This window comes from Amblyomma americanum, chromosome 3 (genome assembly GCF_052857255.1).
Source record: "Amblyomma americanum isolate KBUSLIRL-KWMA chromosome 3, ASM5285725v1, whole genome shotgun sequence".
Classification (NCBI taxonomy): Eukaryota; Metazoa; Arthropoda; class Arachnida; order Ixodida; family Ixodidae; genus Amblyomma; species Amblyomma americanum.
In genome coordinates, this window is record NC_135499.1 from 158,120,680 (window position 1) to 158,192,768 (window position 72,089).

A 72,089-nucleotide genomic window follows, 5' to 3' on the forward strand; every position below is an offset into this window, starting at 1 on the left:
TGGGGCCAAACCCAACATCCGGTTGTTCGCCTCCATGAGCAGTATATCTTAATTCGTTCCTGCAGAAAACAGATTAGTGTGATCGACAGGTACATTTACAATATTAATGTATATTAGAAATAAGACTGGTCCGGGAATTAACCCTTGTGGTACTCCGTATGACACGTTGCTTCTCTCAGAACATACATCATTTATTATAGTACATTGTGCGCGGGAAATTAAATAACTTGAATGTACGGTCCAAGCTATACCGTGGATACCATACTGCCGAAGCTTTCTTTTGAGAATATCATGCCGCACGCAGTTGAATGTATTTCTAAAATCGTGGTTACAAATTACAAAAAAAACAGTAAATAAATTACATGAATTTCACTCGATTCATTCAATCCTGTATGATTTCAAGCGAGCCATCAGCGCTTTCCAGATGCGCGAAAGAGGGCTAGCTTGCAGAAAGCAGTAATAAAAAGCTGGCGTAAATTTTGCACACACTGCTAGCCAACAATTAAAGAACGGATAGAATGTTCGTTAAAGACATCCTTAGCCAGCCAGCTGTTTTCTGCAGCGTATAAATAGACGTCGAATTCTACTTGCACTTAACCGTCTCTCTCCAAATTCTCTCATTGAAGGCCTACAAAATAAGGTACGCCAACACTTATTTTGGTCAACAAGCTTTTCTTTGCACTCTGTACTTTTTGATTTCTGGGTCAGTTTCTAACAAATGAGAAATAACCTATGATGCTTGGCTAATCAGCAGACACTGGCCCGTTCGAGCACAATTTCGCATAAAAAGGGCTCTGATAAAATACTTCCAGTGCCTGACGTGGCAAGTGGCTACATCCCAAGCGACCATCAAAGATAAGATTACGAGAAAATTTCACATCTGTTTGGGGAAGAGGGGGTGCAGTTAGCTCTCCGACGGTTGAGCATATCATCCAACGCAGATAAGAAACCATTTGCGCATGTTCACTAGGCGTTCGTTGTGAACTGAAAGCGATACCAAAACAAAACTGCAGTTTTATTCCGCTTTATCTTGTACGCTCTTTTCAGTGGTTGTGTTACGTTTTCTTCGCAATCTCACATTATCGCAGCGCTTCATGCGCTCACAAATGAAGTAAAACAATAAAAAAACGGAGGCCCACAGCGCTTAAATACAGGCTTGTCGTAGAGTGAAAAGGCTTCTTTAGTTCTTAGGCTTCAATACTATGTAACATTGTTGTGATTTCACTCCCAGAATAGTTGAAAAGTTGATATTGAACCCTAATCCCCTATAACTATACTTATTCATTCGCAAAGAACAACTGTAAGGGTTCGATCACTTCACTTCATGATGGCAGTTTTTTCCGATATTTCTCGACTGCCCAAATCGGTGCCTGGATTGTCCTTCGAATTGTTTTCATTAAAATTTCTCCCTCGATTATTGGAAAGCTACAGCGTATATTTTCCCTCAAACTTAAATTTATCAAGTTATCCCCTAAAAGTGATATTAATTGAAACTTGAAATGTGCCTGAGAAGAGGTAACCATTTTCAACCAAGTAGTTACTTAGGCAATCATGATCGTAACACAGCCGGCCTCAAGACGCTGTATTTTATTCGAAACTTTAAATCTGACACTGCAACTTGCGAAATACTGTGAAACACACCTGCGAAACAAAACTCGTTTTCACCGTATTCCTTCACAGGTGTGATGAAGGTCCTGTTTTTGTGTGCACTTTTCGTGGCAGCGGTGCAGAGCCGCAGATTCGTACCGCCCAACTTGCAGCCGCTGTCTGATGAAATGATTGAATACATCAACAAACTTAACACCACGTGGAAGGTGGGCTTCCTTTTCACTTTTTTTAATTTGATGTGTGCTCCACTTATACGCATTTATTTTCTCCTTTTGCGAACACAACCTGTGCTTGCAATTATGCTATTTCTTAAATTCCAGTTTTCCTCGAGAGCGGCTCCCGGCTACCAGTATGAAACGAAACTATCTTTTTTTTTCCAAAGTGAATAAAAAAGAACGGCAACTGGATCTAAATTTGGGTTTTAAGAAATTTCATGATCGGCTACTACTGAGAGAGGTTGCTTAAAGTTTAAAGTAGCCTACGGTTATTCTTAGCGCAAAATGCCGATAAAATACAAAGACACCGAGGAAAAGTATATGAGTAAGAAATGGTTCTCGGGAATATGATCTCAGCAGCCTGGCCACCCGAAGCGCTGCAGGTAAATGTAGCACACCAGGCCCGGTTTTATATTTATTGCCTCTTTTACAAAAAGTGCTCCTAGTCATTTTCCTTTCTCCGTATCTAGAGTTCAACCTGTTTAATGGGCAGCGTAAATTATACTCGATGCCAGCTTTTCGCAGCAATGAATGAGACGCCACAGGGTCGGAGCGCCCGTAACTGTGTCGCTCCGCCAAAGAGTTCGGCCGCACGACCTCGCGCCTGACCGCTTGGCGCGCTTGTTCTCCCCGCAGTATAAGTATTTCCGACTCTCTAGCAGCTGGCGCCATCTTTTGACGATTATTGTAACTAGATGTTCCGGACAAATTTGTTCCAATGAAGAAAAACTAGCTGATGCTTAAAAAAAGTCCAGCTTAGGTTGCGATAGTACAAGAAGCCCTTCGAGGCGTTTTTGGAACACTTACTGTTTGGGGACGTCACTTCCGGTAGTAAGTTCTGGTTTGGCAGCGTCACGGCCGGTGCTCATTTCTGGTTTGGTGATGCCACTTCTAATTGTCCTTTGCTCTTTAAAGACGTCTCTACCGGTTTCGTGACGTCACTTGGTTTAGAAAGTCACGATCGCTCAATCCTTTTGTTGAGTCGTGACCACGATTCAGCGTGGCCACATGAAATGTGTCGTCCCGTGACGTCATCCACTCCGAGATACAGACCTTAACATTACGTTAGCTACACAAGTGCGACACCAGACGCCGTCAAACGTGTCGACGAGCTATTCATGCTATAGCACAAAATTGTTTGAGCGATAGAATAGATGAAAAAGTCGGTCACCGTGTGGGTGCGATCCTTGTCCTTGACTAACCTTGGTAAGCCAGCATAGCAACAGCATCACTCCATGTCACACTGCACTTAACAGGGGAGTATATTATGGATGCCGCGGTTCAACATGGTGGCTATTTCAACCACGATGGCATGACCTTTGACCTTCACCTTGGTCCGGTTGATTATAAAACTTTGGCCCGGGCCACCCACCAAAATTTGACGTTTGCCTATTTGGACCAAAATCAACGTCCAACCATAATTGAGTGTGCCTGTCCCAATGGCAACCTCAAAATTTGGCCCGGGCCATTGCCAAGCTTTGACCTTGGAGATTTGGGAGAGCTTTCGAACAATCGGTTTAACCAAGTTATAAACCTGTGGTGTACCATGTCCACCAAAGATGCATCATGGTGGCTTAGCCCTTTCACTGTGTTCTTTGAACCTTGAATTTTTATTCCTAACCTTTGAAATTTCACTTTGAATTTCTTTCGTCGAGCTGGCGCTGCTGTCTGGTCACGTTACGTCACGTCAACGTGTGACGCGTATATAAACGCTGCGTAGCCGCACTTGCCTCATTAGCCATGTAGGAAGTGGAGTCGGGACCGTGTTTCTCATTCAGGCCATTGCAAAAAAAAAAATCAATCAGGATCGTATATCGCCGCTATCATCAACATTTCCCAACTCTTATGCCTTCTCTTCTATGAACCTAACCCCTATAGCCGTCCGCTGCAACATCGTATCACTGAAGTTCCTGCGCTGCATGCTTTGGCTCCGTAGATTCCGATCTTTTGACAGAAAAAAAAAGCTATCATGTTGTATAACCACTAGCAGAACTTTTTGCTGGGCTAGTTGGTCCATTCTGACAATAGTGAAAACAGCGCTAAAGAAGAAGCCGGAAGGCGAAACGAGGAAGTGACAGGAAAGAGCGCTCTTTCCTGTCACTTCCTCGTTTCGCCCTCCGGCTTCTTCTTTAGCGCTGTTTTCACTAGTGTATAACCACTCCTCAATTAGGAGCGAATATATCTTGCCAATACTGCCCGAAGTAGTCATTCTTCACCTGCGGCTTTCTCATTGAAACACACAAAAATATACAGACTTCAATTATTCACGCGCTTCTGTGCATGGAAGAAGCTCCCACTGCCTTGTTTTCGAACATAAATGCTGCAACCTCTGGCAGACGTTGCACATCCAAGGTAAAGAGAGAATGGGCAGTTGGTTCTTGATAATCGCAAAGTGAAAAAGAGAAACGAAAGCCCCAGGGTGCTTGCAAACGTTTCGACAAGATGATTTGTCTTAATCCTCTTGTCTTAATCCTCTTGGCAGGCACCCTGAGGCTTTCCCCTCCCTTAGTCAGTTTGTGATTAGACGTAGCGCATGGTATGCTGCCCACGGCGCGCGAAAACTGAGTGTGAGGTCTGTGGCTGCGCTAACAAATATACATAACAATTTCTCTGCCGATTCTGACCATTTTGCCTGTAAAACGAATTGCTTGCCATAATGTGCGAAATAGATTGGTGTCAGGCTTATATAAAGTGGTACGGCGACGTCACATTCGCGGTAAGGCGGACGATATGCGCCATCAAGTTTTAAGTCGTGCTTTCGCCAAGAACTATTCTGGGCCGTATATAAACAGGATTTTTTATGTGTTAGCAAGGAAAGGCTATGGAAATGAACTCGGCGGTGGTGGTCTGTCCATTGCCTGCCTTTGAGAAAGCAGAAAACCGCATACTGTTCTTATGCCTTTGAGCGAGATTCGAATCAGCCGCAGTGCGAACCAATCCCCTTCGCTTTCCGCTGCTTCAGACCAGTCGCCAATCGCCGCATCCGTTCGTCCACACGTTATATATATATATATATATATATATATATATATATATATATATATGCATGAAGGAAGCCAACAGTCATATATATATATATATATATATATATATATATATATATATATATATATATATATATATATATATATATATATATATATATATATATATATACTGCAGCCCCTATATGGGTTTTAAAGGAGTGGGGTAAACAAATAATCAATAAATTTATTGCGCGAACAATACAATAAAAATAATGTGAAATTATATACTAAAGTCACAATGAATAAAAAATGGTGTCACCATCTATATGAAAGTTGCAGTAACATGAAAAAATAGAAGCAATACCATGTAAAAGAAACAAAATATATATAATCATGTGGGACCATTGCTATTAGAAATCAGTTTAATGGAAGGGATTTTACTTCGTCAGAAAATAGTTCTTTTGAGCAATGGTGCGCGGAAACACTATTTTTGAAATTATAGCCTAACGATAAGGTCATGGCGATCACTGCTCAATCTGGGAATATCTAGTGAAATACAGCGACAATGTCACGTACGATAAAAAGAATTGGGGAAGCAGTGCAGGAACTTCAATGATACGATGTTGCAGCACACAGATAGAGAGGTTAGATTCATACAAGAGAAGGTATAAACGTGGGAAAATGTTGACTATAGCGAAGATATAGGATCCTCATTAATTTTTTTTTGCAATGGCCTTATTGAGGTTTATGTGACAATATTTTAAGGGCTCTAGATGATGCATAATCTGGTAGAGCACTAGTAAGAGATTCATGCCCTAATAGCTCAGTTCTTTTTTGGACCATTAGTGAAGTTGTACCTGAAGTACCAAACATTTGAAATTGTTTTAGTGGACATGAAATTAATTACCTTTGACTGTGACATGCTAATGAAAAATGTGACGCCAAGATACTTATTCTAAAACCATGTATAATTCTTAATAATTGAAAGCGGCCTTGTGAGCGGTCTAATATGGCGTCACATGCGTATGCAATGAATGCAACCACACAGACAGACCAAATCCCCCGCACAAGTTGTCCATTTTCCAACCGTCCCAAAATTACCACTCTAGAAGCTCACGCGACAACATATGTCATGCAGGAAGTATCTTTATTCACTGAACACTAGATAACTAACATCAACATCTATACCGACTCCAGCAAAGCCATCCGGAATACACAACGCAGACTACTGGAAACCCATCTACATGGCATTCTCTAGTATAATCCTATAAGAGCAATTCAAACATTAAGATCACCCTACGTTCTATACCCGGTCATGCTGAAGTCCAGGGAAGTAAGTTGGTTCATCAACGGGGGGGCCCGCGAAATCAACCTTTGAGTGCCTTCAATCCCCTGGCCAAATTCAACGTCGGTGGAAGACGCCACAACATACAAAGAGAAAGTAGCCGAGAAACACCAGAACACCCGGGAAAATCACAAAATAGTACCCCAACGTCACCCGTCACTTAACACTTAACACGGAGCAAGTACACGTCGTTCCAAAGTTCAAACTAACACTCTCTTCCCTACACTAATGTTCTACAACTTCGGACGGCGGACACAGCTCACCCTCCCATCTGTCCACAGATTAAAGCAGACGTAGAACACATTAACAGGGGTGACATTGTCATAATGAATTGTAACACGGCTGACATTGTAATCTCAGTTATGACAATCAACCTACGCCGCGTCCCCAACAGATCGCGTATGAGAAGTAAAAAGTCACCGTTTAATTTCTCACTGTGGAACCTGAGAATTTTTATTGCAGTGTTGTGATGAATTGTGTAATTGTGTACAAAGAAGAGTGTGTACGTGTCTGCGGTAATTAACGCTATGGTATGATACCCTTAAAGATGGAGATGAAGTGTCCCCTTTCCCTTTTTCTTCTAGTATTTTGCCAACCGAGAGCTGTAAAAACGACAGATGGAATTCGTAAGAAAGATGCCTGCGTGCGTGAGGAATCGCTAGAGGAAATAGTCTTCTTAAAAACCGAAATTTAGAAAAGAGCCGCAAATATCAAGTGTCGGAAATTACGTAAAAATGGGCCACTGGACGCAAAAGGGTGCGGCTCGGTACAATCGTTGTGGCGTTTCGGACGCTCATTGCTTCGCGTAGAAGCTACAACGAGCGGATACGCGTTCCCAGCGTGCACATACTTCTAGCGACGCGAAGGCCGACCCCAAGAATTTATAGCGCTGCCAACAACCGCAAGCGGGCGGAGAGCAACTTTTGTTTCAGGGCGTCCGCATTTGTCCTCCTGTCACTGAGGAAGAATAGATTACTTTATGTTTAGTTTATGGGGGTTTAACCTCCCAAAGCGACTCAAGCTATGAGAGACGCCGTAGTGAAGGGCTCCGGAAATTTCGACCACATGGGGTTCTTTAACGTGCACTGACATCGCACAGTACACGGGCCTCTAGAATTTCGTCTCCATCGAAATTCGACCACCGCGGTCGGGATCGAACCCGCGTCTTTCGGGCCAGCAGCCGAGCGCCGTAACCACTCAGCCACCGCGGCGGCCCGAGGAAGAATAGTGCTGATGGTACAGATTTTGCAAAATCATGCATTTTTCGGCCGGAAACTCGACAGACGATGTAGACTTCCAATACGCTGTGAAAAACCTAGGGAAGAAAACCAACAGAAAGCCGCGTGGTAGATTATAGATCGTCGTATGCCGTACAAATTTCGTTTTTTTTTTTCAGTACTTCGGAAACGCATGAGGTGTGAGCGTGCGTGTGCGTGTTCGTGCGCCCGAGTGCGCACTGCGATTCGGGACGGTGATCGTGCCTAAAATTTAGACAAAGTTTTGCTTATCCAGTACCACAGTAGGACTGCGAAATAGTATTTCAGCCATCAGCCTTTCGGCCCGTACCGTCCGCAATTCGTTCATTCCCGTTAGGCCCGGCTTGAGGAAGGACATTACCTGCGTCATGTCCGGTAAGCCGCCTAACTGCGCGATACGCAGGTTGCTGTACGCGCCATTTGCACTAAAGAATTTAAAACGCTTATACAACACTACTGGGTCTGTAAGAAACGTAAACATAATCACATTTAGTTTCGTGACGTGACCACATAATGGCGCGTACTCATGGGAGCGCGCCGACGATGAAGACGAAGTGTGCGTGTGCCGGGGGACAAAGACGAAGTGTGTGTGTGGTTCGGACAGCCATCTTGTGAGTTCCCTGCTGTGCGCTGGACTTCGCTGAGACTGTGATCTGTGCCGGTCCTGTCTTCGTTACATTTTTGGTGGAGGTGCCGGGTACTTTTCAACATCTACGTGCCCCGAAGGCTCTCTATGAACACGGATTTGACTCCGATTCATCGCAGTACGAGCCGCCGAATCCAAGGTCAGTCACCAGAGTACGGTCCGTTATCCCCTAGGACCAGGGCTCCAGCTGCGACGCGCAGGACTGACGCGGCAACTATGGCTGACAACGGGAACTCAGCTGCTCATTTCCTGGTCCTCCAGCCGCGAACGCCGCCGACCTTCCATGGCGAAGTGTTTGAGGACGCGGAGGACTGGCTTGACCAGGTCGAGCGCGTTGCCAGGTACAACGGCTGGGATGCGGAGCGGAAGCTGCACAATGTTTACTTCGCTCTTGACGACTCGGCGCGGACGTGGTACGAGAACCACGAGACAACGTTTCCTTCTTGAGAACGGTTCCGTAGCCAGTTGCTGGCGACCTACGTCAACACCGACCGTCGGGAACGAGCTGAGTCGGCGCTGCAGTCAAGGAACCAGCGACCCAATGAGAGCGTCGCAATGTATTATGAGGACATGACACGACTGTTCAGAAGGGCGGATCCAAACATGGCCGAGGACAAGAAAGTGCGCCACCTGATGCGCGGGATAAAAGAAGAACTGTTTGCTGGGCTTGTGCGAAACCCACCTAACACCACTTCGGAGTTTCTATCGGAGGCCACTACCGTCGAAAAGACCCTGCAACAACGCGTCCGCTATTACAATCGCGCCGTGAACACCGTATCAACTGCCGACTTTGCGCCAGCCTCCAGCGACTCCGCTGACACCCTTCGGGAGCTGGTTCGATCTATCGTCAAAGAAGAGCTGCACAAAATGCGCCTCTCTGCCCAGTCGCAGCCGCAGTGTCCATCGTTAGCACAAATTATCCGAGAGGAAGTGCAGCAGGTGGTTCCTGAACCTGTTGCCCCTGCTGCCCTTACACCGACGCTTCCGCGCCAGACGTACGCGTCGGTACTCCGACAGAACTGCGACCTCGCCCCTTGGAGCACCAGCCCATCTGCATCTGCTTTCCAGCCGCGGCCCCCGCCTGTCCCTGTGTTGCCCGAAGCCAGGCTGCGGAAGACGGACGTGTGGCGGGCACCTGACCAGCGGCCCCTTTGCTACCACTGCGGTGAGGCTGGCCATATCTTGCGGTGGTGCCCTTATCGTCGAGCTGGAATTCGCGGATTTCATCCGCGAGTCCCCTGTCCGCCCAATGGCGAACGGTCCCGCGAAATTGAGGAGCACCTGTCAACGCGCCGGGATCACACTCACACTGATTTCCCTCGCCCTGACTACCGCCCACCAACCTCTACCCGCTATCGTTCGCCGAGTCCCCGTCCTTCGACAAGCCGTTTTAGCCGCTCACCGAGTCCTCGCCGGGGAAACTAGACCCAGCGGCCTGCGGAGGTGAGGCCGCTGACGAGCGAACAGCCGAACATCCTCCATCGCGTTCCCGACCAGACGACGGCTATCAAACGAGGACACGTGACGATCACAAAGGATGTGCAGCTTCGAACTTACCGGTCGATATCGACGATTTAGCGGTTACGGCATTGGTTGATACGGGAGCGGACTATTCGGTTATGAGCAACGAGCTAGCAAAAGAACTGAGGAAAGTTTTAACCGCGTGGACTGGGCCTCAGTTTCGCACAGCTGGTGGGCACCTAATTACCCCTGTTGGCCGGTGTACGGGGAGAGTTACAATCAACGGATTTATTTACGTTTGTGACTTTGTTGTCCTACCTCACTGTTCGCGCGATGCCATTCTCGGCCTGGACTTTTTACAAGCTAACGGCGCCGTTATCAATTTACAAGAGCCGCGCGTGACGTTTTCGCCGACGCAAGCAATTGAAATATCCGACCCAGACGACTCCAGGATACCCGCCCTGCGTTTTGCTGCTGATGACGTGACGGTGCCTCCGCGGTGCAGCATGATGGTCCCCGTGCAAAGTGACTCGCCCGGTGATCGAGACGTTATGGCAGAGAGAAACGTCAGCCTTCTACTCGAGAAAGGAATCTGCGCTGCAAGAGGGCTTGTTCGCTTACGGGATCGCTCTGCGACACTCTTGATCACCAACTTCGGAACAGAGTTCCAACCTATTGCGAAAGGAACGGCCGTCGCATACGTTACCGACTTCGTTGAGCCCGCAGAAATATGTGCTCTGGAGCTACCGTCGCCGGACGGACGCGATGCAGCAACCGTTCTGTCTACCGTGGACATTAATCCCGGCTTGTCGGTGGGTCAGAAGCAGCGCTTGTTAGAGCTCCTTCACGATTTCGCAGAGTGCTTCGCCACGACATCAAAGGTAGGGCGCACCCCGGTAGCCAAACACCGCATCATCGTCAACGAGGAGACTAGCCCCATATCCCAACACCCGTGCAGAGTGTCGCTGGTGGAACGGGAGGCTATACGATCCCAAGTGCAAGAAATGCTTGCAGACGACGTAGTCCAGCCGTCCACGAGCCCCTGGGCTTCGCCTGTGGTATTGGTGAAGAAAAAAGATAACACCTTGCGATTCTGCGTCGATTATCGGAAGTTGAATCGTGTCACGAAACGTGACGTTTACCCCTTCCACGTATCGAAGACGCCTTGGATCGACTGCGTGACGCTAAATATTTTTCTTCACTCGAACTTAAGAATGGCTACTTGCAGATCGAAGCGGACGAAAGGGACAGAGAGAAGACAGCGTTCGTGACACCTGACGGCCTTTATGAATTCAAAGTGCTACCCTTTGGACTCTGTTCTGCACCAGCAACCTTCCAACGCATGATGGACACCGTTCTTTCTGGGCTGAAATGGCAGACATGCCTAGTGTACCTTGATGATGTCATTTTTGCTCCTAGCTTCGAGGAACACCTCAACCGGCTGCGAATGGTGTTACAGGCGCTCCGTTCGGCACAGTTGACGATAAACCCACAAAAGTGTAACTTTGGTTTCGAAGAGCTCAGTTTTCTTGGTCACGTGATAAGCGGTGACGGAGTCCGTCCTGACCCGGAGAAGACTGCCGCTGTGGCACAGTTCCCGCGCCCAACCGACAAAAAGTCCGTTCGTAGGTTCCTGGGCCTCTGTGCCTATTACAAACGTTTCGTTGAAAACTTTTCCACAATTGCCGAGCCCCTTACAATGCTTACTAGAGACAATGTATCTTTTGTGTGGCATGATGATCAGGAATCTGCCTTCAACGAGCTACGCAGCCGCCTACAAACTGTCCCAATACTCGCCCATTTTGATGAACGAGCTGCCACTGAAATTCATACTGACGCCAGCAATGTTGGTCTCGGCGCTATTCTCGTTCAGTGGCAGGATGGCAACTACTCTACCACAGAGAAGGAATGCCTTGCGGTAGTATGGGCGATTAGCAAGTTCCGACCATATCTCTATGGTCGCCCGTTTCGAGCTGTCAGTGACCATCATTCGTTATGCTGGCTAGCCAATCTCAAAGACCCTTCGGGACGGCTTGCGAGATGGAGCCTTCGCCTCCAGGAATACGACATCACGGTAGTGTACAAGTCCGGCCGTAAGCACAATGACGCCGATTGCTTGTCACGTGCACCTGCCGACGTTGCTCCGGCCGAAACGGAGGACGACTTTCCGTTTTTTGCTCTCGTCACGTCGTCCGATATGGCCCGGCGTCAACGGGCTGACTCAGAGTTGCGTCCGCTCATCGAGCATCTGGAGGGCCTTAACGTCGCTGTTCCGCGGCTTTTCGTTCGAGGTTTGGGTTCCTACAGTCTCCGAGATGGCGTCCTTTACAAGAGGAACATCGCCCATAACACGGAAACCTTTCTTCTGGTTGTGCCATCCGAACTCCGTCCAGAAATCTTGCACGCCTGCCACGACGAGCCATCGGCTGGCCATTTGGGTGTTACGCGGACGTATGCCCGCATTCGTGCGAAGTATTACTGGCCAAAGTTGCTCTCATCAGTCCAGCAATATGTGAGGACCTGCCGTGACTGCCAGCGACGAAAGACACCACCAGTTAAACCCGCAGGGCTTCTCCAGCCCATCCCACCGCCTACAACACCTTTCCAACAAGTGGGCATGGACCTGCTGGGCCCATTCCCATTGTCTTCCTCTGGGAACAAATGGATTGGTGTGGTGACGGACTACTTAACGCGGTACGCCGAGACACAGGCGCTCCCCCACGCTAGTGCTGCAGAAGTGGCTCATTTTTTTATGACATCAATCGTCTTGCGTCACGGTGCGCCATCAGTCGTCATCACGGACCGTGGAACCGCCTTTACGGCGGCATTAATGCAATCTCTCTTCGAACTCACCCACACCAGTCACCGGAAGACAACAGCCTATCATCCCCAAACAAACGGCTTGACTGAACGCCTCAACCGGACGCTTGCAGATATGCTTGCTATGTATGTCGACGTTGAGCATCGTACGTGGGACGAAGTTCTTCTTTATGCAACCTTCGCCTACAATACGGCAGAACAGGAGACTACCCGTCTTACACCTTTCCAGCTGGTCTACGGACGGTGTGTCACTACCATGCTGGATGCTATGCTACCCGCTGCTCACAACGACGGAGACATCGGCCCCTACGCTGACGTTGACACATTCGTCCAGCGGGCTGAAGAAGCCCGCCAACTCGCAAGGTGCCGGATTCGACATCAACAACAACTCGACGCTGGTCGCTACAACCTCCGACACCGATGCGTTCGGTACGAGCCCGGCGACTTTGTATGGGTATGGACACCTGTGCGCCGCCGTGGATTCTCCGAAAAGCTCCTCCGACGCTACTTCGGTCCGTACGAGGTGGTTCGTCGTATAAGTGATGTCACATACTAAGTTTTTCCGCGGGACACGACCTCCTCACCACGTCGGCGCCATCCGACCGAGACTGTCCACGTGGTGCGCATGAAGCACTACCATGACAGGCTGCAACCCGCCGCTTTACCAGCTTAACAGCTCTCTATATTCTCTGCCGTCCGCCGCCTATACCGAACATTACCTTTGCTGTCCGTGTTCCGTTTCCGGCGTCGGGCCGCCGCCTTGATGGAGGGGGTAATGGCGCGTGCTCATGGGAGCGCGCCGACGATGAAGACGAAGTGTGCGTGTGCCGGGGGACAAAGACGAAGTGTGTGTGTGGTTCGGACAGCCATCTTGTGAGTTCCCTGCTGTGCGCTGGACTTCGCTGAGACTGTGATCTGTGCCGGTCCTGTCTTCGTTACAATATTAAGGGGCATTCTAGCCAAAGTAAAATTCTGTTTCAGTTGGTCTTTAAACGCCGGTGGTGTGATTCAATTCAGCTCGTCAGCACAAAGCGCTCACAAAACATGAGCCCACATACAACGCGCTCTCTAATCATCAATCGCATTAAACACCCATAACTAAGTGGAAACAATTACCCTGGGCGCATAAAAAAATCGCTCTGGGTCAACCACAAGACACCGCTACCGAGCGGTGATAAAAGCTCTAAGTAACCAACAGCTTCTAAGAGAGCAGAGAAGCCATTCTTTTCACTCAGAAATCTCAATTTCAAACCACCAGGTACTGCCGCGCCATCTTGGAACGAGTCGGTACACAGTAGGAAGAGATTTAAACAAACTACAATACACGCATCGACGCCCAAACCATGGGCAGACTACGGGTGGCACCTTTTGCCTAAGAACATTCATAAAGACGCCCACGCACGGAGAAGAAAGGTTCGTGTGGATCACCTCGAAAGCTTCAGGAAATGATCCGAACACGGTATACGTAGATATCGCATTGCCTGAGGGAGCTTGTTAGCATTGCACTACCAGATTGCGTACCTGCGAAAGCAGAAACCGCAGCAATAGCCCTGACGGTCAGGCAGGGTGAAGCACAATGCTGCTAGGTACACGTAATCCGCAGCTACCAAGAGGGGCTAGAGAGGAACGAGGCGGTGGATAGTCTAACTCGAGGATATACTAGCCAAGCATACAAGGAACTGAGCTTCACTCAGCTACCCACCAAACAAGGGGGAGACTCGAAGTAGTCATTGCAGCCAAAGCTAGCGGTATCCCTCGGACACAAAATAATTAGGAAGGCGCATAAGTCCCGCCTTTAATGGTTTGAAGCTATAGTGTCAGTGGCTCCCTTCAGCAGTTTCACTTACAACGCAGGCACTGCTCATCGCCGCCTGCTCGGGCAGCGGCTTACATCAGATCGGGAGGACTTGCCGGCGCCACTATGCCACGTCATATAAAGTCATATAAAGTTTCAAGGTCAGAAGTATAAAAAGTATAAAGGTCGTATATTTATACCTGTGAACGATGTTGTTTTGGTTTTCTTATTTGTATGTTATACACACTACACAACTGTGAAATATCATGGTAATGCGAGCCAAGCTGTCGTACATATTAGAGACAGGAAATTGGTGGGTATCTTAGCCTTCGAGATTTGTTCTTTGTATTTTTAATGCAAAAATGACACTCTTCATGCATACAGAATTCGAACCTTACGAGTTAAGTTTTATTTTTTTTTAACCCGCCGCGGTGGCTCAGTGGTTAGGGCGCTCGGCTACTGATCCGAAGTTCCCGGGTTCGGACCCGACCTCGGCGACTGTGTTTTTACGGAGGCAAAACGCTAAGGCGCCCGTGTGCTGTGCGATGTCAGTGCACGTTAAAGATCCCCAGGTGGTCGAAATTATTACGGAACCCTCCACTACGGCACCTCTTTCTTCATTTATTCTTTCACTCCCTCCTTTATCCCTTCCCTTACGGCGCGGTTCAGGTATCCGCCGGTATATGAGACAGATACTGCGCCATTTCCTTTCCCCCCTAAAAAAACCAAACCAAATTATGGTACCTCCATTTTTCTAGCGGCAGTCAGTCTTAAGAAGAACACAAGATCACTGCTTCCCGCCTTTTTGGCAGGTTGGTTGCGTATACGTGTATAAATATACACGTACTGCGTGCGTGTAAGCTACTTTGCGAAATGCACCAGACATGCTACTACATGATGTCTTAATCAGGTGTGACCATGCCTCACCTGTTGCATAAGAAGGTGCTCGTAATGTGCCTTATTTAATCCAGCTGCTCCTCATGAAACCAACCCAGTGCATGCAATATCACTGAAGAATACGTGAGGCAATGGGGCAGAAACGTTTCTCTGAGCGTTTATTGTGAGTCCAACGTCAAAGTAATGGTTCATCAGCATCATCTGACATTGCACTAACGTTTGCGTGTTAGATTGTGATCAAAAAGTGACATTAATAGCAATCAGATAACATTATGGAATAACATTGTTGACCATTCCAGCAATGTTTTAGGGACATTTTGCGCTGCTTGGGAGAGTGGTAAAATGTGACTTCTTTCTATCTTTCTTCTTTCTTTCCCACCTTCCTCCCTTCCATTAAGGCGCTATTGAGGTGGCACCGAGATGTGAGATACTTACTGCGCCATTTTCTTTCCTCAAAAGCAAATTATCAAATTTTAGTTTCTGTGATGGTGCACCGCTATGTCGTCCTCTCTAAACAAGTATAGTAAGCATTAATATGAAAAGATGTTTGACGACGTTTGTGCAGCTTTCGCGTGATGTCCGATTCAACACTCTCTTTCAGGCGGGAAGAAATTTCGACAAGAACACTCCCATGAGCTTCCTTAAGGGTCTCATGGGTGTCCTCCCCGACAGCCAGAACCACAAGTTGCCTCCTTTCTACCATGAAGATATCTCCAACGACCTGCCCGAGTCTTTCGATGCACGTAAGAAATGGCCTGACTGCAACAGCATCCACCTCATACGCGACCAGTCGGAGTGCGGGTCTTGCTGGGTGAGTGCGGTGAGATACCGGTGCGACACTTCTTACCCACTTATTACGGAAAGAAAAGCCAAACACCCTAGATTGTTCAGATATTCAAATAGCGGATTCTTTGCACCGACCATTATGTTAACTTTGTGCTTAAATGTGCCCAAGTGAGCCTCAGGAGTACTTCTCTGAAAGACACAATTTGGTGCTTGCAGCTAAAACGAGATATGTCATTGGTAAAATATTGGACCGGCAGTGATCCCGAAATCTTACTGGTCCTGGGCGGTGTGTACACATTACGGCATGCTCAACGGTCGTCCGAGATTTTTTGCGCCATTGAACGGTTAATACGCTAACTACGATCATTGTGAACACAGGTCAAATGCGGGAGGAAAGTAGTTCTACAACAGCAACCGCACCGCGTTACACTATTGGCCGTTGGGGTGCCCAGGTGCGTTAAACTCTCAGTTAATGACGGAGCCACAGTAGCTGTGCAGTTTGTATAATGTATTATGCATACCACTTACGCAGATACCACTTATGGAGTAAGCCCAACTACCAAAGATTTGCGAATGCCTCCTGGCTTCCGAACATGGTGCTGAAGTCCGTATATCAGTAAGCACAGATAGATTGAAGTGAACCTAGACATCTTCCTGCCCTGTGGGATTCATCTCAAAATCATCGTTGCTAGAAAAATGAAAACATATGCTAGCATGGGTGCTAGCAGACCCAACACGAAAAGAAATGTTAATAGCCACGAAGTCAAGTGTTATTCTTGAAAATGGTGAAAAAGTATTTTTTTTAGTAAAATGGTTCCTTAACTGCGCAATGAGTTTCATTATGAATTGAAAATATATTTGAATAAGAACTGATTGTGTTCTGTTTCCAATTGCTCAAGCCTGTATATTATTAGGTTGTCAATAAAGGAGTAAGCACTTAGTATACAAATCACACATTCAAATATAATTACTCTCTTATTAAAATTTGCTCCATCATGGAGGATTCCGGTTAACATGGGGCAGATTATTTAATTCTATTCACTTTTTACCCGCACGTTCCGCTACAGAAAGAGAGCGAAGATGCCGTGGCAGTCTTAGATATGATCCGGGAAAAGAAAAAAAACAATACATAATCACCGACTCGCGAAAGGCTTGTCGAAATGTCGAGCAAGGGTGGGGTACTCCCCTGGCTTATCGCATCTACCAAAATTGTAGCCGAGACTCGGATCCTACGCGGTGATCTCTCCTTTGGGCTCTAGGTCACCAAGGCCTCCACGGAAACGAAGCAACCGACGCCGCCGCCCGCGCGCTCTCTCTCCGGGCATTTACCACGGGTCCCGACGCTGACCAGGACTCCGATTTCAATCCGGTTTACACTTTTAAGGAAATATGTGATTATAACAAATCCACGCACCAAACTCTTCCCACCCCGTGCAAGGGGCTGGGGAATGCCTACGAGCGGTTACTCCTGCGCCGGCACACTAACACGGTGCTGTGCCCGGCAACTCTAAAGAATTTCGATCCTCAATTCGACGGGCGGTGCTCGCACTGTGGGGAGGTGTCTGACACCTACCACATGGTGTGGGCCTGCCAGCAGAACCCATCCCTACCCCCATCCCAAACCCCACCCGAAAGGACTGGGAGGCGACCCTGTCCGGCTGCTGCACCCTCGAGGCCCAAAGGGCCTTAATGTAGCGCGCCCGGGCTGCGGCAACCGCCAATGCGGTGCCTGACTAGGCATCCCACCCAGTGGTTGTAAGGGCGTGACCCTTCAGGTCACGACTCCCAATGCCTCTCTCTATGATTAATAAATGTTTTCACCACCACCACCATCCTTGCCTTTCTACGACAACGGAAATATTTGAATGTACAATTTGTAGACTAAACAATATCTTTCCTTCAGTGTTATTAAAGATGTAACTTCGTATGTGGGAGCCTTGTGATGTTTTCTCTTCGAAGCAACAGACATAGGAACCTCGGAGGCAGAATACACAGCACGGGCCACGGCCGTATAACGTCTACCCCCAGCCCGCAAACTTCACACGAATGCGTGTACGCTGTGTCTACGACCGTGCTAGGATGGCTAGAAGGCAATGCTATTGGCAACCGCCGAAAACACACCTCGCAGTGTGGTCTAGAACCCAGCAGCCAACGCCCCGCAGAGCTAATGGCAGTCCAAGCCACGCGCGCTATTATCGGTGTTCAGTTTTCCTGGTATCGAATCTCAAACATGGTCCTCATACAGGTTTTGGAACTGAACACTTGTATGCTCATTTTGCATAAACAGACGATCCTTCTACGTTCGTCACAGATTTCAACTAGTTTCCCGGGCTGCCACGTTTCTCAAAACTAAACTCAGAGAGTGCTTGGAGGGTTTGAATAAAATCGCAATCTAATCAAGCTGTGAGTCATCCGGCGCATCTGATGTCCTTACGGAACGTGTCCTTGGATCGAATAAAACTAAAAAAAAATTTAACCCCACGCCAAATCGCGCTATATTTCGTAAAATCGAGCGGCTGTGCGACTCCTCTTCAGCCTAATTGCCTCAGTTGCTAGGTTGTCTTTTCGATTATCTGGGCAAATAACAGGCTTCTACAGTCAGCAGCGAACCCACAATCGAGGTCGAAAGCTGGCCGGCCTTTTTGTCGGCCTTTCTAACTTGCCTCTACGCCATATTACTCGCGAGCGCATCTAAGTTTAGAAGTGGCCATTTTTCAGATGCTTTGAGGCGTCGCACAGGCGCCTTGGCTGCGGCCATTGCGATGCATCGCACCGACGTGTCAGGAAACTCCGCCTCTCGGGAAAATCCTGCGCGCGTCCGCAACCCAGTGGTGGGGCGGGGAGGGCGGGACCAGCGCGAGGATGGTGAATTCGAATTTTGACTGCAGTTTGCTCCGCTTTTACTGAACTCAATAAAAAAATATCATTGCTGGCGCATTTTCGTGAGAAGGCGCCGCTTAACATCACAGGCATACCGTAACTTTATTGAAAAGTCTTGCAGGCCGCCTTCAATTAAGAGGAAAGTTGGCTCGCTTAACATGATTCGAAGTTCACATTGTAGGCGTTTGGAGCCGTGGGAGCTATATCCGACCGTATCTGCATCCACACAAACGGCAAAGTTCAGGTGAACATCTCGGCCGAGGACCTGCTGACGTGCTGCCAATCTTGCGGTCGTGGGTAAGTGGTCCAGGTCATATATTCTCGTTACATTTGTCTTTTTCCTTATTCTTCTCGCTTCTTTATAAGTTCTTAAGCATCCGCTAGAGAGAATTCGATGAAGTTTTGTTGCCTACCTTCATCACAGAATAAAGGTTCTAACTGTTTAAAAAAATTACCTGGGATTGATGTAATAATTTTCGACTACTATAAATACCGCCGAAGGCATTGGTGTATGTTATTTTTTTACAATTTGCAGCGCTCCGAAAAAACGCGAGAAAATCACTTTCGTGGCGATAAGCTGCATTAGGCGTGGACGTGCTTGGCGGCAGTCGTATACTGGCATTTGTACTCTTTATTTAAAAAAAAAAAACAGTTCACACTAGTGCCCCAAATCGTCACCAGGTTCTCTGTCTCGTGCAAATTTGTTCAGGTTCTAAATTTTTCTTGGTTCATTAAGGGAATGAAAGCGAAGACTAGCTTCGAAGCAAAACTGTATTTTTTGTCATTGAAACTATTTACTTCTAAGCATTCTCTAGATGTTTCGCCAAGTTTTTGCAACTTAACGAGGAATATAATTTTGCAACATTCATTCTGCTAGATGTCACGGCGGATTCCCAAACGCCGCTTGGGAGTTTTATGAGAAGAACGGAATCGTTACCGGGGGCCTGTACGGCACCGACGACGGCTGCCAGCCCTATGCCTTCCCGCCATGCGAGCACGGCCCAACGGAAGGTTCGTACCCCCCGTGTACGAGACGGAGGCCTACGCCCGAGTGCCTCCAAGAATGCCGCAAGGCTAACGACAAGAGCTACAGTGAAGACAAGCACTACGGTACGTGTCCGATGCCTCTGTAATGACTAGATCGAAAGCAGTGCGGGCTTTAAGTTTTCGTCTCGATGTTCATGTGCTCTCGCGCTGTCAAAGAGCTGAGATGCCCATTTAGACATCATTCGGCTAAGAAAATGGCTTTTCAGAGTTGTACGTCTCCTGTGTGACTGCGGAAATTCTGAACTGGCGAAAATGAGCAGAAATGTCTGCTTGCTGCTTGCTTCTCTGCGTTCGCATGTAAATATCCTGCGGTGACAAAGGTGGTTTTCCTGCCTTGACGAGCGTTTCATTCGGCAACACTGTCATTTTATCTTTTTCGCTGCTCTAGAGCAAGTGAGGCGTAGTGCAGTTCTGCTAGATTAGTGTAACCATAGGCTCCGTGTGCTGCAGTTTGCCGAGCGCCAGCGGTGCCAGCTTTAGCTTCATGTGATAAGCATGTGATAAGCAGCTTCATGTGATAAGCATGTGATACAAACACCCATATTTATGCGTGTGCGTGTTTTTTGACAAGCATGTGCTCTGCATATGACGCAAAATAGCATCTCCCGATTGGACAATGGGTGTGCACTATAGACACCCCACCATAATAAGCTGCACCAAGGACGCAGCATTCCGCACCGCCAACGCCGGCACCAGGCAACTTGAGGTGGACAGCGTAGCTGGTTTACTTCCCTTAAGCCACAGGTCATCATTATCCATGTCACTAAAGATTCACGAACGAACGAGCGAACGAACGGACGGACGGACGAGCGAGCGAGCCAGAGACGAACGAACGAACGAACGAACGAACGAACGAACGAACGAACGAACGAACGAACGAACGAACGAACGAACGAACGAACGAACGAACGAACGAACGAACAAACGAACGAACGAATGAACGTCCACCGCTATGGACGAGGGTGGCGCTGGTGAACACTCTCAAGGTTCGCTTACACGCAAAACATAAATACCCACGAAAGCAGCAGATTGGACTGACGTCGCCGTAGACCCGTGGTACAGCAGTGGAACGGGGAGTCCACCTCTTTGGACTCATCTACTATCTGACGTCGCCGTAGCTCAGTTCGTGGAGTACCGGACGCGATATTCGGAGGTCGTGGGCTCGGATCCCACCAGCGTCATGGCTGTTTTTTCTGCTGCGTTATATACAATTTTCTTTAAACAAATTAATTGCCACTACAAATTTTTTAAAAAATAGCAACATTCCCCTGTGCACCTTGGTTTCGGTGACTGTTGGCTTCCTTGATATGTTTGTCAAACGAGCCCCTCATTTCATTTCCCTTGTCTGCTGTATATATATATATATATATATATATATATATATATATATATATATATATATATATATATATATATATATATATATATATATATATATATATATATATATATATATATATATATATATATATATATATATATATATATATATATATATATATATTTCCGGTTTATCGACAGGAAAGACCGTCTACAGCATCAGTGGTGACGAGATTCAGATTAAAATGGAGATCTTCAAGAACGGACCAGTAGAAGCGACTTACGCTGTCTTCGCTGACTTTCCCCAGTACAAGACCGGTAAGCTTGTATTCCATTTTAATGTGAACCCGTTACTTCACGTCGTCTTACCAGCTCACCGAGCCGCGAGCTGATAAGCTTTGCTTGTTGTCACTATGCTATCGCCGCAGCCTACCGCGCCTCGTGTTGAACTGCAACACACTATCGCGCTTTGGATTGCACATCGCCGTCTTCATCAGCTGTCCTCCCAAACGCGAAAATATAAGATCAGCTTAACCTCTGTAAGGTTGGCGCCATTCAATCGCCTCTTTCCATTTTAACCGGCGCCGTAATAACGACTGAAAAAGCCGCTCTACGAGCGGCGCGGCGAAAGCATCGCGGTCGTTAGTCTGGACGGCGTTCGCTGTTTCACTGGAAGCTCGTTTCCGTGTTCCCTTTTACCAAACTAAACGAGATGTCTCCCCTATCAGTTGAAGGTCGCGTTTCCGCCCGGTCGCGGCCTGCGGGAAGAAAGCATCCTCCGTGGCCGAGTGCGGATCGCCCACAGGTCTGTTGTGGGGAGAGGGAAGGGAAGCATGTGCGCCTCGCGGCTTTCTTCAAAGCGTTAACCTCGCGGAGGGCGCGCTTGCGGTTATCGAAGGCACCCCTTTTCTGACAGGGCCGGCGCCACACGGCGTGGCGCGGTACGGACACTGCCCGGTGGCTGCGCGCCCATTTGCTAGCCTCATCTGGGAACGGTTAGCGGCATCTTACCTGCCCCGAGGGGGGTGTCGCGGTCCCTGTTGCGAGAGAGCGTTCGTTGCCGTGTTTGCAAGCTGCGTATGGCGCCAAGGCCGGGGCTTTAGGGAGAGAGCAAAAACACATGTAGTGACGAGGCTCCTCCTGCTCGCGGCTTAAGAATAATTCAACTTCTTGCTTTTTTTTCTTTTCGCGTGGGGAGAGAGCGCGGGGGCGCGCGATGCTCTGCCGCCATCGCGACACAGAGAGATTTTGGTCTCGACCGGAGCCAGGCACGCAGACCGTGCTCTCGAGTAGCCGTGGAGTGGGTCCACGGGGCGGCTGGTCAGACATCATGCTGTCATGTACATACTCCTTGTAAATAGTCGTCTGTGTAGATAAAACCTATATCAGTACTCGACAAGAGTCCCTGTCTTCCTACTGGCTCAGTACTTCGTTGAAAAAAAAGACAACCTCTCCGTACTACAAGAAAAGAAGAAAAGAACCACCCTTTACTACCTCAATCATAGATTAAGCTGCATCTAATATCATAACCAGAAGTGCCGGTGACTCAGCAAAGCAAAACCATGAGCCAACCAGACTAAACGCGTGCTTAAGCACGTCTACCCGGTTTAACTCCGTTGAAACCTTCCGCTATATGTTTTTTTTTTTTGTAGCGATAGCTAGAATACCGTAGCATTGCGAGCCTTCAGCGTGGCGGTGGCGGTGTGGTCGCGTGGTTGGTCACGTGGTGCGGAGCAACTGCCGGCGACGCGCGACGTGCTGGTCACGTGGTTTGTCACGTGGTCGGTCGCGTGACCAACCCCGTGGTTGGTCACGTGGTGCGAAGTAGCTGCTGCTGCCGGTGGCACCGCGCACCGGCGAAACCAAGCTGCTACAGCTGTGCGCATGCGCCGTGTCAAGTGGGACCAATATGAAGACGGAACGCCCAGAGAAACGGAGCGCCGGAAGACTGACTTTGCAATTCAACTGAGCAACTTCCACTCGGCCAGCTGTAGCTATCGCGTCACTCCAGGTTTAACCGGAGCTAAACCACCACCAATTTTTTTGTCACCTGCATTATTCCCCTCCTGGCAGTACTTCCTCAGCAGCGCACTTTGATACTCGGATAAGTATTCGCAAATTAAACAACCCATGGGGCACCCTGCGGCGAAGACAACAAGCGCCATCTGGAGGTCCATTTTGCAGACGCCCGTTCCCAGCTAATACAAACCCGGTAGCGTAGCGTTCATGAGGCCGCGCAAAACAAAAAAGAAACTATATGGAGAACAATTCTGAAAACTCCCCCAGTCGTGTGTCAGGACTGTGAAGCGTTGTTTCATAAATTTCTTTCTTGCTGTAACGATCGGCGCGGGATAATTTCCACTGAGAGATTTCTTCTTTCCTGATAATAATTATATCCACCCAAGGTTACCAGCATACGGAACTCCTCTGCAGCTCTTGTGCACGTACTCGCCTTTGCCTTGGAAACGTCGGCATGCATAACCACTGCGATAGCTTAGCGTCGACGTTAAAGTCCCCGCAAATGATAAAGGGAGCGTCTAATTTCCCCCCGATACACGTGCCCACATTAGCGTAGTGCATAAGAGCCCTGGGCAAGAAATTGTTTACGTCTTTCCGGGTGTCGTTAGGCGAAATATATACGTAGGCTATCATCACGACTCGTCCGCTTATGTCGCACGTGACGGCACACATGTCTCCCGACGTGGGGCTTGCTCGATAGATAACTGATAGCGTTGACCATTTCGGTGAACATGCACTACGACTTAAAACGCTCTAACTATACACAAGGCCGAATCTCTTCAAAAGCACATTTAAGGAAGTGAAACGCTTCACTACACTAGGTAAAGCAGTCGTCGCGTAGGCCGGAAAATGACCTTGAGCGACCTTCAGCCCAACCACGTTAGCCGTGTATGAGCATATATGGTACAGTTATGGTGTCGGACCCTTGACCTCCGACCTTTAACCTTTGACATTGTGTGACCTTCAGAACATCCGACGGGGGGATGTGAAGCCACGTGATGACATCGGATGGGGTGTCGTAAGACCATGTCATACCACATCATAGCCACTTGGTCGTGTGGGAATGCATAGAACGGCTGTCGCGAGCGTGTAGCGGAGCTGGCATGGACGAGCCTCAGACGCTTAGCAAGCGGTCTTGCTTTTCGCTGAATTCCGGGGTTAGCCAAGTTAACCCATTGCCAATTTTTTTTCACTTCCCGACCTATTTTGCTGCTCGTTCTCACCACAAATAGATACATATTTTATACTGGGAATACAAGCCGCCGCCAACTTGTTACAAGGCGAACAATGGGTCTCTGGCCAAGTAAAAACAAATGAATCATCGTGCGTCAAAAAAAGCCATTCCGAAACATGTGCAGGTCACCGGGCACGAGATAGGTTTGGATGATTTAGCAATCCTGGCAACTGAAAAAAAAAATTGTAGCAAGACTACACCGAGAGACCTTAATCATCCAGAATACGCCGGACACATTGAACGAGAATCAGGGCGCACTCCACCATATCTATAGGAAAAGAAAACGAAGAACGCTGAGTGCAATATAGGCCACTCATTTTTCCGAGACAGTGTTATTGTAAAAAAATATGAAAGCCGAAACGACATTTTCGTTTCTTTTTCACCCGGTCAGTGACCCGATATTCGCGTTATATGGCTTCATCCTGGCCAGACGGTATTCCTTCGAACATTAGACCTCGGTGGATGAAGTGGCTCTAGACCAGAACGCCGTCCCTTCGCCCCTTGAGTTTTTTCCTGATTTACGACATTATAATGAAACCACTGTTTCATTTTGGGGACGGTGATGGAAGTGGACGCTGTTGAACTTCAGTCTGGTTGGTCAGCCGCTGCCGCCCAGAGGAAACGTCTCGGCCTCCCGAATGACGCAAGCAGGCAGGCCACCGTTGTGTACTCGGCCACCAGTGATGACTCTTCGGCTGACGACGGCTTCATCAGAGTCCTAAGCAGGAAGGCCAAACGGAGACTGCGCAAAGGTGAGGACTCGTCGTCGTCGAGTACGTCCACGATCACTACGGAGCAAGGATTACCGGCACATACTGTCCTATTTGTGCCAGAGACTCCCACCGACTTTCTCAACAACATCAATAGGCAAGCTACGTCTGCGTTCCTGGAGACTCGCGTCCCGGGAGCAATTAAAGATGTGAGGGTGAATCGTTTTAGGAATGTCGTCGCCATTGATGTCATGAACCAGAACGCGCTTGAGAGCTTGAGCAACATCAGAACGCTCGGCGGCATCAGCGTTCGTTCCCACGTCCTTCTAGGCAGTGGCACAACGGCAGGCGTCATTTACGACGTCGACGTAGCCATCCAAGACTCTGATCTGCCCATTTTGATTCAACCAGCTACAGACGGTGTAGCCACACTGCAAGCTCAGCGTCTTGAAAGGACAAAGTGCATCAAGTTGACCTTCCGACGGGACTGCATTCATTCCAACGTACGTGAAGGTTGGGTACTTTCGGCATGCAGTCAGGCCTTTCGTCCCGAAGCCTCTCCAGTGCCGGAAATGCATGAAGATACGACACGTGAGTGGTGTGTGCAGCTACCCCATCGTGTGCCCACGGTGTACTCAGCCACACAGCGGCGATTCTTGTCCGGGAACAGTCCTTACGTGTGTTAATTGCCGCGGCCCTCATGACGCTGCGTCAAAAGATTGTCCTCGCCTGAAAACGGAAAGGGCGATGCTCAAACAAATGACAAGAGACAATTCCACACACAGAGAAGCTGCCGCTAAGGAGCGACGACGTCGTCGCCCTCGTCACAGACCTTCTAAATGTGTAGCGAGCATTGGAAAGGATCGTCCAAGAAGTTCCGCAACTTGTCCTCCCCCTCCGCATGCTACTTTAAGGTTTGGGAGCAATATGACTGGCGAGGCACAGACGGCTGTCGCAGACGGGCCTTGGCCATCCCTGTCTGAGCTACACAAACGCGCAGTGACTAAGCAGGTATTGCGTACTCAGAGTCCCGAGCCCATTGCTAACCAAGCACAAGTCACCACTCCGGTCCAAGATCTGGACCGGCAAATTACTCTGCCATCGCTCCCGAAGCACTGCACACCCTCAATGATAGAACAGTCACCGCGCATCCCGTGTGTTCAGCCTACTGCTGGTCGGGTAGTAGCTCAGAAACCGGACCAGGTCGCAGACGAGCAAGCAATTGCAATGCTGAAGCCAATCGTGAATGCCATGCGTCTGCTGCTTTCTAGCATGCACATGCCAGCTTCACAGAATGCACCGCAGATGCTGGATTTGTTGAATCCAGTGCTTGCAGCTGTCCAATAGCTGCCACAACGCATCCTCCAGCCTCATCTTTCCGAGGAGAAGTCCGATGCTTAAGTTGTCATCAGCAGTATCAGCCGCAACGACAGTGAGCCTTTCTTGACACTGAAACGTCTGCGCTGCCTTGTGATGGAGGGCCCTCGATCTGTTCCACTCAGGTCGCAGCAGTCGGTAACCCTCAAGGTGTGCAGGCTACAGCTGCGGCGGCCTGTTACTTACAGTGCTTGCGTCATTGCCTGTAGTGCTTGCTACGGACCGCATTTCTCTACTTCTTATTCTTTTACGCCCCCCCTCATCCCTTTCCCTCAGTGCGGGGTAGCCAACCGGAACATTTTACTGGTTAACCTCCCTGCCTTTCCTCTACCACTTCTGTCTCTAGACTTCGATGACTCATATATTGCTGATTTTTACCAAAAAGTTAGCGGCAAAAAACGCAGCACATAAGAAACCACGGCGACCAGCGGCACCTCCGCCGAGCGCGGCGCTCCTTCACACTCAATAAAGGCTATGTCTACAAGGTCGTACCGTGTAGTAATGGATAAATATAGCGCGGACATGCTCCCGTTTGTGAGAGACATCGGGAACCCAGGAACATTTCCCTTTCTCCACCGTAGGTTCCGTAAATTTCACCAGCTACCGCGTTTTTGTGAGTATCGCCAGACACGCCTGCCCGGGGCCGCAAATTCGGTCTGATAATCTATGGCACCGTTAGAGAATGTCAAAAGTAACTGCTCAGAGTGGAATACGCGGTCTACCCACTTTCCCTCTACGCCTTAACCTTCCCCGTGTAACCATCTTGCCCCAATAGTCTGGCCCCGGAGCGCCCCTGAAGTTACGTTTGCTTGCAAACAAGCTACTTGAATTGAAAGCGTCTAAGCGCGAGTTTTTCGGTCGCTGCTTCAGATATTTCATTGCACGAGCCACGTGAGAAGCTACATGGTAGCACAGAATAAAGGAGAAGGAATGGGACCGAACCCCTTTCCTCTTTTCTGTCATTTATATTTATGGCGAAGAATTGCAAAAGCGGAACTTTTCTGAGTTCACCTCAACCCATTTCGTGCGCGCTTAAAGAAAGTAAGCTGCCACTCGATCTGGTGGAAAAAAAAAAGCATGCCGACGTAATCGCTCCTGTTACAAAAGTTCAGTACATTCGTCATCAAAATGCTTTTACTTCTATGTACAATTGTACAAGTCTTGTGGAAAGATCGCAACAACAAGCAATGCCTCATACGTGTTTCTAATAATAAAAATGAGATGTGAGCGAGTCTATTGCAACCCAGTCACCGGCAGACACGACGTAAGGCGCGGCCACTACTCGGCTTATGATGTGATATGCGGAGCGTGTCTCAACTATGCCTATTTTAGGACGATAAGAAAACAAGGAGTACGCGAGGTACTCTAGCGTTTGCCCCAATATTTATGCGCAGCTCATATGGGAGACCAACGATTGCCACGTTGAATAAGTTTGAGCTCGAACCCAGCGAACTCCGGAGAGAGCATTCAAGTGTGTTCCACTGTTCCCCAGGTGTCTACCAGAGGCATACCGACAAGATTTTGGGTTATCATGCCATTCGCATCCTTGGTTGGGGCGTGGAAAACGGCGTCCCCTACTGGCTCGTGGCTAACTCCTGGAACGAACACTGGGGCGACAAAGGTGAATTTACATATAAGCAAAGCACAAATATCTTTGTCTACCTTGCAAGGCTCACGGCAGATTTTTCCTCGAGATATAAAACTTTAGCAGAACCTAAAACTGAGCGCTGTTCAAAAATTCAATAAGACCCGTTCGACGCATTGATGTTTCCTACATACGAATCTGGGATCTACTGCATATGCACTATAGATATAGGCGCAGAAGAAAGGAAGTACAGGCAAGGATTCGCAGGCTGTATGTTGACAGACTAGAAGATGGACGCGAACAGGTCCCTCCTAGGTTAAGTAGTTCAAACAATGGTTTAACTAAAACGTACCCGCCTTCTTGTGTCCTCTACTCAAGGCGGAATGCAATCTTTTCTTTCGATTCTTGTCACAGGTTACTTCAAGATACTGCGCGGGCAGGACGAATGCGGTATAGAGGATGGCATCAGCGCTGGAATTCCGAAGGAGTAAATTCTCTGGTGTGTTGGGTACATAAAGGAGAAATAAATTTGTCCTAGTTACTGTGGCTTTTAGACTTTGCTAATGTGGGTACGTATACGCAAACACACTGCGAGAGCAGCAGTAGTTAGTTCCTTTAGAATCTCTATATGTGATGCAGATAAGAAAGACGGTATACAATAAAACAATACTCCGAGAAATACGAAGAATGGACAAGAAAATGCCAGAACGTTAACCAAGAGAACGTGCAGGTTTTCTCCTCTCCCCTGGGTAAACATATAGGCTATAAAAAAAGAGAAGGGTAGCAGAAAGATGTGGATAGAAATGAAGTAAGGACTTTGATCACTTCGAACTCGTAGCCTATCTTGAAGGCACGAAGACCCGATGGAACGAAACCGTATTTGAAAGGTTTTCACAGCTGACGATCGCTGCAGCCACCTTCCGAGAATTGTCATCATCGTCAACGGGCTTGGATCAGGGTGGCCCACTCTGTTTGGTATAGCAGTTGTATTGCAGGATAAACTGGAAGAAATGCACAAAACACGTGTCCAATCGTCTAGTAGAACGGGACTACAAGTTACCCTGTTGATGTGGATTGTGGAGTAAACAGTCAATATAATCGATTCGAAAAATGTATCTGTAAAAAAACATTCTTGTAGTACAAAGTTTACAGTGAAGAGAAGAATATGAAAAATTATGAATGCTGAAAGCTCGTACCTTTTAGCAAATTCAACAGAGGAACATGGCTGCTTTTCCAAGTAAGCAATTGGGGCCTGGAATGACAGGTTGCGTATGTGCTTCTCTGTTTCCTTCTCAATAATATATTAGGCTTGTACATTTTGTCAGTGTAAAGGTGACACTTTCAGCAAAGCCGGAATTAGTCATGTCTGATCAGCAACAATGATTATTTATGCGAGCTATCCCGTAACTCACTGTACCTTCCTGTTATACCACCGAGAGAGTCGTCTTCGTGGGGCGCCATGTTGTTCACAAAACCAAGGCATGTGTCGGACTTGTGAAGAAAAACAGGTGTCCTGTTGCTTCACTATAAAAATTTCCCAGTGCCCCTGTCTCTCAAAAGCAACGTGCGCGCCAGCGATTATTTTAGCTGCGTAGCGCGCCTAAACAGCATTCTCTCTCGCTTGGGCTGAAGATATTCGTTCCAGTCAACTATTCCTTTATCATGGGTAGGTACAAATACAAGACAACGCCAACAAAACAAAGAAAACAGATGCATGGCCGAGCAGTCGCCAGTGTCACTGCGTTGAAGACAGAAACGACTGGTGAACCCAACGCGGGGGGCGCTGTGAGCGCGCGAAGCGAGTGGACATACAGCGCATCGTCTCCACCAACTTTTGGCTGGAGCCACGGTTCCTCGGCCGGAACCCCGTCAACACAGCCGCGTCTGTGTTCGCGATGTCGACAGCAACCTGTGGACACCACTCACACACAGGTGGGGCAACATTTACGCATTTTAGGGCCGATCCTCACTTGCGTTTCGTGGCGACGGCGCTAGGCCTAACGCCTACGCCGACGCTCGGCCGTGAGTGAGTCGCCCACCCGTGTCAAGATGGCTGCCCAAAAAGTACAACGCGGCTACGACCCGGACGCCATGGCCTGGTCCGAGGTTCCTTCAGCTCCAACGCCTGAGAGTCCGGATTCTGCGCCCATCGAGAACCCCAGGCTCTTCAAACTAGTGGAACGCCGCTCCCGCAAGCGGGACGCCGCCTCCAAGAAAGCGGCCGCCACGTCGGCAGGCCGCTCAACACGGCACAGCGCTGCTGCGCGCGCTGCAGCGCTTCACGGAGGGGCCCAGTCTAAGACCGGACCCTCTTGGAAACCAAAGCCACTGCCGCGTCTTCATCCAGAAGACATCGTCATCATCCTGAAGCCCCGGGTGACCGTCGCTCTCAGGGATGTCTACCAACATGGCGAGCTGGGAGCAGCGTTCGCGGACTACCTGGGCGCCAAGGCCGCAGCATCCCTCAGCCTGCTCCCCACATGGGAGCAAAACCTGATCGTCGCAGGCACCAGAGAGCCGCACGTCGCGGACAAGCTTCTGCGGGATTTTCAACTAACATCACCGAAGGGCCAGCTCTCCATGTACGGCCAGTTGAAACTCACTGGAGACGTGTGCCGCGGCGTCATCACCGTGGCCAAGCACGAGACCAGTGAGTCCCTCCAAAACAAGATCCAGTGGCGTGCTGGAGAGCTTGCCGATATCCGCAAGCTTGGCAAATCCGACGTCGCGTCGCTCACCTTCGTGGGAAAAGTGGTGCCGCGATATGTGCATTACAACTATGAGGTGACCCTTGTGCGTCCGTACAAGAGAACCATTCCGGCCTGCGTGCGGTGCGGCACTGTGGGCCACCGAGCAGACACCTGCCCCTGCCCGGATGAAAAGTGCGGCCTGTGTGGCCAAACGGCGCCGACCGTCGACGGAGTCAAGGCGCAGCATGAATGCAGTCTGTCCTGTGCAGTCTGTGGGCAAGCCCACGCTACTAACTCCCGCGACTGCACGGGAAAATTCCGGCAGCTCAAGGTGCATGGCCCCAAGGCTAAGCGCCCAGAGGTGCCAAAAAACCAGCGACCTGGCAAGCAGCCAAGTCATTCAAAACCAGGTGCCGGTGGCGGAACGCCGCGTGGTGCTCACGGCACCGACCACAAGACATCGTCACCTTCTTCACCGTCGGTGAAACCAGCGCCTGGGAAGAAGACGGCGCCTCCACCACCCAGCGGCAGAGACACTGGCCACTTCCCGGCCCTCAAGACAATTGGCGCTGCCGACGCCCGGGCATCAGCGCCTCAACACCACAAACAGGTGAGCAGCTGGGCTGAGATCGCCTCCTCTTCCTCCCATCCCTCACCCTCCCCCGTAACCGTCTCCGCACTCGACGCGGAATACAAAAAACAGATAGACGTGCTCCGGGCATAGAATGAGCTTTTGCTCAACAAAATTCAAAATTTAGAATCAAAATTGGCGTCCGCCGCACCGAGCCCGCAGAATTCGGACGCAATTGAGAGCGACGCGGAGATCTCGCCTGTTTTCGTGACAGCCATCTCTGCGATGGAGGAGCGCTTAACCTCTAAATTGCGATATATGATCGAGACCGCCATGGACCAGATCTTGACAAAGGTCAAATCTGCCGTCCCCGCGGTGGTCTCAAAACACATCTCGGACAACCCCCGCCTCCTCCGTCGGACGGGACCCATTAGGGACGTATCCCGCCCTTCAAAATTCACCCGTCTGATTATTGATTCGGACAATGAGGACAACTGCCCCGCTCCTTCCGCCATCACCCCCTTGATGGCGCAAGTAGCTGGATCTGAGGCAGCCAATCCCTCCTCCTCCCCCCCAAGAATTTTAAATCATGGCGAGACACCTTAATCAAAGGAATTCCGCCATCTCCAATTCGGCCATGTCAACTTCAATAACACAGTGGAACTGTAGAGGCTTTAAGGACAAACATACCTCCTATTCATCCGTAATAAATGTTTTCACCACCACCACCACCAACCCAACGCGTTGCTTCCCGGAGCTGTATTCACCGTTCGAAGCCTCCGAAGAAGGTTAATATTGCGAAAACATCACAACCCTAATTCTGGAGGAAACCCGCGTCGCCAAAAAAAGCGACATCACAAAAATGCCAAAGTCACTGAGGACAACCTTGACCTACCTTAGCTACCAAGTATAGCTACAACCACTAGTTGTTAATGGAAGTTAATTAAAGGTAATAATTATCAACTGATTAAAGTTTCAGTAATTAGAAAGGAACAGAATTGAAATACAATTGGCAAAGGAAAAAAGCTGGAATACAGTCGGAACGGAATTGAAGTGGAATAAAATTTTATAGGAATAGAATAGGAATCGAATTATGAAAATTTGGGTAGGACAACAAAATTTGGATTTAACCCGGGCCAATCACCGAAAATTTAAAATTTCACATGAAAAAAAATAGAGATCATGCGTATGCACTGATATATATATGAGACCAGACGTCTTTGTAAGTAATATTTTTAATATCACCTCTACATAAGAAAAATAAACCGGGTAAGACGGACGACATATTACTCTTCGGAAACAGTACCGACGTTTTTCTACGCGGAAAGGCAGCTGCGGTGCAGAGGAAAGCGAAAATTAAATTTCCCACCCCCGCCTTCTCATATGAAAAACGCTCGTGAAATATGAACTGCCACGACGACATATCTATAACGTCTTTGTAATTCGACCAATCAGAGGCTCCACGTCTAAAAGCGAGAAACGTGGCTGGAAACCAAAAACCGTAAGTCAACAGATCAACTAGTGGTCATGGCAGCAAGCTGCATGTGCAGTCCGTCTCCACTGCCCACTATTTCGATGGGGGATCTCAGCTGCATCGCGAGCGTCTACGTCTCGTTGCAAGCTCCGTGCGTACGAAAGAAACTGCGTGAAGCTATCGAGGCCAGCCGCAGACTCCAAAACAAACCTCTGATCTTGCTCACCACACATGCATACATCGGCGAGGATAAAGCTTGCGTGTGGCCTTAGGTGTTTTGTGTGCTGTCGGGAAGTATACACGCAAGCTTCGAGCGCTCTTCAAAAGCATCCGACGATCTGTCGCGCTCTACGTATTCATTCTACATCACATCTGAGTGAATAATTGCACACGCATTTATCGTCAAGCGGCGCACTGCGCAGACGTTATAGTTCTTTTTTGTTGACTATCTACACAGAAAGTATGGCTGCAGACAACGCCTCTGACTGACTGTCCAGTAATCGTTGCGATTCTGCTCTTGAATTGCTCCCTGTGGGTTCAAAGTGGAAACAAATCATTCACTCTGACTGTCCAGGGTACAGTCCACCCACCTGCAGTCCACCGCCTCCCGTTTGTAGCTGTCGGCAAGGAATCTTGACAAACGCGCCCCAACGGGTTGAAAGTTTTTCTCGCGGAAAACCCAGCATGCCTGCCGGCGCCTTACATGCTGTGCGCATACGACCTGCGCTGGGAAACTTTTTCTTTAATGAGCCAAATCAGAGGTAAGGGTGCATACAGTGATGATTCTCAGATATTTTTCAGCCAGAAAGGAATTCCCCTTTCGACTGCGTAGAAAGCATGGAAGAACACGTGCTCGCAAAGCGGTTCACACGTTGACTATGTGGTTGCATGCGCGTGTCTGCCGAAGCGCGTGCTGAAAAAAATTCGGCGTAGAGACTTAAGACTCCTTAAGACTGCGAAATAATTACTAACCCTGGGTGCATTGTTTGCGTGTAATGTTTGTAAATGCATTAAAGTTCTTTTATACGAGCTTAGTGTGTTTGCGCGTTTGTTGCGCACCACACCGCAAGCGTTCGGACTGTCTCACTGCACGGTGATGAGGTTGGCAGAGTTTGCATGTTGTGGACGCAAGACGTAGACGTTTGGTTGTTTGGGACACTCCCCCCCCCCAACACACACACGCACACGCACACGGAGAGAGAGAGAGAGAGAGAGAGCGTAACTCCACAAGGAACGCTGTAATAATAATAATAATTGGTTTTTTGGGGAAAGGAAATGGCGCAGTATCTGTCTCATATATCTTTGGACACCTGAACCGCGCCGTAAGGGAAGGAATAAAGGAGGGAGTGAAAGAAGAAAGGAAGAATAGGTGCCGTAGTGGAGGGCTCCGGCATAATTTCGGCCACCTGGGGATCTTTAACGTGCACTGACATCGCACAGCACACGGGCGCCTTAGCGTTTTTCCTCCATAAAAACGCAGCCGCCGCAGTCGGGTTCGAACCCGGGAACTCCGGATCAGTAGTCGAGCGCCCTAACCACAGAGCCACCGCGGCGGGGCGAACGCTGTACAACGAACGAGTGAACCACAGTTTTGATACTAAAGTCTGGGAAGGCATATAATTGTAGGCGCATATGTCGTCGGTTTGAATCCCTGTTTCACGCAAGCCTCTAAGTTTACCAGCACATGTAAGCTATATGCAAGGAGAAATCTTATGACACCACCCTGACCGCTGTACGACAAACAGTTGCGTCAAAATTTTGGTACAGATGCCAGAAGAACTGGCGCCACATGCAGGTTGGCCACTGACGAGTGTATATAGACGTACGACATGCATGAGACTATCTGATGTAGCAGTGCTCGGCTTGCTGAGTGTGTCTGTCATACTGCCGATTGATGACGTCACCTCATTTTTCTTGCCAACAGTGGGATTTTTTTCACCATCTGAGAGTAGATACCACACACACGCCACCGGTTCTTCTCGCAATGGGACTAGTAAGGTTTTCGCCTTAAAAACAGTTCAATTTTATGACGCTCGCAGCCTGCACAAAGCAGCCAATTCGACGGCTGAAGTGATAACAAAGCCGCTTCACTGGTCGCGCAGCTAGAAGACACAGCGTGAATGATGTTTGGAGCTCGCGGTTCTTAACTTGCTCAGCACAATTTTTCTGCAGTCACGAACAAATAAACAACAAGTCAAGCAATGACTGCCTGGTTGCCCGTTATGCCTGTTGTCCAGATCAGAGGCCTTTCTTTTTGTTCTTTGTTATTTTTCCCACCTTCGCATTGACCTGCCTGTCTTCTTCAAGAACCCGCCTTTTGTCTCTTTTGTCACACATTCACTCGAAAAGGCGGCAGTCAAACAGTGCTCGAAATCTGTGGTCCAGCTCACAATAGCTACCCTGTACCCACTCTAAACCTATCATTGTTATCCTTGTTGACTCTGTCGCCGTACTTTTTTAAGCTGCTGTGCGTCTTTGTCTGCCAGTGCTTCTTTCAAACAGGTAAAGCACTCTGCCTAGCTCTTTTATTGGCTAGTGTAATTGCTAGGTGAAGTAATCAGTGATCCTTCCAGCGAGTGATAATTGGCTAGAACATGCCAAATCACGCATTTCCAGGACCTCCTAGTTGAAGGCAACTATTATTATAGAAACGCAGTTTGGAAGATCTGTGCTCTTGTTAAGAATGCAGCTGCCATACCATATGGTACAAAACTAACCTTAGATAATCCTGAACAACACGTCATGAGGGGGGGGGGGGGGGGCTATTTGTTTGTTTATCCTAATGAAAACAGCGCCAGTGTCTCACCTTCCCATTCTGCGTCCTTCGTGAAGTTTGCGCTGTTTTCATTATTCTGAGATAAATGTGGGCTTACTTTTGTTTCTCTTGAAATTCCGGCAAAGGTTGGTTGGTTTTTGGGGGGAAGGAAATGGCGCAGTATCTGTCTCATATATCGTTGGACACCTGAACCGCGCCGTATGGGAAGGGATAAGGGAGGGAGTGAAAGAAGAAAGGAAGAAGAGGTGCCGTAGTGTAGGGCTCCGGAATAATGTCGACCACCTGGGGATCTTTAACGTGCACTGACATCGCACAGCACACGGGCGCCTTAGCGTTTTTCCTCCATAAAAACGCAGCCGCCGCGGTCGGGTTCGAACCCGGGAACTCCGGATCAGTAGTCGAGCGCCCTGACCACTGAGTCACCGCGACAGGGCTCCGGCAAAGGTATAATTCTTCCTTAGTGCCCTTCCTGGAACTGCGTTCCGGCAAAGGTTCGAACGCAGTTCCAGGAAGGGCACTAAGGAAGAATTATACCAGAGTTTCGGACTATGTTCTCAGGCGACCTATCGGACGTGTCACGAAACTCAACCCTCTTGAAGAACTAGACCCGGGCTCTATCAGCACGGTGCGCTCTCCCATCCTATTTACTCAGTGCCGCCCTCTTTGCGCACAATAATCATACTCACCTCAAGAAAAAAAAACATGACGCAAGGGATAATGACAAGAGCGGTAGCCGCTTTCTTCTCTGTGGCTCAAGTAAGAAACGTGGTAAGACGCATTCTTGACTAAAATTTGGCGTCTCGTCCTTAGATCTATGTCCTTGGCTGCGACGACTCGGCGCGCAGACCTCAGCCAGCGTGTGTCACGAAGTGACGGCGGGGACCCTGGCGGACGCCACCTGGTATTTGGCTATCTTCAGGATGACGTGCTCCAGAGTCACCTCGCTCAGGCACACGTCGAAGACGTACTCGCCGAGGTGCTGCTTCAAATCTGTTAGTATCCGCGCCATGTCATTCCACGGCGGCAGCCTGTCGATTTCGTATTCGACGAAGGCCGTCAGCTGCCCAGAGAAGGCAGCCGAGGGCAGCGCAGACTTCACAGCGCCGTCGACGGCCTTCCAGGCTGCCGGGTTCCCGTATGCCTCGGGCTTCAGCTGTAAAGCGTCCGCAGCGTTAACTTTTTAAACACTGCAAACATAAATTGTGCTGAATAACAAGTTATTACATCTCTGCCATGCGGTTCAGTCGCATGGTATTGTTGCCAGAGGATGGAGTACACGTACGTTCTATCATGCTTAAACACATTTCAGGCGATTTGCTTAGCTGGGTGCACCGAAATAATTTTTTTTATCGGCGTAACCATACCACGCAAGCTTTTGTGCCGATAGTACATAGAGAGGGAAGAAACGATAGAAAATAAGTGGACAAAGGATGCGAAATGCGATTACAATACTGAAAGTAAAATACGAAATACGTAGAAAGCGATCGAAGTCTACAAAATTGAAAAGCCAGCGCAAGCAAATCAGCATGCGCAAAAACAATTTCCTGCAAAATGGTTTAACGTGTAACTAAAGATGAAAAATAGTGTAGAGAAGTAAAACGGCTATTAATATATACAAACACAACCAGTTGCAACGTCATTAATTTTAAATACCCTGAAGACACAGCTGGTCTAGATAGGGCGGGAATAGGACAGTATAATAGGATGAAATCAATTACAGGATAAAATACTTTACTTTTTCAAAATAAGCTAATATAATGTAGGAGCTGAGACAATATAAGATAAAGGAGTTCAGGTGGAAAAACAATATTTACTTCATTATGAAAAGAAAATCAATAACCCTGAAACCGAAACTCAGTATCAAGTCAACAATTTGTAAATCAAACACATATAACAGCTTGCCGAAAGGAAGACGAGAGCCTTAAGTAAGACAACGGACCATAACCATAAACACGAACGCACAGAACTAAGAAACTGTTATTCAAAATGAAAAATAAAAAGTGTTGCGGGATGACAGAAAGAAAATAAAGAAGATAATAGGAAGCAAAAATAACCACATAGCACAAGACATTTGAGAAGCGCAATAAAACCGTATGACCCGATTACCAAGCGTCTAAACTTGGCAGCAGTGATATTTGAAAGCTGCGAATTAAGTTATAGGCGATATCAGGAAGAAACTCTTTTCATTTGTTTGTTGATAAATTTATCGGTGAATTATGGTATTTTTAAATATGCAAAGACCGGGCAGACTTGCATGATCTTGCTTGCATGTCATGGATGATCGAGACGATAGAGGCGTCAGGAGCGGATAGGAGGGAACTGGTAAATTGCTAATTACAGCAATATAAGAAGTGAAAAAACGATGCTCAGCGTGATTTTATCCTGACAGCAAGACATAGTAGTCTTGAGGTCAAACGAAGCGGCGAGCACCCGGTGTTTGGTAAACTACGTTACCGTTGTGACCTGGAGCACTCAATAATGTACTAACCTTAAGCTTCAGCACGAACCCTCGGCAATGCCTGGACTGCAACTCGGCCAAGGGGCCAATGCTGCGGAACAGGCCGTCCACCATGATGGCCATGCGGTCAGACATGATGATGGCATCGCACAAGCTGGTGGTTACCAGCAGCACGGCCGACTTGCTCAGCTGGCGCAGCACCTGCACCGACTTGTAGATGGTGCGCTTCGCGAAAGGGTCAAGGCCAGTGGCCGGGTCATCCAACAGCAACACCGGAGGCAAGCCCACGATGGCCACGGCCACTGCCAGCTTCCGCCGGTTGCTTGCGCTGTATGGAAGACATGGTAACTCGCTACAATGCTTAGTATCGCTAACGTGTAGCTCAATTTGTTTTCTTATCCGCCAATGATGTCAATGTGTCGCCGTGTACTGAGTTGGACAGAGCACCATAGAAGTTTTCGTAACACAAACCCGAAATGTACTCTTGTTATTTGCATCTTAATATTAATTGATGTTTGGGCAAAGGAAATGGCGCATTATCTGTCTCATATATCGTTGGACCCCTGAACCGCGCCGTAAGGGAAGGGAGAAAGGAGGGAGTGAAAGAAGAAAGGAAGAAAGAGATGCCGTAGTGGAGGGCTCCGGGATAATGTCGACCACCTGGGGATCTTTAACGTCCACTGACATCACACAACACACGGGCGCCTTAGCGTTTTTCCTCCATAAAAACGCAGACGCCGCGGTCGAGTTAAACCCGGGAACTCCGAATCAGTAGTCGAGCGCCCTAACCACTGAGCCACCGCGGCGGGTTTACTTGCATCTCCAACCTTAACTTTGATGCACCTGTAATTTCAAAGCTGCTTTTTCAAGCTGCAAAGAGATCTGTTTTCTTACCACCTTCTAATCTGGAAACCACTTGTGAAGACCAACAGAACTATTGTAGTCTCAATTCACGAAGGCTAAATTAATAACATTTAATGATTCTGAGAATGAAGAGAACATTAGTGCATCCTTTGGGCGAATTTTTCGCTCAGATGCACGAGGACACAAGAAAAGAAGTGGACTGGACACAGCTCTTCCTGTCCTCTTCTTTTTCGTTTCTTGTATCCTCGTCTTCCTGCTCTAAACATTCGCTCAAATCTGTACCAAGCAGACTGCAAGAATGTTCTCGCATCAACACGTTACTGGCCTGCAAAAGCCGCATCCAAAAACAGAGTTCTAGCTTACCTGCAGTTGTCGATGGTGTCTTCAGCGACGTCGGTCAGATTGAGCAGTGCGAACAGGTGCTCTACCAGCGTAGCCCGACTGTGATGCTGTACTCCGCGGATATACGCGTACATAGTCAACGTCTGGCGCACTGTGAGCCGTCCGAGGAAGGCGTCATAGTCGGGGCAGAGGCCGATGGACTTCTCCCAACGGGCCACGTCTCCCAAAGACACGTCACCTATGTACGCAACTCCTCCGCTTGGAGGCTGGATGCCCGAAAGCACGTCCAGGAGGGTAGACTTACCGCTGCCAAGCATTCCCAATACGGCTAGGGTCTCTCCGGGGTCCACGTGAAAGCTGACACCCCGAAGAGCAACGAAGCGATCGTAGCTTTTTTTGAGGTCTAGTGCCAGAAGGGATGGCTTGCTTAGGTCGTGGCGCTCGAGCACTTTGTGGACGTAGTTCTGCTCAGCAATGACGTCCGGAGACACGCCCATTGAGGCCGGTACCTCGATCTTGTTGGCAGACGCAAACCAGTGACGCATTACGGCGTGTTCCATGAGGACGAGCAGCATAAGGCACACAAAACCTTCGATGAACATCACCGTCAGTTCCATCATGGCGCCGTCCCTGCAGTGTAGAATGGCCACATGACTCTCATGTGTGTCCTGTTCGGGAGAACTGGACTCAGATGCGTTTATTTTAAAGCGAGAGGTTGTTATAAGCACGTCCACCGATGACCCACACATGGCTCAGTTCTGCGATCACGTGACCACCCCCACGCCTGCCTCGCGCCACACTTCGTCGTCTTTGGGTGGGGCAAGCTCACCCGTGAGCTTGTGAAGAATCCGTGCTCTCACCCTAAGCGTCACATTTCAATTAAACATATTGGTTAGTGAGTGGGACGCGCGAACGTAAGACGCCGCCATACGCTCACGAACGTAGGCCGGATGTGAGAGCCCGAAGATATGCGGCGGTTGAACACAGCGAGCAAGCGCTTGGTACGCTGCCTGAAAAGATCCGCAAGCCTGCGCGCCCACATTGCATAGATTAAAAATTGACAACGAAATCATGCGGCAGCAGTATCGTCCCTCCAAGCTGGCGAAGCTTCACACTTGATTCATTGCATAGATCGAGGCACGAGCGCCCCCACTCTGCCGAAAGCACAGAGGGTGCGCGCGAGCATAGAGGCATGCGTAACGGTGCAGTAGCCCTTACAGATGCGTGTACACGTGGAGCGTACCGCGAAGTTAGGGATTAAAGAAGAGGTGAAACGGACAACGATTATAAATTTTAAAAAATTTGACGTTTATGCTAGCTCTCACTTCATTTGATGATTTAAGCAGCAAGCGTAAGCGCTGTAATTTTTTTGGTTTTTCGTTTCGAGTGATTGTACAACGCGTTGATACGTCAGATAGCTGATCTGCAGCGCACGGGTGCCTACGCTAGAGTCCTTAAACAAATGTGCAAGGCCCTGATACCGTAAAGTACTGCACATGGCGTTTCTCCCGTACACATACCAGAGAAACAAGCCTGGATAAAATAACAAAATGCATTGCTGTCGGCGAAATACTCGATGAAAAAAAAAAGTGAACCTATCCACGAATCGACCGCAGTTGTTCAGCGGAAGCCCACTCGCCTATGGAACGAGGTGGTCGACAGCGGCTCCACCGAGGTGCGGTTGCTCTCGTAGTAGGTGGCGCAGCAGTAGCGAAGGCCAGTCATCATGATGGCGGCCTCTTCGGCACTGTTCCGCACGTAGGCGCACACGTCGTAGATGAGGCTGGGATCGGACGCGTGTGAGCAGTAGGCGTTCTCGAAGGCCAGCTGGATCACCTTGACGTGTGCCCACGAGGCGCTGAAGGGCGGGCAGAGGTAGAGGAGCCAGAGCAGCGGATCTCTCGGGTGCTCTGTGCTGATCAGATCCTGGCCGCGCTCTGCCTCGACCACGTACAGTTGGTATCCCAGTGTGGACACGACGCCTGCATGCATGAAGACGGAAAGCTCAATTCATAGAGCCTCGAAAATGCGCCTGCGCCTCATATTCACGAATGGAAGAGGAGAGCACGGACGCAGTTTTCAGAATACAGTCCGCCGAACATTCATTCATTCATTCAGACATATAGACATGGTACAGTATGTGCACGAACCATGGTCAAATAAGACTACAGTGTCTTCTGACAGAGCCTTCAACATACAATAATGTCATACATACACTAATGCAATAACCGAGCATGACATACAACAATGCAGAATATTAAGGCCCAAAAAATGAAAATATTGCTCTTTTCGCACTGTCTACAAGTGCAAACATTACCAATTACTGCTCGCAAAAAGTACTAGCATTACAACACAATTACTCCTGAAAAATAATGCAATTATCTAGATCACTTTTTGGTTTTTCATGTATCGAAAAATGCACAGCGACATCTGACTACATAATGTTGTTGGCAATGAGATAGCATTAAAAGCTGTTGATGCCTTCACATCTTTTTTTTGTCATTCTTTTACGGTTGTGTTTGCAGACCCATACACGTCTGTCTATACACATCCAGATATCTTGTCATCTCGGTGGTAGTCAGATGTTTCCTCGAAGGTGCATAGAAGTGGCGACAACGATGCATTTACGACACATTGAAACGTATAGTTGTCACTTCCGGTCTGTTGACGTAAGCTCTGGGTCTGGCAAAGATGTGACCGCCGACGCACATTATTCAAGATGAGTCATCTTGCGTTTAAAAAGGGGAAAGTAGAGCAAAAAAAATTGCGTGCCATTTAATCTACGCTTTAAGGGTATGACACGACAGAGTTAATGGCTCCCTCCAGCGGCTTACGAGCCTGTTTGCATGTTACTTCGCAGACACGGACACTGTTGTTTATTTCATTTAATTTGAATTTTATTATTGCGAAAGAATTATAGTCCGATTACCAGTAAAGCCGGCGGCGCACATCAGGTACAGGGGTTTTATGGTGGCCGCCGCATGCCGGCGCCACTTTCCACGTGAAGCAAAGAGAATGTAAAACAAGAAAACACACTTTGCTACTCCCTTATTTAAGACTTCCGTAACTAGAAACTAATTACACACATACTCATTAGCATACAGTAGTAAGATACAACTTTACGTGAAAGATAACACAACATACATATATACATCCGGTTCTACCCTAGTCCTACAAGCGTGCCTAAGTGACCTTTAGGAGTAGCCTGTATGGCTCGGAACCCAATGGTCATAGGTCCGATTCCTAAACTTTCCTTTAAGCTGAAATTCTTTACTCTTATAAATTTGTATTATTTGAAACATGCGGTGTTCTTTTAATTCGAGTCGCATGTCATTTTTTAAACACTAATTCCACAGATGCCCGTGTGAAGTGGATTTAGCTGTCACATGGCAAAATATGACGCCGCAATCTCTGGTGAACGGGACCCTTACCGATGTCGCGTTGAAACACCCTCTGTTACATGCAACGCACGCATTATTTCGTGCTCGCGCCAAATTCAGTCACAGACAGCCAGACAGCCATTCCGCCTTCCACCTTCTTTTATATGACCCGGACCATTACAAAGATAAGTCAACCACGACAAAACGAAAGAAAATTGGCAGTGGCTTAGCTCGGCTAGGCCAGGATATACGTTGCGAAAGCTAAGGCATAGCTTGGTTGGCATTGGTCAATCTTGATTACAAGTCCAGGTTAGTCTAGATGTCTGGCTAGTTGTTGTCACGTGGTTCGTCACGCGGTTCGTCACGTGGTTGGTCACGTGGTGCGGTGCGACCACGGTGAGAATGCGAGCACAAAGGGAATGCGAGCACGGTGAAACTGCGAGTTCGTGGCCTAGGTAGCTTTCGCTACGAAATAGCATGGCTGAACAGTCGCCACTTTCACTGCGCTCAAGACTAAAATCAGCGACAACCACAACGCCTTTCTTCCACAGCTTTCTCCGCTGTTTGAAGGCTCCGAAGCGAGTTATGTATTGCTCCGGTGGTCCCAGGAATCGACCTCGGCGGCCTGACCTCGGTAATGATCGCAGCGTGCGCATTTCCTCCTGTTTCCCTGCTGCCCGTGAAGACGAGCATAACTAGGCATCACTGTGCCCTTACCTGACAGAACCCTGGGAATATACCTCTCTGTGCTCCTAGCTAGTCTTGAACAGCGACTTGTGCCATCTCTCCTTCGGTGCCCCTATCACAGCCTTATATTTGCTCTTTGGAGAATGCTCGCGACATGTGCAGTCTTGTCTATCCATCGAATACCCGAAGACAGCGACACGATAGCACAGGATACCGGCAGTCACAGACGCACAACTCAATTGTCAGTACTCTCCGGTTTGTTACACTGCCCCAGACACACCGCACAATGCTTTCGAGCCGCCCTACCGAATGCACGATAGGCCAAAACTCTGCCAACACAAAGAGTAGTGGTAGTCATTCGAAAGTAATTATTTGCATTCGGTGGGAAATAACTGCCCCATAGTAAGGTTTTGGTATTATGAAATTGAACGACCTAAATCGGCTTCGGCTACCATGGACACCGTGGTGGAGAACTCCGGATAATTTAAACCAACTGGGGTTCTTTAACGTGCACTGACATTGCACAGTACACTGGCATCTAGCATTTCGCCTCCATCGAAATGTGATCGCCGCAGTCGGGATCGAACTCGAGTCTTTCGGGACAGTAGCCTAGCATCAGTACCACAGAGCCACAGCGGCGACCCTGCCCCAAAGTAATTCATTAAAATACTAAATTACCACATCGAACAACAATTGATTACGTTACAAATTACCTAAAATGTAAACAAATTAGTGTAAGTTCATTACATTATCTCCATTACTTTCATATATTGTGCAGATTACAAAATCCTTTGTCTTTAAATGTGATTATGAAAAGTTGTGCGCTGCAGGATTTTCATAATCAGAAATTCCCTTCTAGTTCGTGTGCCATTCCACTCTCGCGTGATAATGAGCGTGCTTGCTATCATCGCTTTGGCATCTTGCTTTCAAGGCATATCGCTTGCGCAACTTTTGCTGCCGTAAAAATTAAGCGCTAGGGTGATTACGGGTGCCTGATCTCCATGACACATGCACTGTTGGGTTGTTTCGGTCTTTCTGCCCTGCAGCCAGAAAGGTAGTAGCGTGCACTACACTGCAAGAATTGTTCGAACTGTTCTAAATAAAAGCGTTGAATGCTCTGCGCCCGTGTCCTGCTTGGAACTAACGCAGTTAACATTTTCCTCCACATCACCCCTACGTCTATTTACCAGGTAGGTAAAAACCATTTAGTCTTTTAATGGGATGTTAGACCCGTAGACGATGCCCCTGCTACAGCACTGAAATTGGGGTACTGCTCCCTAGGTCAGCATGTACTTCTCTGCGAAAGCAAAAAAAAAAGCAGATCTCCTACTTTCTAATTGAAGCGAATGCTAGTGAACAAAATACTTATTAACAAAGCGAGCGCCCCATCATGGAAAGCCTTCAATAATTTGCTGGGAAGTGGGAGATGGCACCACACACTGCAGTCTGTTTCACCTATTTCTAACAAATCTACGCACGAATAGTATGGTATGTGAGAGCATTTCATGTTTGACATCAAAATATCAGCAATCGCCGTCACCGGCTGGGCACACTTAATAGGGCGGATAATGCGAAATTCATTTCGATACTCCCTGGACAGCGATACACACTTTAGTCCATATCTCTGAGCACTCAAAAATAGTGTCTTGCGATCGTCGATAACAGAACAAAGAAAGAGAATGAAAGAGTGGCTACAGAAGAGAGCATGGCAGGCCGCTATAGGCTTAGCGTCACTCGCTGGCCGCGGAATTCCTGACAATGATGTGACTCACTTACAGGGTTTTAGAAAGACTCTATTGTTTTCTGCACTGCATGACGAGAGCGAGAGTGAAAGGAGATCGGTACACACCCGAGAAGAACGTCAAGGCGCTCACCACCAGGAATCCAGATACCATGGAGTTCGTGAGGAATGAGAAGAAGTAGACGAAAGGCAGCATGCTGTGCATATGCATCACGTGGATCATGATGCTCATGACGGCTGGAATGAGTATAAAGAAAAAGCTTATTAGTCTAAACAAGTCAACGTGAGCACTTGGTATCATTACTGTGCAGCCGGGACGTATACAGCCAGGAAAACCGACATCATGATGACATCATAATGTCAACCCATCCTACGATCTTACATTATAACTGGAGACAACACACCGGTTCACCGGCTGTGGGACCTTCACTAAACGTTACCTTGGTTCGTTTGTGAGCTTAGCGCAATGTCAGAGGCGTCGTGATTACATCTGAGTGAGTAAGCTTGCGCTGAAATGTGTAATTTCATTGAAACGTAGCTCGCATTCTTACCACCTGCACTTAACATGTAGCGAATGTAGAAGCTGGCGCATGGGCTTCTGCAAGTCAAAGACAATTATTTCTTTCGCAATGTTAGCCGTAACTCTACAGAAACTGCAGTCATTGCTATATTGAAGAACCAACTTTCAAAGACAACGGAAAGAGCACTTGTGGCGTAAAGCAGCACAAGGGGGCGCATACGAATGTCACAGAACACAGTGATTGAGAGCCATTATATAGGCTAGGGACAATCACACGTGTAAATAACTGAACATCATCTTACTGTCCACTTTAATCTTGAATCACTAGTTGTTCAGTTTATTGTCCACACACTTGATCGTCAACACAGCAGCCTCCCAGAATTATAAGCAATATCATCGCCATCTCTCCAACCTTACACAATCTCTTCCATTGTTCTCACCTTCCTATCCGGAAGGTCGCTTTCTTTGTTGCGCACTAACCACTTTTGCTTTATATTTTTGCTCGCGTTGGACTCTGCGTCTCTAAAGTTAAGGTGGAAAAGACTAACACCACAAACACACGGGAAGTCACAAATCACTCTTTGGTCCGCTTCATTTCTTTTCCAATGTGTGTGCTTTTAACAACTTCAATAAAAGACATGCACTGCGTTTTTTTTACATCGGAAAAATACATTTACTTACAAAGCAAATAGTACTGAAAGAACGGGATTTTTTTCTTGTTGGCTTGCATGTGCACTTTTATAAAATGAACTGGCAGCTTTACGAGGTTTTTAGAGTTCATGAGATTTTACTTCATAATTTTATTCGCGAAGAACGTAAAACAGGGCAGAATATATAAAGTGAGCATTTGCCTAAAATTAGCCACGAACCCACACCGCAAATCTGTATAACTGTCCTTTCAAGTGGCGCAGATAGCCGCGCCCCGGAGAGTGCTAACTTAAGTCTGTCCGTTACTTAAAATGTGTTTTCTATTGACGGATCTCCCCAGACAAGATGGCGTAACCGGAAGAACATCACCAGCCAGCTAGCCCAACAGTAAGTTTCGAACATTTACTGTTTGCCAGAACACTCCCGCCTTGTGTACGAGAAGTCTGCGCCTATGGACGCATAACGCATATCTCTTGCATATAATCACCAAGCAAAAGAGATAAAAATTACCGTAACTGCGGAAGTACTGGTAGAAGATGAAGGTCGGGAACAGCATGCACATCAGGCCCACGAGAGCGATGAACATGTCCCAGACGTAGTTGGCCAGCCAGTACATGGCTGGTGACACTCCCGACACGAACTGCATGCGCTTCGAGTTGCTGACGCGGTCGTCGATGGGGAAGAAGATGAAGCTGGCGGTGGCGACCGATATGGCCGCCGGCAGTAATATGAAGGTCATGAGTCTCAACGACACCATGTTGCTGAGGTCTTCGGCGTGCTTTGCGTTTTCCAGATGCTTTGAGCTAATCAACTGCTTTCCCTCTTTTATCGGCCGCAGTATGGCTAGCACGTTGTCGCTCGGGTCTTTGGTTATTTTTTGCAGCAGGATGGTAGAGATGATATTGATGGACAACGACTGTGTATGGAAGGCCTCGCCACTGTACCACGCCACGGCTTTACCCTGCGTCTGGTTTTCTCTGTCGGTGACGAATTGGGCTCCGAACAGATACTCACTCCGGCCTCGATCTCTCCTCTCTCGATCGAGAAATTCCGCCATATCCGATACTTTGTCCACGGGATAATTTTGTGACATAATGTAGTTCTTGTAACCGGATTCCCCGACGCCACTAGACGCGTCATCAAAGGCGACGAACGCTTTTTCACTTTTTCGGAAGGAGTTCAACTCGTAAGCGATGTTGTCAGCGGAGAACGGTACAGACAGCTGGGGACCAGCAGTGGTCTCAAAATTGCCACGCAAAATAAGGATAACAGTGGGCACGATAAAGCCGAACATGGGCAATGCCAGGGTCTGCCAAGTGTAGTGACGACGCTTGTAAAGCATGGCCACGAACAGCTGCGCCGCACTGGGCTTCCCGGGTTTGAGGTCGTAGACAGCCTTGACATGCTCCTGGATCTCTAAGGATGATTCATACTTCTCCCCACCGGCAACAATGCCACCTTGGTCTTCCGTGAGCACTGTCATGTTTGGCACACTGTAAGCGACGTCTTCCGTAATGCCATATTTCTTTTCGTGACCCGCTGGGCCTCCAGCCAGGCGCTTCTTGTACTCATAGTCGCCCGAGTCCATTTCAAGTATGATGCGAAAGAAAATGTCCTCCATTGTGACGAAGCTGATTCCGAGAGACGCGATGTTTAAAGACCCTTTATTAGCTTCGAGCTTGTTCAGCACAGTCGCCACCGGGGCGTAGTCTTCGTGGTAACCAAGACCGATGGCGGCGAAAGCGCTCTGGTCTTGAAGGACGCGCGCCTGTGGTATGGTCTGTCGCACATTCGCCAAAGCACCTCGGCCATTGAAGTTCGGGCCCTTGACTAACCTCACAGTGTATCCCCAGCCATAACGCTTCTGTATGAAGGCGGTGGTGCCGTAGCACTTGTGGGCGGCGTAGCCCAGCACAGCAAGCCTGTCTGCTCGCCTATCGACTTCGTACACGTTTTGCGTTGCTGCGATAATGCACATTGTACTTTTCACTGAGGTCAGTGCATTCCAGGCTATCTTCCTTGAAGCTGGAGTCATCCTGACCATGACTTCGTCCATGACAAGAACTTTTGGGCACGTAATGAGAGCAATGGCAAGGCTTAGCATCTTCTTTTCGGATTTGTCCAGATTTACGCACACAGTGTTCATGATTGGCCCAAGTTGGAGCATGTCTCGCACCTGAGTTAGCTGGGTGCCCAGAACAAGATATGCCTCGTGTTTCATGGAGCCAAAGAAAACAAGGTGTTCATGAACCGTTAACTCGAGAAAGAGCACGTTTCGTTGCTGGACGTAGGCAATATGCTGTCTCGCCAAAGCGGTCTGCAGAACCATGTCGTAGCCGAGAACAGTTACCTGCCCGGCACTGGGAAGAATAAATCCTGTAAGAATATTGCACAAGCACGTTTTTCCCGCCCCGCTAGGAGCCACGATGCCCAGGATCTCTCCGTTGTATGCCTTTAAGTTCGTGTCACGCAGGATGTGCTTCTGCTTGCCCTCGTACTCAAGTTGGCTGACGGTGACAGTGGCTTCACCGGGCGGGTACTTCTGGAAGCGGTGTCCGTCAGGTGGCCTTGGTTCGATGACCTTCACGCTACCCTGAGAACCGGGTATCCAGTAGCTAACGGTGAACGGAAACCATGGTTCTAAGGGCACGCCGACTATCGAAGTAAGCACGTTGCCGAAGTACCAGATCATAATGCCTATCATTATTGAGAAGGCCATCATCACGGTCCAAATCTCCACCATTGTCACATTGTCAAGGCTGAGAACGGCTTCGTTTACGCTTCCAAAACTGTACGATTCCCCTGAAAGAGATAAACAAGCATACAGGTGCAACCACGCTTGAAAACGCCACTCAAATGCAAAATGTACGTAAACTCAAGGGAATATATATATATATATATATAAATATATATATATATATATATATATATATATATATATATATATATATATATATATATATATATATATATATATATATATATATATATATATATATATATATATATATATATATACATAAAAATCAAATCTTCAATGGCTGCATCGGTGATTTACCACAAAATCTGTCCACTGAGCATGTTCGGTGTTTTTTCGCCAGCTAGGGATGATCGAACACAAATAACATAAAACACAAATAGTTTCCTTTAAACGCAAAAGCCACCAGGAAACGACCGTAGTAAGTAAATTCTCAAGGGCCGTGCGCTTCATGCGGTGAAATGGAATCGGTATACTTTGCATAAAATGACTGAACCGCTTGAAGACTTCGCTCGGTGCACTTGAAGCGATCCTGCTTCCAAGCGACGGTTCTTGCTGAAGACGACTCATATTTTTTCTTTTTAATTTCGTGGTTATCAGTTCGTAATGTAAACAAGCCGTGAAAGCAATCTACGTCTCGAAAAGTACAGTCTTCATACACCACTAGTTTGTTAGCGCGACGCAAAAGTTCGTCGTTAAGTGAATAGTTCTCGCCTTGTAAGGAGGTGCGAGGTTTTTTACGCTATGTGATTCTTATGCTAAGTTTCGGCTCAAGCTCGAGCCCGTCCCTGACGCGCGTTCACACCAAACTAGCTGGTCCTGAATGGAATGCTCAGAGCTATAGGTTGGCATTGGTCTAATCGAGCAAAACAACTCACAAATGATCAGTGCGTTCATGTGGCAGAGTGTGCATTATCATTAGTGTTTTCCCCTGAAGGTGACGAGTGCTGTGATCCTGTCCATCAGTCACCGTATAATGTGCCGTACACCATCTCCACTCCCCCGATTCAATCCAGCAATCACAGAGGGCCATCCAGCACCCCATCGCCACTCCTCCCACCAATCGACTCTGACTGGAGACCACGGTTTTCCTCTCGCCACCTGGCACCTCCCACCGAATCCCCATCTCTCCACTTTCCTCTGCCCTCTCCTTCCCTCTCCCTGCCACCATTTCCTACTCTTCCCTTTGTCTCCTGTACCCCATGCCTCACAAGCCGCCAACGCCGGACACTTTTTGCGCTAATAATGGTTTTAATGCTTACGCATTAAAAGCGTAGGAGTGGCCCTATCAATACTGAATCCTGGGAGAAAAGTGCGCCCGAACTCAAGTCATTCCGGAACTTATTTTTTACCAACGGAAACAGCGCTGCAGTTGCTATACTGGAGGAATGTGAAGCGCCTTTATCGTGGTTGGCGTAAGCTGGCAGCATTTTCGGGGCCTTTTGAGCTTTGCGCCAGCGATTCGGCAAAACCGGTTCAAAGGTGCTGTACTGGAGGGCTTCTCTTGGAGAAGTTTCATTGCTTTCTGATCGCCGTATTACGCGTCTAGTTGTAAAGGTCGGTGGCATGCACAAACAAGTAAACAAAAAAGGTTACGTAAAAGGACGTCAGCAAATCCCTTCTCTCTCCTACATTTTCAAAAGCGGCATCGCCGTTTCTCATGCCATTTTTTCCTTCCTCCATATGTTCCGCACATATTTAGGGGTGATCTGTAACTGCCACGAGCGCCCAATCGCTGGAGGTCTGTGTCCTGGTTTGGTTTATGGGGGTTTAACGTCCCAAAGCGACTCAGGCTACGAGTGACGCCGTAGTGAAGGGCTCCGGAAATTTCGACCACCTGGGGTTCTTTAACGTGCACTGACATCGCACAGTACACGGGCCTCTAGAATTTCGCCTCCATCGAAATTCGACCGCCGCGGCCGGGATCGAACCCGCGTCTTTCGGGCCGGCAGCCGAGCGCCGTAACCACTCAGCCACCGCGGCGGCTGGAGGTCTGTGTCCTATTAGTGCCAAATACAATTTATGTTTGGCTCCCCGACGTGACTTACTAGAGGCCTGCATTAACCGGCCGATAGCAAGCGTCACGTTTCCATGAAGGGCATGTCTTAAATTTTTGAGCACAGAGTTGGTCTATAGACCTGTCTTCGGCCTAACACGCGCTGCAAGGTACGGTAAAAAGTGCACAAAAAACTCACGTGTAATGGCCGCGCATCCCAAGATTCTAAAGCACCAGTGAAGGCCCATGCATGGCGAAAACGATGTCAGAAGCTTTGTGGTTCGGCCCAGGGTGATGTAGTCCGCGGCATAGCCACCGAAATCTTCGAAGGCGTACCAGGGAACCAGGTAGGATGTGAGCCAGTAGCACAGGGCAAATACCACAGCGGCCGTCGCGTTTCTGAAGAACAGTGACACCAGCATGGCCTTGAAGATGTACATCACGGTGAATATCACGAATGTCACGATGACCACGAACTTGTCGATGCCCATGAGGTAGGTCTGGGCGTGTTCGCCGCTCTCCCAGTTGGGAGCCACCAGCATGTGCGTCAGATTGCACAAGACGGCAACGAGGCCGACCATCATAGAGGCGATGAAGTGGCCCAGGAAATAGATGGCGCTGTTCAAGCCGACAAAGCGTAGTTTCTCGCGCATGCCGCTGTGGTTCTCCTCAACAAGACGGCCCACCAGTGTGCAGAATGGGATCATGTAGCCAATGCCAGCTCGGAGAGCGGTAAAGCCGTAGCGTGACCTGAAAGCATGCGGAGATTGGAGAACAACAATGTACAAACGTGGCTGGTCATATTTAAAAGAAAACGGAGCACAAAGATGGTTTATGAGGTTTAATGTCACACGGTGACCCAGGTTATACGGGATGCATTAGTGAAGTTCTTCGGATAATTTCGACCACCTATAGAGGGTTCTTCAGCATGCACTGACATCGCACAGTACACTGGCGTCTGGCATTTCGCTTCCATCGAAATGCGACCATCGCGGTCGGGAACGAACCCGCCTCTTTGTGGTCAGCAGCCGAGCACTGTAACCACTGAGCCTCCGCGGCGGCTGGAGAGCAGGAAGACAGGACAAGATCCTGGTAGAAGGCGATTGCGACATATCACGACAACACAGACAAGAGAAGCCTATTGGGCTATTGTCGCAACATAGCTTTACCTATCAAGGCGAGCAGGCGTTCACTCCTGCGATGGCACGATACAGTATGCAGGCTCTGGTTCCTGTACTAGGTTCGGATACGCGTGTTGGACTGGTGCGGGGAGACTTCGTATACTTGAGGCAAAGTATTCATGTATAGAAACCCCTTATGCCACACCACCCTTGCTAAGCGTCAAAGCGCTGACCATCGGTGCCTGAGTCACGCGTGTACCGAGCTTTGAGCATATCCGTTTACTGTCGCGCCACGATCTAGGCCCGGAAGAAAACCTGTTTGATACTGTAACAGAATTGTAAAGTGGAGTGGTAGGTTCGTACTTTATATTTTGGAAGGGAACCGTGGTGCTAAGGAACACGACGTTTCCGTTTCTCCTGTGGTTCTCTCTCTCATGCGCTTGATATTACCATGATGCAGAACGTTTGGAGTCTTGTATTTAAATTAAAAACTGCTATTGACGTGATCTGTGCTTCTCAGAACTGCGAAATACCAATGTAGACGAGATATATGTACCCGAACTGGAGTCTAAGTGAAGAGAGTTGACACTTTTAAATTAGTAGCAATTTACTAACCCTCTGGTAATGAAACACAGGCGTAGTATTGACCTTCGGCAAAGCGAATGCAATAAGCCTGTCAGACTTCACCGAAGTATTTCAAATATGTGAGCCCAGTTTTCGCTCTTCCCATGGCGACATATCGGCTGTCTATGCGAATTAGGCTATTTTAGACCCTATATCGTGAAAACGAACGTACTGTCCTTCTCAAAAGTTGAGAGACCACGTGAAATGCGGTGAATGCGATTTTTGTGCGTATAAAAGCATGCCTGGCAGAAATGTGTGAGCAGACAGGATAAAATATTTGGTCAGGCACCCTAGCATGTCTTGCAAATAGGCGCTGCGCCATACGAAAGCGCTGGCGCGCAATTCTATCAGGTCGCGTTGTCGCTCCAATGGTGCGCATGGGTGTTTGGCAGCTATGCGACGGAAGTAAAATACAGTCCAAAAATTAATCCAGAAGGTCAAAACTAACATCCTAAATGATTGTCGTCGTTCCATAGGCATCGTCCCGCCCATTCAGCGTAGTAGCACACTATTTTTCTTTATTGCGGCGATTTAATCTCTCTGACATTACAAAATTAAGGCTCACACAACATTCGTGCAAACGGTAATATTTTGTGCCTTTCCAGCGCTCTGTTTTTCCCACAGTCATGAACAAGCCTAATAATACTTGTAAGCCTGCCTGGAATTAGTCTAGAGTAGAGTGCGCAAGTCAGCATGTCTTCCAGCACTTGCAGGTTTTTCGCTCCTTTTTCTGCACATATATTATGAAAAACACATACTTCTTATCGACAAGCAACGTGTAGCTTGAATAAACTAAGTGTCAGACGAAATTTTACGTCGCATTTAAATGCAGCTACAAAAGAAATCATCCTTCACGGAAGCAAACCTCAAAACTAAATACGATGGAGCTGCTTGGCGCTTGTTTTTAAAATCCGCATAGAACAAACTACTGTAAAGAAGTGAAAAAAAGGTGCAGGTCCACACGATGAGCGCTCTCTTATAAGTGACAGCTGCAGGTCTTACCGTGACACTGAAAAGACTCATTTTTAGGGCGCCCAAATCAACACCACGGCGACATATATATCGAAGCCGGATATTTCGGATTGTTGGCTATATCGAACACATAGATTGTTACCTTCAAAATTCCGCTTAACACTATAGGGAAGTCACTTAGATTATCGTACTCGAATTTCCCTGGTCGTTTGTTGTTTCGAATGTGGAACAGCGGCCATGCAAGTGGCGTTTCTCCACACGGCAGCCTCCTATAAGTTTTCGCGCGCGGAGACGGGTCGACTGTGCCTTGGGCACCCCTTGGCAGCGCTAGCGCTGTGAAACCGCTTTACGAGCTGAATGTGGCGTGTGCCTGAGAGTGGACTTTCGTCCCGTACTCATTTTTCACGCCACATAGCTGCCATGCCAAGAAGCCAACCTATCTATCTAAAGCTTAGCGGTGTGCCTCGCATGGCGCGCTTTTGTGCCGAAGGCGCTGCGGAAACCTACTGTACTGAAATTTAGAAGAGATATTCTTCTATTTATACCCTACTGGTAACAGGATTACATTTCTTATGATAGAAAGTGGCTAACTCCAAGGCACCGCCTGCTGCGGCTTCTATCCGAAACAGGTTAGGACTAGCAACGCCTACCGAGTGCGTGGTGCACTGCCAACCCAACGGCCGGCAGCACGTCGCTGCAAGTAGTGCGCCACAAGCGTGAGTGCAATTTATTCTTGTTTCAAGGTTACAGATAAGCTTCCACATTCCCATTTTATATATATCGAAATACATCGCGATCCCCTGCGAGTGCGATATATTCGGGTTCACTGTAACCTTCTAAAAAAAAGAAAAAAGACTCGGCCACAATTTCACGCGAAGAGGGCAAAGGGGCAAGACTCACAAAAACTCAAGTGGAATTGACTCCCAACTTTAGTACAAAGTTCGGAGTCTATTCCACTTCAATTTTTGTGAGTCTTGTCCCTTTGCTCTTTTCGCGTGAAATTGTGGCCGAGTCTTTTTTTTTTTAATAAGCAAGCCTATGAGCCCTAACTTTTGCTTGCCAGCAGACAAGGCAAGGTAAATGTGGTGCTCGGCATGACATACATGACAGAATTCAACAGTCACCGAAACCAAGGAACACAGGGGAAATTTTTTCAATAACACTACAAATTATTTTTTAAAAAAAAACATCCCCTATGCTCCGTGATTTCGGTGACAGTTGGCTTCCAACTTGTTTTGCTTGACAGGACAGCTGAAGCTAGGCGGAAATATAAACAGTACTTGTGCAAGGCTTCATAAGGCTGTTGTAAACGCAAGACAGTGAAGCCCCCTACACAGCCTCGTACGTCATCACCCCATCGTGTCGCTGTTAAAGCTGTAGTAAGATATGCGAGCCTCAACTAACCTCGCTTGAAGACTACGGTTTCCCTAGAACCTCCTTGCTTGATCTTTCTTTCACAGCCTTTGGAAATATACAGCTGGTAAAAAAGACGCCCAAACTTTCCAGCTAGAGTCAAGACAAGTTTTTTTCATCGATGGCGACATATCGACAGCAATCAGATATGTTGATTATTCGGCATACCCGCACATACCAAAGCAAACCTGCCACTCAGAAGCATTGGATGATACCGAAAAACAACATTAGTTTATTTTGGGATGTCTAAACCTCCTATAAAAGTCCAATAATAATAATATGCTTGAAATATTACCTTGAGATTAGACGAGCTTCATACTCTTTGGAGTGTGATGATAGCCGTCCGGCACTCTAGAATCTCTACACGAAAATTCAAGAGAAGGTCACTCGACGGCATAGTTGCGTCTTGGACAGCGAGTATTCCGGGCAGTACTCTATGCTCGCCCCTTCGTTACACGTTACGCAGGCGAAAGACATTATACTTACGTATCCAGTTCAAACATCTGTTCAAACCACGGTCATCATTTCCCGCTGGCGTCTTAGATCTGGTGGTTCGTGGGGCGCAAAAACACCTAGCACTCAGATCCTATTGACCTCACGTACACAGCGCTCTTTTCGAGTTACATACATGAACATTCATTATTGCGGGTGCCCATCCGCATTTCCTCCCCTCAATTAGGCGACCTGAATTTGCGACAGCAGTTACGCTTTCCCAACAGTCACTCACCTGACGTCCAGGGGATGTGGACCCTCGTGTATCCTGTTCGTGGAGATATTGTACTGCCGCTCCTGGGATTTCAGCTCCTTGCGCACCAAGGCCATGTGCCCCTGCGCAAGCGCCATCTGGCAGAAGGCTACCGACTCACGCTGTGTCAGCGCTGTCGGTAGGGGCTCCAACAGCCTCAAGCTTTTCACGCGCTGCGACAGGTAGCGGAAGTCGTCGTAGAGACCCACGCGGAACCTGAGGTCCCGTGGATAACCACTGGGCAGCAGCCGCCGGTTCGACGACTCGAAAGACAGGAGCTCGAGGCCCACGACTCGTTGCTCGGGTCCTCGTTTTGGAACTGGAGCCACGCGCTTGAACACTTGTGCCATAGTTTGCAGGTCTGGGTATCCCTTGATCTTCGGGGGCTCCATGGGAAACGCTGCCTCAATCAATGCTTTCGCGTGCTTGGAATCGGGAGTGTAGAGGATCTGCGAAAACGAACATGAGGAAATCAGTTGTTGCTTTTCCTTTCATGTCGCGACAGTAACTTTGAATGAAGTTAGGTAGTGTTATACTTATAACTATTAAGCTATCTGCAAAGTACGCCGTCGAAAGTTGTAGCCGAAAAGCGCGCCTTCTTACGCCGTAAGAAAAGTGGTGTGGTAAACCTGGCACCTGTGGGCAGCAAATTGGAGTTTCTCAAAGATATGATATATATGATAAAGTCATAATTGTGGACCTCGGGGTGGAAGCCGTCAATGGTACGCGATATCGGATGCGATATCCCTTTCTTTTGCTCGTCACCGGCAAGAAATTATATACGACGCATTCTGTGTTCTCCAAAAATAGGCTCACGAGAAAAATGTACGACGCGATCGTCCGAAAACTGAAAGTTCTGACTTTTACCTCCGCTATTTTGAACTAGTGGCTGTGACTGATTCGTATTGGCTTTGCTTCATGTCGCCTCATTTACATCGTATATACAGTATTGCCTAAAATAACCAAAGCAACGCTGTTGTTGAAAGCATGTTTGTGTTTTGTGGTACAGAAAAATTCTGCCTTCACGAGCACCGCATCTGCCTGCGCTTAATTTAATACGGCTGTGGGAATTATGCGCAGTGCGTTAGCTACGATAAGCTTACGCACTGTAAAACCACAGCACACTGTGGGAATAAAACAGAAATGAGTATGGTTGCGAGCAGGAGTATTATTTTGTCATATAAGTTTGTGCGGCAGGCTTTCAATAGGCTGTCCACGAAGTAACTCGAAGCTGCATTGTTGCTTGAACGCTGCTAAAATCACGCATTGTGGATGTAGAAACTGCCTTTGCAAGCAGTTTATAGGTGGGACACACAGTTCATTGCCTTTTAATTTAAAATTCTGATTCTCGAAATCATGTCAAATACGAAACCATAGGAAGTAAAGCCGCCAATACTGAGTCGTTGAAACGAAACAAAAGGCGCTCAAAATGAAGCAGTAATTACTCATTAGCATCCACTCAAATCCATCAAAACAAACTGAAAGAAGGAATTCACTGTCACATGCTGCGTGCGTGAACGGTGGACAAAAAATTTATATTAAGTAAGCTGCTCTCTGAGTATTTCAATCAGATTCGTCTTTAGTTCTCACCTGTTTAACTACTCAAAATAGGGCGCGTTTTTGCACGCAACGAGCAAACGCTCATACCGTGAACCTCTTAGCCTAAGCTTACAGAATCTCACAACCTTCCTCCACAAAAGCAAAAGCTGTCGAACTATCCTATTTTACTGTCAGGTATTCCTACCTTACTCGACTAGAACTAAAAGAAAAACAATTTACTCGCTTTGAGCTTTTACGATCCTATAATGCAGGACCAACTAGCCCAAAAACTGCTGCTGCTATCTTAAGACACTGTGGTTAAGCCTTTACGGATTATGCATTAGGGTAATTGCATTATAAGAGTCAGTAAGACATATTTCAGAAGGGTATGGGCGACTTCTTGAGGTGTACTGCAATAAGGTGTTTGTCTGGGCTAGTCGGTAGATGGTACTAAATGACGGCACAGCACACGAAGGACGGGACAAAGCCGTCTGTAAAAGCCGTAATGCGATACTCTGGGGTTAGCGGGCGTTGCACTGACCAGCTGGGGCCTCCTAAAGGCGCTGAGGTTCCGCTCTTCGTACACGTCCACAATGGAGAGGCGCAGGCAGTCCGCGCCGGACGGCGACGGCTCCAGGTAGGGCCGGTCGTTCTCGATGCCCGCGAACGAGAGCACCACGAGGAAGACCTCGGCCAACGCGAGGAAGTAGTGGCGCTTGATGAGCTGCACGTACACGTCCTTCCATATGATGGCGGTGATCTGCGCCAAGACGCCCATGATCCTGCCAAAGGGGAATCATCAGTAAGGATGCGTGTGGGGTGTTGTGATCCTGCTTTAAAAATGTGTGTTCGTGAGTACGTGCGGCGTGGGATCAAAATACCTGGGCACATCACAGCTGTGCAGCAAAATCTACGAACACATCAGATGTGAGGCAGCTTTAGGTGAGGGCAAAGAGGTAGAGAAAGAAAAAGATGTAGGGAACACGTAAGCTCCACTGAAGGGTACGACGCCATACAGGTAATGGGCTAATTACCATATATGCAGGTCACTCTCTAATTTACATTGATAAATCCCTGGGAGTCCTCGTACCACTCCTTGCGCAGTGGTGCAGCGGTTAAGCGATGTGCCACTGGCCTTCGATGGCAGGTGCTGCCACCGGTGGGCCTTGTGCGACCCAGGTTGCTCTTGCCGAGCGACCAATCATCAATTTAACTGCCGCCTGCCACAGAGGGAAGTTCTTTCATTATCCGATGGGCAGGTCGCGATGACGCCGCAATGTCACGTGATCTAGGTGGCCCACCTGCCTTCCAGATTGCTCTTTGGGCACCACCCCCCAGAGTCATGCTCGTGATTTTTCGCTCACAACGCTGACGACGCCAACGCCGACGACGCCGATGCCGACAACGCCAACGCCAGATATCCTGGGAAGCGGGGTCTTCAACGCTATCGCGTTAAAATAGCGTAAAGGACAAAATGGGCAAAGGTGCAGAGGTTAATTTCCTGAAGGTGGGATAACCGCACGTAGCAGCATATGAGACGCGGCTAATCGACTCATGGCTTAGGGATGAAAAATATAAGTGCTTAAAGGGAAGGATTACAGTACAGCTGGCAAATGGCTGTAGGCTATCATCGCCCTAGCGGGCCAAAGCGACTTACGACTATTTAGAAGCAATTCCTCCAGCGACGTCCTGGAGGGCGTCAAAACAAACCGGCACGGCGTCGATGGCTTCTGCGCCTTGCGCGTATCACCAGAGAAATCGGGCTTCTCCGAGCAGAGCGAGGCACGTGCGCTCCCTTGATGCCGATGATGATGGTGGCTATTGGGGATGATGAAGATGAAGCTCGGCGGTAGGACTACATTGTTTTTAATTTTTCGAAAATTTAGCAAACGTATAAAGGCGTTTCTTTCAGAACGCAGTTTACGGGGGTTTCTTTCTCTCTTTTTTTTTTTGAGGGGGCATATACTATATTTGCGGACAATTAGGGATTTTTTTTGGGGATATAATGTGGTATCTCTGTTTAGTTAGAAGTCACTTCTAGTTTACTGTCCGAGCATTTGATTGACGAATAATTAACGCACAAATGGTCGTATTTAGCGCAGTGTTTGTTGTAGACATTCTATCGCCATTTGAAAGTTAAAGGAAGTTAATGATGACATCGCCAGACAAGAATTCAAGTACAAGTTGACTGCCAAAGGTATAGATTCTATGATGAAATCGCCAGGCAAGAATTCAAGTACAAGCTGACTGCCAGAGGTATAGGTTCTCGTGTTATCGTTGGATTGTTGCCCTGGGTTGAGCGAGAGGACGGGATATCACGTGGCCCGCGTGCTGATTGCAGGGGTGGAATTGCCCCTTAACCGTCGCGGCAGCCAGAACACATTTTAGTGCGAATAGCACTCTTTAACGGTGTCCAACCCCGGCCAAGAAAATTGAGTAAAAATTGACCTTAAGAGCGGCCCGCGCGACCGGAGCTGATTGCTGTCCGTGCTGCTAGATGGCGCCACGGAACCTGTGTCGCCAGCGCGGGCATTATGTAATGACGGCAGCTCACGCGGAGTTGTCGCCTCTCTCAGCCTGCGCCACCAGGCCTGCGCGTGCGCCTTCAGGGCCTCCTTCGCGCAGTGCGCTGGCTTCGCCCACTACGAGACTCCGAAGACGCTTTGTTGACGCATGTGCCACTCTAGTGGCGGCGCAGCTCCAAGGATTCTTGCTCAAATCGTTTCATACTCTGCGAAACACATGCTTTCGCGCGTCTTCTCGGTTTAACTGCGTTAAAACCCTATCACATTTTTGTAACGCTTAGGCATGGTTTCGGGTCAGTGTCCTTACAAACGGTCGGAAACCTTACTTGACCAAGTAAGTAACTGCCCTAGTCGGATGACGAGAGAGAAGAGAGCTACGTTAGCAGATGACCTTCGGCGAGGAGGCTGAGCCTACCGGTCTGCAGAGACACATAGCGGAGGATTACCTAAAAATGCACGACTGTGCTACATAAGTCAACAGTGCTCCCTTTCCACCACTCCCCTATATTAAGTACTTTTCTTTTTTTTAGTTTTATCTACTCAATAGCAAGCAAGCTATGGCGTGCATGTCTGGATACTTAGCCTTTTCGATTAGAACCGAATGTCAAAAATTTTATTTGGCGTACTTTTATTGGTTTCTTTTTCGGTTTAAACCAAAAAGTCCAACCCCTGTAGCAGCATCTTTACTTCTTTTTTCTGCTTTAATAGTGTGTAATATGTGACGCATGCCTTTCAATTCTACCACAAAACTTTCGGGACGCTAATACTCTTAAACATGGTTATGCGGTCGAAAATCTCATCTAAGTGCAGCTTGCATATTATGGCCGTACCCTTGAACCGTCTCGGCACCATCCATAGTGCCGGAGCTAGGCATAACGAAAGAGGAAAAAATAAAAACAGGAACCACGCTAACTGCTTCTACATGTGGCATAACGTAAAATGATGCTTGTGGTTTGTCACCCGTTAACCCTAGGATTTGTGTATAAAAGCAAAAGGGAGAGTTTTAGTAGTGCCACAAAATCTTATCGAAAGCGTTCGGAGCCGTTGATTTGCACAGGGCTTGTTGCCCAGTATCCAGCCTTGCGAATTTGGCAATATGAGAAGACAAGAGTAAACGTCGTTTTGTTCCAGCCGCAGCTCTTGTTTCTCAAGTATGAAGCGATCGAACTGTTATCGAAACCAAGGTATGCATAAGGGCCTTTTTTTACCGTGTGGTGCTGATCAATGTGAAATTATTAGTGTAATCAGTTTATAATGGAAAGATATTTGGTTAGAAAGTAGAAGAAAAAAATAACCACATTTCAGGGTGGGGCTGCTGAACACTTTCAATGTTCGGTCACACGCAAGATAAAAAGATTCTGAAATTAGGAACTTGGACAGCAGCCGCCATAGCTAGGATCAGATGCAACTGGCTGTATTTGTTGTTTTTTTTAAAGTGTTCCTTAAAGTCATCTTTAACAACCTAGAGAAGCGTTCTTAAGGTTGTGCGCTGCCGGTTAACTCTGCCAGCACCTTCACTTCTTTTTCTTTCCGTTTTAAAAATGTGAAATATATGAGCCATGCCTTTCAGTTCTACCACAAAACATTCCGGCCCCTATTTCTCTCAAAGCTGGTTACCCCATTGAAAATCTTTTTGAAGTGCAGGTTGCACATTTGTGGACAAAAGAAAGGTCTCTACGGGTGGTAAACAATACACATGGAAATTTCAGGCGGTATCCTCTTTCGTTTCTACACGAAATTTCGATTGCATAAATTGTAAATAGAAATTCTAAACTGCAACACTATGTAAATAGGGTTATGGTCTATGGGGGTTTAACGTCCCAAAGCGACTCAGGCAATGAGGGACGCCGTAGTGAAGGGCTCCGGAAATTTCGACCACCTGGTGTTCTTTAACCCCAGAATTCTTAACTCTAAAATTTGGTCTCCATCGAAATTCGACCGCCGCGGCCGGGATCGAACCCGCGTTTTTCGGGTCAGCAGCCGAGAGCCACAACTGAGCCACCGTGGCGGCTACTATGTAAATTAGGTTTTGTTGGGTTTATGTGGAGTCAGAACAAGACAGAAGTTGTCGGCCTCTGTTGACTGTACACGGAAGTACCTCCAAAAAGAAAGCAAACAATGTTTGAGCATTACCCTAATTATTAGCGCAAGCAGTATGTGACAGGCACACTTTTTCCTGTTTTCTAGCGAGTTTTCCTCTGAGTGTGTAGTGGCAGAAAGCAATTTTCAACTTTAATAGAAAAGCTACCTAAAAAATCATCTTTTTGTGCAAACTGCCCGTTCCCTTTCATATTGGAGGGACCTGTGCATAGGATAGACTACTGGGCAAGGTTTGGCGGAAAGCTTCGAGGAAATTCTTTGAAAATCTAGCGCACAGATATGTGAAAGAATCATTCGTGAAGTAGACATGAAGACTTTTAAAAGAGCTGAAATTACTTTGAAGAATGGTAGAATGATAATCGTAGCACATACTATCTCTTGGAAGCTTTTTTCCGCCACCAATTCCTCCTCGAAGTCATTGGCCTCCTCACATCAATTAAAATTGCCCTTGTGTCTGCTTACTGCGCTGCTACAATTGTGTTCCTCGCTTCTTCCATGGAGCCGAATAAAATAGACAGATAAGCGGACAAGCAAAAATTATCTGTCCTTCACATAACAGTGTTAAAGGAAAGTGCTAAGGAAGTAAATACCTGTGGTTTCTTTCGCCCGAGCTAAACTCTAATCCGTCGTACTGTGATTCACCTTAGTTTTTCCCCATTCTCATTATTATAGGCACGTTATTTCTAAGCACATTCGGGCGTTTCGACGAGGATCCACTACGCTGGCCTTCGCTCTTTGAGGAACGCCCCTCTGCTTATTCCTGTCGCGAGCAACTCTCGGCTCTAACAGCAGCACAATCACTGTAACTGAACTGCAGGGCATGGCGGGCCAGTTTTCTTTCGTGCAGCCCAAAATAAAAGCTAGTCATTAATAATTCAGCTGACTGGAGCCGTCCCTGCCTGGCATTGTTCTCAAAAGCCTTCCAACTGCAATTCAAAGGAAAATTTGTATCAATACGGAGCAACATCGCTTCGAATATTTACAGATATTTACAGAACTGAATCACCCAAGATGCACTTTGCGCGGTGATGCTGTTTTTATACTTGGCTCAGTGATTATGCTTCGGGAAAAAATCTATGAATAGTACGTACAGAATGGGTTGGCTGATCATTTAGGAAAGCATGCAACTAATTAACTTAATATAACGTTAAAGCCAGAAAACATAACATTACTGCAATGCTCTGCTCTTCCCGAATAAAGTGATAAAAAGCTCATTTCAGTTAACCAAGGCAAACCAGAGAAAGAGCTTGTAAGGCAGAGATCATTTGTAAAATCACGAGGCTTGACGTCTGTGTGCACGTCGCGGGAATACGCCTGTAGCTTAAGCGGCGCTGATGTGATGCCATCTTGAGAGAGATGTCAAATGAAAGGGCGCGAAACGTGCTTTCAAACGGTGGAAAAATGGCGGGGATCGAAGAATGGTATCTGAATTGTGATCTCGTGAAATAGATCGTCATTTCAGAAGCTTAGTTTTACCGCGACAGCGTTAAGGTTCTCTTTTTGCAGAAGAACCGGCTTCGTCTCATCGGCGTTGTTGTGCAGCGAAACCATTCACCCGTGGATCTGTGGAATGAAAGGGGTTAGAAAGCATTACAGGTAACGTGAATTAAAGGTCGCCGCATGACTCAATTGATATAACTTGTTAGGTAAGTGATTTCCGCTTCAAGAAAAAATTAGAGACCCTTAGTCGCGATTCCAACCTGCGCGGCCCTTGCAGAGAAAGATATGGCTCGGACAACAGCAAGCCTACGTGCAAAATAGAAATCCAATTAGCGAGGCTTGTCGAAGCAATTGCTGTTCGCATTGCTCGGGTAGAGCAACCTGGATGCCACAGTCTCCATCGGTGACTCTGTTTGAAACAGCCACCCAGCGTGGCTGCGACGCATTGCTTAACCGCTGTGCCACTGCGCTGGTATGGCATGAGGTCTCCCCGCGATCATCGTGGCGGTCCGTGCGGTCAGTGTCAGGGCTGTAGCAAACACGCATGACCTCGCGAACTGTCAGTAAATAGAATTATAATATCCGTTCCAAAGACATGCTATTATTGAACTGCACAGAAACGTCGACAGATTGAGTTGTATTTACTGAAGGCCTAAATTTAAATTCAAAAGGTTTGCCCTTCAAGGCTCGCGCAGTAAGCCCGGTCTATTAAATGCTTGGGGTGCATAGCCCTCGCGACTCTGCAAACAGCAGTCTCTGCGGTGAAATGCGGGGCCTTCAGATGAAAGCTTCAGAAGGAAAAAAAAATTAGCCAGGATTTAACTCCGCTTAAAGTGATGTGTGGCGTGCTAAAGCGCGGTGACGTAAATGGTGATGCCACAAGCGCCACCAAAAAAAAAAAAGAAACGAGATGGCGCAAATCTCAAAGCTGTGAACTATTTTTTCATGGGTGGTTTGGACGAAATTTCGAAGATGACCAGGGTCAAGTTTGGTGTCACGATCGTGCCGGGTGCGGTCAGTCATGATTCGACATAGATTGTGGACCAAATCGTCCAATGTGAAATTTCGGGTGTGTCCCGAGCGAAATTTTGGAAATGACCCGGGCCAAATTTTGAGGTCGACGCAATGTTGGGCATTGTCAGTTATAGTTGGACAAATGACTTTTAACATCAGGCTCTTGCTAAGCCGATTATCAAGGTCAGTGAGTCAAGGATAACACCGACACGGAGACCGATTTTTGTGTCTAGTATAGCTAATAAAACAAGGTCAAAGGTCATGCCACCATTGGTGGCCATGGTATTTCAAAATGAGGGCATTTCAAAACAATTTACGCTGACGATGAACATAACGCAGTGAGCAGACAGTTACGGATAGCTGCAATTCCATCTTGGTCATTACGTAAAGCTCTTTGGAGAAGTCAAATAATGGGATTATTTTGTGATCAGCCTTCGACCTTTTTGCGACAATACAAGTGCCTTAACAAATGAGGCCCGCACCGCACGTTGAGGCTAGGAGAAAAACAGAACGTGTTGTTAACAAAGGCAGCGAGTATTTCATGTGATTCATGTGCACCTGTACGGAAAAGGAGAAAATACGGTGATTTCTTTTACCCTCGCTTAAAGTCTGTCGTTCCCGGTGTCCACGAAGCTCAGTGTGCGGCTCTCATAGCTATAATGCAAGCATTAACGTGCGTCGCGGCAAGTTTGATGTTGTGCGCTGTTTCAGCCGCTCGCAGTAAACGTGATTTGGAGTTCATAGAAAACTTTAATGAATTTCCTGACGCTTGGTGGGTGCGTATCTACAAATTTTTCCACTTTCTGGGTCTTTGATTTACTTAAAAGAAGCGGCATTCTCGCTTTGATCGTGATGTTTTCTGGCGTAGTGTATTCGAAACACTTAAACGTACCAGTAACAACCTTGCCGAATTGCAAACTGGGAAGACAAGGCATGCACAAAGAAGTATGCTAAACTTCTGTGTTTTTTATTCTGTAGCTCATGCGGCATTAACGCGTGCGTGCCGTTTGCATTTGTACTTATGAGTGTGTATGCACACATATGAATGTGCGCCACTGACGTCAAAGCTGTGGACATGCCAGTGCACCAAGAATAAAGTGAATGTGGGCGCTGTTATCTAATCCATTTATTGCAACCGGGTCCAATGTGCACTGAAGAAGTTATGCGCGGACGGCCATAATGGCGTCATCATTTTTTATATAGAGAAGCTGAGCGGCTATCAAGGTCATATATATATATATATATATATATATATATATATATATATATATATATATATATATATATATATATATCGCATAAATTTAAAACCTCACGGATATAAAGGCCTATTTGCTATTTCTAGATACTTTATCACGCAGCAATGCCCTCTTCTTCTGTCTGGAGTTTTCTTTCTTTCACTCTTTCTTTCTTTCTTTCTTTCTTTCTTTTTTCTTTTTTTTTTACGTCTCGAAGCGACTCAGGCTATGAAAGATGCCGTAGTGAAGAACTCCTGAAATTCCCACCAAGGGGGGGGGGGGGGGGGGGGGGGTTCTTTAACGTGCACTGAGAGCGCAAAATACACGGATCTCTAGAATTTCGCCTCCTTCGAAATTCAACCGCCGCGGTCAGGATCGAACCCGGGTCCGCCTGGAGTTTTGGGTGGCGTAACTGATTGCCTTCAGTAAGTTTTCTGTTTTTGTCCTTTCATGAGCGCTTCTCACTGAATTCGTTTTCGGTCTGTCCTAAATAATTATTAACATGCTATCGCTTTATCACATAATCTTAATTCATAATAAGGAACACACCAAGGATTTGAAATAATATAGACTAATCAGCTTACCGTCCTTTGCTTACAAAGTATTTACAAAGTTAACCGCAACTATAATCAGGACAACCTTAGACTTCAATCAACCAAATGATCTGGACGGCTTTCGTACAGGGTACTCCACAACAGACCGTATCGACACTATCAATCAGGCGGTAGAGAAAGGCGCAGAATATAACCAATCTCTATATGTAGCATTTATTGATTACAACATTACGATTACTCATTAAGGCATTGCGCAATCAGCGTGTAGAAAAGTCGATGCGAAAATATGGGAAGATATCTATAACTACTGCAGATCTACTATAGTGCTCCATAAAGCAAGCAATAAAATTCAGATAACGAAGGGTGTCAGGCACGGAGACACGATCTCGCCAATGCTATTCACCGCTTGTTTACAAGAGGTGTTCCGATGCCTCGACGGGGAACAGTTGGAGATAAGAGTTATAAGAGAATACATAAGTAATTTGCGATTCACTGATGACATTACTTTGCTCAGTCATTCATAAGATGAGCTGCAAAGCATAATCAATTAGCTAGATAGGCAGAGCAAAACGGTAGGTCTTAAAATTCACCTGCAGAAAACCAAAGTAATGTTCAACAGTCCCGCAATGGAACAGCAGCTCACAACTAGTAGCGAGGTGCTGGAATTGGTAAGGGAATACGTCTACTTAGGGCAGGCTGTGGCCGCTGATATGGATTATGAGAAGGAAGTAACTAGAAGAATAAGAATGGGGTGGAACGCATATGGCAGGTTCTATCAGATCACGAATGGCAGTTTACCAACATCCCTCAAGAGAAAAATATACAACAGCAGTATCTTACCCGGTACTCCCTTATGGGCAAAAACGTAGAGGATAACGAAAAGGGTTCACTTTAAGTTAAGGACGATACAGCAAAATATGCGAAGAAAAATGATAGGTGTAACCTTAAAAGATCGGAAGTGGGCAGAGTGGGTGAGGGAACAAGCGCGTGTTAATGACATCCTAATTGAAATTAAAAAGAAAAAAATGGGCATGGGCAGGGCATGTAATACGAAGGCAAGATAGCCGCTGGTCTTTAAGGGTAACGCAGTGGATTCCAAGAGTTGGCAAGCGTAGCAGGTGGTGGTAAAAGTTAGGTGGGCTGATGAGATCAAGAAGTTTACGGGGATACGGTTGCAGCAGCTAGCAGAGGACAGGGTTAATTGAAGAGCCATGGGATAAAACTTTGCCCTGCAGTGGACGTAGTCAGGCTGATGATGATTATGACTTTGAAATGACATATTTGAAATGACATAAGCAATTGGCGGAGTGAGAGGTTATAATAATGCCGTCAGGACTTCTAAAATAGCAGCTATCTCCGGCAGCAACTATGTAATAAAACACCAACAGATTTCATTAGATTTCAGTGTGGCGCAGTCGACGCCTTCAAAAGTTTTAAACAGATATAGGTTCATAGGAGGTTCGGTTTCTCGATCCTCGCAGGAGACGAGCCAGAACGACCAATACAGTTGTTGAGGAGGACATTGTTCGCGCGACCCTAAAAAAACTCTATACTGACTGTCACATATATTTCAGAATATCTTGCTCTGTTAAAGAGCTCTGCAGTAACTCTGTGGACCGTGAGACGTCATGTGCAATGTGCTGAACGAAACGACAGGAGTCGAGCTCACACCTCGTACATCTCTTAAAAGAACTGGGTTTCCAGGTTGCTGTAGGTAAACGAGCACCCGGTGCGGATAGGTCACGAATGGAAAAGTACGATTTAATTAGATGAAGCGAAGTTCTTGTCGTGCGGGAATGATTGGATTCTGTTGTATACGTAGCCCCAGACGCAATTTATATTGACCTCACTGTCAGCTTTTAACGTTAAATCAAAGAGGTGGGAACGTAATGTCACAGGAACAGGACTGATTCTCAGCTCATAGAATCTGTCTCCTTGAATGGATTCATGATACCATGATTAAGGAGGTTGATCAAGGCATTTTTGAGAAGGTTATGCTTCCATAGGCATGCAAGAATCTGGGATTTCTACATGTATTTCAAAATAATTACCCTGAATCACTTGTATGAAAGACTGGATGAAGGAAAAGACCGTGGACCTTATGGAGTGGCGAAGCCATACTACCAAGATTGTTTCAATTGAATATATTTGGATATGTGTCTTGCGTCGTCTGACCGACAAAAATGCCAGGACCGCCCAATTTAATGTCGAGAAGCAGCTGCAAGAGAGGGGACCTTGGGCTAGAAGTTCCCTGACAGCTTCCTGGACTCCATTCTTCGGCGATGTCAAGCAGTGATCGGCGCAAAAGGCTTGCGTGTGAAAACTGATGCCCAAGGTTATTTAGAAAAGGTAGTCATGATATTGTTGTCTCATTCTATAATAAAAAAAAATCACCGATACCTTCACGCAGCGCAGAAAGCAGTTGTTCAACATTTTGCCATAGTAACAAATTGTAGCTTAATAATATGATAAACATTATTTGCTATTGTGCAAAATGTCCTATGTTGTCATCCCCCAACGTTGTGCGCAAATTTTAGCGCGCTAAAGAATTTAATTGCGAAAAACTGAAATGTCATATCTGCTTGTTCACTACGGTATATATAAAAGAAGGCACTGCGAACCAGAAGGTATATGCGATCAAAGTAGACTGACACACGCTGAAAACACAACAAACGTTTACTGATGTTGTGACCGGAGGCCAGTCTTCATCGGAGCAAAGAGTGATTGTTACAAGCCGCCCAGTGGAAAAACACAATAGAAAAGAAGCGTATACGATTGTGCAAGTTGGTCAGACATGCTAAAGGGAAGAATGGAGCAGCATCAAGTAAGGAGGACAGCAGGAGAGCCCGTGGCGCTTGTGCGTGTGTGTGCTCTCCTGCTGTCCTTGTTATTCGATGATGCGCCATTCCTCCCTTTAGCAATAGAAACTTTTCTGTCGTCCGAGCAGATTTTCTGTAACGTTTTTGACCACTAACTTGTAGGAACCACAGAAGTTTTTTTAGTAACAACAGATTTTTGTCTACTTACTACAGAATGGTACAACAGTACTACAGACTGCAGAAAAGTACTACAAAAAAACTACAGTACTACAAAAAAAATACTACAAAACGACAGAAAATTTGTCGTTACGACAAATATACATGCCATTTTACCTGTTTTTGACATGGTCCTATTTTTTTCGACTGGGCATATATACAGCTTCAAAGTGAAGGAAGCGTTCCGTAAAAACTATAACATCCCGGCTAACCCTCTACGTTACTAAATATTGCAAAGGTCTATGTGAGTGGCTCATTCGCTTTGGCGTATGCATGCTCATCACAAAATCGTCGAATTGAACCCCGGATATGGTGCCTGCATCTCGGTGAAGTCGAAATGCTAAAACGACTATATGCTGTGCAATTTTCAGTGCTGTTTAAAGAAACCCAGGTGGTAGAAATCAATTCGGATATCTTCTCTACGGTGTGGCTCATAGCCCACGTACAGCTTCGAGACGTTAGACTCCACACGTACCTATTATTGCACTTTGTTTTCAGCTTGTATTACTTCCATCTTTTAATGCTAATGGAGCGTGATGAACAATCACCAATATCTTTAGCTAATTCGCGTGCCGGCCTGCTTTTCTCTAAGCCAGCGCCCCATGACAAAGCGAACTGACGAAAAGGTCAAGGCAAAGCACACAGTTTCAAAAGTTGTGAAGCTGGGAACATCGTCTCCAAGGCTTTTCCTTCTTCTACACCTGCTTCATAGGCACATTATATTCAAATGCACGTCCGAGTCGTGGGCGGCATGGTTTTGTTTGTGTTTTATGTGATGAAGCTTCACACTCGCTGGATATTCCAGCATGTCTATGCTGGACAAAGCATGAACATTCCGCTTCTTAATTCCTGGCGTGAACACTGTAAACTTCCTTGTAAAAAGCTTTTATGAACACTGTTTGCTACATCGCGGTCTAATATTAATGTCGGCAAGCTTTCGGCAATGGAGCGCTCGATGGCATCCCTGCACTTATGCCTTGTCGTTTCAAACATACGGGATAGAAGCATTTTGATGGCAGCTGCAAACTGGCAATAACACCAGCTGCAGAGCGGCTGTTATATGCTCAAGGATTGACAACACCCCTTCCTGCCTTCAGCTTTCTAGCGACACTGAAGCAAGAAAAGCTGATTACATCTCGATTTAGCGGATAGTGTTGATAACAGCTGTTTTTTTTACAAAACAATACAGCGTCAGTGCAGGAAGAAATAAACTAAAGACCCATGTTTGGAATATTCTCATGTTTAACTGCGCAATGCCTACTTAAAATTTTTTATTCCTATATCGGCTGCTGCAATGTGAACCTTTAGCAAATAAAATACGAATCAAACTATTCCACCCACTCGCTATTTACAAAGATTTGTTCCAGACGCGTGAGCATACTGCCATACTGCCGCTTTGGTTCAAATGTGTTCATAATGATCCTACTAGTAATAATATACTTCATCTTCATCGAGGCGGTGCAGACGAGTGGTTAAAAGCTGCTCGAGTAATAGCCCACAGCCCGATCAACAAGTCAATAAGAGCGCGAGAGGAAAACGCAACCAAATAAACATTTCATTGCTTCGCTGTTCAGGCGATAAAAAGGCATAAAAATGAAGAACGCGTTCAACAGAATCAAACAGCTACAAATAAACCAAGGAGGAAGCAGTAGGGTTAATATAGAACGCAAGAAGAATATACACAAACCATGCCTAGAGGCGACCGAAGTCATTATGGAGTTTTAAGAGTCTTGGGAGTGAAATTGTCGTATTTTGCGCTTAGATATTTTTAACAGGCAAGAAGTGCCAATTTTGTTATAGTAACTTAACAATGTCAGAAGGGTAAACTAAGTTTTTTCATTATGTGGTTTGCCAACGTTCCACTCATTTTTATGACTGGTAGGTAGACTCCAGTGCTCGTTTTTCAATAATGATAATTGTGCGCAAAAACACACCATGCTCTTTTGGTTCGCACTTTACTGCAGGTGCAAATCCCTAATTATATAAATTTGTTGCTGGTATTATATCTGCTGTGAGGAAAAATTTTCTCAGCGTTTGTTATATGATAGATTAAGCGTTATTCCAAGAAACATTTTCTGCAGTCTAAAAAAGAAAGCCTAACAGATAATGTTCTCAGCTGCGTGCGCTTTGTGAACACATGCTTAACCTTGACCTTTTCGTTAGTTCGCTGCGTCATTAAGCGCTGAAGTACAGAAAAGTCGGAGACCGCGCGAGATAGCTACTGACTTGGCCGGCTTTACAACATATATATTATGTTGTATCGCTAATTTCAAGCGAGAACACATAACAATTGCCCCATAAGATAAGGAACAATGGGACAAATTATTCCTAAAACATGACAATTTGGCCTCTGAAAATTTTTATTTGTTCCACTGTACGTGATTGGCATAACATTCTTCTTTCCAGCTGTTACAGCAGACTAAGAGCAAGTTCCACCTTATGTTCGTGTCAGACAGCAATTTTAATGTTACGAAATACAGATGCCTCACCATATCAAAAATAGAGTCCATAGCGAAAAAAGAGTGGGAAAAAAAGGTAACCTACCACTGTTTCCAAGACGAGAAAAGAACGTGAGTATGTAATAAGGCCTGAAAGGGCAATCACCTTCGTGGTCAAAGTGCGCTTTTCGAAGAGCACAAAAACCAACCATTAACAAGGCTTATTAACCACAGCCATCATAAAATTTGGCAAAGTAAACGTTAAGATGCTTAATCCCGTAACTGCTTAATACAAAATACGACATATTCACGTGCACTGACGTTATGAACGCCGAGTGTTCCTGCGTCTATAACAACTAAGTCATGTATAGCGATTTCTAGACTGCTGATAAAGCTTCCAAGACCATGTCATGCCTGCCTAAGTTTCATAATGCATTTAGCACGCTTACAAAGTAAAGG

General features: G+C 47.3%; 2 protein-coding genes across 2 annotated transcripts; one reads left to right on the forward strand and one right to left on the reverse strand.

Annotated features, from left to right (window-relative positions):
• The first annotated feature begins 1,685 nt into the window (after positions 1–1,685).
• Positions 1,686–28,496, forward strand: LOC144125276 (cathepsin B-like). Its single transcript, XM_077658523.1, has 7 exons — positions 1,686–1,814; positions 15,611–15,820; positions 18,857–18,972; positions 19,553–19,785; positions 21,244–21,360; positions 27,875–28,003; positions 28,382–28,496. The coding sequence occupies exons 1-7, from the start codon at positions 1,686–1,688 to the stop codon at positions 28,456–28,458; spliced, it is 1,011 nt and encodes a 336-aa protein (XP_077514649.1). The 3' UTR covers positions 28,459–28,496.
• A 7,753-nt stretch (positions 28,497–36,249) lies between these two features.
• LOC144124195 (phospholipid-transporting ATPase ABCA3-like) lies at positions 36,250–58,064 on the reverse strand. Its single transcript, XM_077656845.1, has 9 exons — positions 57,828–58,064; positions 55,730–56,196; positions 51,072–51,622; positions 46,629–48,920; positions 45,059–45,187; positions 40,782–41,124; positions 39,164–39,772; positions 37,967–38,264; positions 36,250–36,631 (listed from the first exon to the last, which is right to left on the reverse strand). The coding sequence occupies exons 1-9, from the start codon at positions 58,062–58,064 to the stop codon at positions 36,341–36,343; spliced, it is 5,217 nt and encodes a 1,738-aa protein (XP_077512971.1). The 3' UTR covers positions 36,250–36,340.
• Between the last annotated feature and the right edge of the window lie 14,025 nt (positions 58,065–72,089).

Bases quoted from the DNA above. Each gene is read 5' to 3' on its own strand.
- LOC144125276 (XM_077658523.1), top strand. From the start codon at position 1,686: ATGAAGGTCCTGTTTTTGTGTGCACTTTTCGTGGCAGCGGTGCAGAGC. The intron at 21,361-27,874 runs GTAAGCTTGTAT...ACTGTTCCCCAG, and splicing joins CTTTCCCCAGTACAAGACCG to GTGTCTACCAGAGGCATACC. The intron at 28,004-28,381 runs GTGAATTTACAT...TTCTTGTCACAG, and splicing joins CGAACACTGGGGCGACAAAG to GTTACTTCAAGATACTGCGC.
- LOC144124195 (XM_077656845.1), bottom strand. From the start codon at position 58,064: ATGGGCGTCTTGGCGCAGATCACCGCCATCATATGGAAGGACGTGTAC. The intron at 45,188-46,628 runs GTAATTTTTATC...TACTCATTCCAG, and splicing joins CCAGTACTTCCGCAGTTACG to CCGTCATGAGCATCATGATC. The intron at 41,125-45,058 runs GTGTGTACCGAT...TCATGCATGCAG, and splicing joins CGCCTTGACGTTCTTCTCGG to GCGTCGTGTCCACACTGGGA.